This window comes from Eupeodes corollae, chromosome 3 (assembly GCF_945859685.1).
Source record: "Eupeodes corollae chromosome 3, idEupCoro1.1, whole genome shotgun sequence".
Classification (NCBI taxonomy): Eukaryota; Metazoa; Arthropoda; class Insecta; order Diptera; family Syrphidae; genus Eupeodes; species Eupeodes corollae.
In genome coordinates this window covers 60825395-60897483 of record NC_079149.1, presented here as the reverse complement: position 1 = coordinate 60897483, position 72089 = coordinate 60825395, and the positions used below count along the sequence as shown (strand labels likewise).

The following is a 72089-nucleotide window of genomic DNA, read 5'->3' as shown; positions in this document are numbered from 1 at the left end:
AATATTTGAGAAGAAATTTTCCATAGCTGTTTTAGAGAGGGTTTCCAATTTAACAACGTGTAATGTATTGAAATTAGATTGATAGTTTCCTTTTTTTCTTTAGTTTTTTTTTTAAACTTCTGATAAAATTTTGACATCTGATAAAATTTTGAAAAAAATCGAATTGACAGTTTTTTTTATAAAAAATGAAAACCTAAAAAAAACATTACTCAAAGTTAGTAAAAATTGAATATCGACTCAAATATCTTTTCAAAAAATTAAAATTTAGGCTTTAAACTTCTTTTAACTTCTAAGAAGTATTGTTTTAAAAATTTTGAAAAATCTTGAGAAAAATCGAATTGACAGTTTTTTTACAAAAAATAGAAACCTAAAAAAAAAATGTATAAAAGTTGGTAAAAATTGATTTTCGACTCAAATATCTTTTCAAAAATTGTAGATATTGGCTTTAAACTATTTTTATCTTTCAAAAAATATTGTTGTTAACATTCACTAAAATTTTGAAAAAAAAATCGAATCGTCAGTTTTTGTAAAAAAAAATTAACAAAAGTTGTAAAAAATTGATTTTCGATTAAAATATCTTTACAAAAATTAGAAATATTGGCTTCAAACTAATTTTATCTTATAAGAAATAATGTTTTTAACACCTGGTTCAATTTTGAGAAAAAATGGAACTGACAGTTTTTTTTACAAAAAATTAAACTCTAAAAAAACAATACTAAAACTTGGTAAAAATTTACTTTTGACTCAAATATCTTTTCAAAAATTTAAAGTATTGGCTTCAAAATTATTTTATTTCACAGAAAATATTGTTTTCGATATTCAGTAATTTTTATATAAAAATCTAACAGTCCGTTTTTTCATAAAAATAAAATCTACAAAAAATAGTACGCAAATTTGGTAAAAATTGATAAGAGTACATATAGACAAGCTTTTAAGCCAGACAAATCGACAGAGGGGATGGGAAGTTATCAGTGTGGGTCGTATCCCAGCCTCTTTTTTAATTTTTAAATGACTTGCTTAAGTAATAATTTTTCTATATTTTTTTCTGGAAGTTTAATTACAAAAATTAGGTTTTTCCTTTCGACAATTGTCTTTACAAGTGACAAGTTATCAAAAAAATGTGTTGAAAAATTACTGTCTATGTTTATTATGTTCAATATTATAATTTCTTGAAAATCTGAAAATAAAGAATGTTGCTGATTTTTATTCTCGTTTGTAATTCAAAATTCTGTTTTTCTTATTTCTGTTTCTCTGTAATTCAATTTAAGTGTTCTAAAAGACGGCATTACTTATGGTCTTGTTGCCCTGATGCCTTAGTCCTTAGGAATGTCATGCCTGAGGTCTTGGGTTCAATCTCTGTCTATGTCGCCTAAAGATGTTTCATGGGTTCTGCCTCTGGCTAGGAATTGACAAATCTAATACTTGTCATGAAAAGTACTTTTTCAAATTCTCAAAAGTGATACAAATATTTTAATCAAAAAAGCATGCCATCAAAAAAATCATTTGAATAGTTGTTTTAAACATGTTTAGAAATTTGAATTTGTATGTAAATTTCTTTCATTTTCAAAACCAAAAACTCTTGATTTGCCTTCTCACACAGATTCAAAACATATGCTTTTCATTTGTTGCTTGAACTGCAGAGATATGATATGACAGCAGTTGTAGAGGTCAATGTTGCTTCTTTTGTCATACCAAAATTAAAAGGAGGCTAGGATACGACATATCCCTTCTGTCGATTTGTGTCAAGTTTAACGAAATGTTTATAACAATGTTTTGTGTGAGATACAAAATTTAAAGCCAATATCTTTCTTTGTTCTCGTAATACTTGAGTCGGAGACAGCAATAACATTTTGCATATTAAAAAACAAGTTTGGGTTCAATATATATTTTTGTTAGCTAGATTTTTTTGGAAAGGATTTTTATGAATTTTTGTAGAATTTTTTAAAAGTTCTTATTCCTTTTATAATAAAATACAGATAATATTTTTCGAAGACCATAATCTTAAGTTAACGACAAAATTAAGCACATAATGAAATCATTTTAAAGTCAATACCTTTACGTTTTCATATCGAGCATCAACCAACAATTTTTTTAGAATCTAATTTTTATGAAAAAACTTAAAGTTATATTTTTATAAAAAAAAATTACTGAATTTTTAATTTTCGACCAGATATTCGAGTCGAAAATCAATTTGTTTTAACTTTTAATTCCTTTATTTTATGTCTTTATTTTGTTTTGTAAACAAAATCGGTTAATTTGATGTATTTAAAAATTGTACAATATGTCAAAAAGATAAGTCAATTTTATTCGTAAAATATTGGAAGTGTAGGTACAATTTTTTGGATTTATAAAAAAACTGTTATTGGTTTTTTCCCTTCAAAATTTTACTAGTTTGATATCAGGTCACATTAAACAACGCTAAATTTAATTGAGGTTGATAGCATTATTAGTTTTAGAAATATTTAGGGTTGAGATGTATACACCCACTTTATTTTTTTGAAAGTCCTTTCTGCGTCTTTCAACATTATTATCTAAAAGATCTTTTTTGAAATCGGTATCTCTACTGGTTCTTGAGATATGGTTGACAAAAAATAGAATGCCAAACGTATGGACGTACGAACATGCGTACTAGGGATGTTGAATATTCGCATCCGCATCCGCAATTGCGGATTATTCGCAATAATTCCAACATCCGCATCCGCATCTGCATCCGCATAAACTGATGCGGAATTTGTTGCGGATGCGGATGTTATATCATGATTATATCATGATTAAAAAAATAAAAATGATCCTGACAAGTCTGAATCCAAAATACATAGGTCGTTAAACATACTCACGAAAAGGAAGCACGACTTCTTCGATGAAAAACCACTTGAAGTCAAAGCACCCGGGCCAACAATGAAATTCTTTTTAAAAAAAGAAAGAAGATGCGGTATATCTCGCCGTCTTATACAAGAACTGGCACCTAAATATAATTTAAGAGGACGAAATTTTTTTACCGATTTTATTTGCAATGAACTGTACGGAAAAGTTGCAGCTAAAGTCAAAGAATTGCTCGAAAAATATGACTACATGTCTTTTACTTCTGATATTTGGACAAATCCCAGCTCAAGTGTTTCCTTCCTAAGCTTAACTTGCCACGGAGTATCAGAAAACTTTGAACGAACATCAATCGTATTAAAATGCGAGACGTTTGAGGATCGCCAGACAGGTGACATCATTGCAGTCAAATTCAACAACTATTTAGTGGAGCTGGATTAATAAACGATCCACTAAGAAACAGATTACAGTCCGAGAAAGCTGCAATCTTGCTTTTTATTAAATATAACTCATCCATTTTTAAATTTAATTATAAAACGCAAAGATAATCAATAAAATGTTCCTTTATTTACGGATTTTAAATTGTTTTTATTTAATAAAATCTAAAATCCGCATCCGCATCCACATCCGCGGATGTGAGTCTCAAAAATATCCGCATCCGCTTCCGCAGATGCCAAAATTTGTACATCCGCAACAACCCTAATGCGTACACACGATTTAGATTCTAGGTTCTTTTGGAAACGTCTAGAAATATCAAACATTTAAATTCGAAAAATCGGACCGGTTACAAATGACTTCATATCTCGAAAGTTAAAAATTTAGAAGAATATGTCAACTTAGCTTTTTATTTGGATTGTACAGGGAGTTAAACATTTGTTTTACAATTGTTGAATTTATTGATTTTTAGAACAAAAACTTCGGTCACATAAAATAATTCAACGTCATTGCAACATCAACTTGTAACTAGACGAGAATTCCTTTTTATATTTCCGGCCAGTTATTAAAAAATCCTCCCAAGAATATTTCTTGTCATAAAAAGTGCTTTCAATTAGCCGTTCGGATTTGTCAAAAAACTGACTTTGATATGATTCCTCCTATTCTTTTGTTAAACTGTTCGTATTTACTTTGTAGTGTTTAACGCTTATTATAATATAATATATATATATATAGAATATACTATGGTGGCCTTCCTGGATATTGAAGGCGCTTTCAACAACTTTGACACATTCTCTATCACTTCTGCTATGACGACCTTAAACGTCGAATACTCAATCTGTGAGTTGATTAATCTAATGCTAAAAAGCAGGATCATCAACTCTTGTTTGGGAGATTTTTGCACAAAAAGGTCTGTCAGTAGAGGCACTCCGCAAGGTGGTGTTCTGTCCCCTCTCCTGTGGAACATAGTGGTTAACGGACTACTAATATCCCTTGAGAGGGAAGGCTACAGAGTGGTTGCATATGCCAATGATGTAGGTATCGCCCTCACAGGGAAACATCCTAATACACTGAGATACCTCCTCCAAAATGCAATCAATATGCTCACTAGATGGGCTGATCACTGCAGACTTAGTATTAATCCTCATAAAACAGACCTCCTCCTTTTCACGCGGAAATACAAGATCCCAGTAATTGTACCTCCTTCAATAAAAGGTGTACCACAAAATTTTTAACAATGAAGCCAAATGCCTTGGTCTGATATTGGACAAAAATTTAAGTTATAAAACTAATATACAGGAAAGAGTTAAAAAAGCTACAGCAGCTCTTTTCCTTCGGAAGAAAGCCATAGGAAGCAAATGGGGTTTTTAACCTCGCATAACCTATTGGCTATACACATCGGTCATTCGACCAATACTTATGTACGGGGTTGCAGTATGGTGGACTGCACTGGGAAAAGTCACATACTTCGACAAACTCAGTAGAGTCCAACGCACTGCATGTCTCTGCATAAGCGGGGCATTGAGAACCACACCCTCAGCAGCGTTAGACAATCTCCTCTATCTGACACCTCTCGACATCTTCAGTAAACAAGTGGCAGCGAGTACAGCGATAAGACTCGACGCCTCATCTCATTGGATCAATTTGAGGCACTCCATCATTTTGAACCTCTTTGGTTCTATACCAAAGTACATAGACTACACTATTCCTAAACCCCTTTTTGGAAAAAACTTCCACTTGGAAGACAAAAAAACTCCTGGATGACAAATGCATCCATTTTTATACATATGGATCCAAGACAAATGAGGGAGTTGGCATCTCATTCCGCCTGCCTAATCATTGAAGCGTCTTCCAAGCAGAAATTTAAGCGATCAAAGAGGTTCTCTCCTGGCTAGGAGAAAACGTGATATCAACTCCTGATATCCGCATCTTCTCTGACAGTCAGGCTGCTATCAAATCCCTTGACGTGTCTTAACCAAATCTCTAACGGCCCTCGATTTTCGATCGTCTCTTATGGAGATGGCGAAGCAATTTAACATTTACCTCTGTTGGGTGCCGGGCCACATACCTATTACACTTGAAAGGGAGAAGATAGGTATACCAATAGCATGTAAACTTCTGCTAAAAGAAACAGCTTTTGCGATAGCAAACTCTAGGTGGCACAATTTACCAACATGCGCAGCCACAAAACTCAGATGGCCTTCACTGGACCTAAAGCGTTCTAAAGACTTGTTATCTCAAAGCAGACTTCATATTAGCTTCCTAATAGGTGTCCTTACGGGACACTGTCTTATAGGCAGCATGCAGTGAACTAGCTAAAAAGGATATCAAATATATATTCTTCGTTTTATAAAAAGCTCAAAATGGTTTGACTAGTAAGAAGTAATTCCTTAGATGCATGTAGTATCACAATTGGCCTTTCTTTTGGCCTAAGAGAGTAGATTTTAATCCGCAGCCACGTTAACCTTACCTAACCCTTATTTTTAATAAATCTTTACAAACTTATATTTTTCTTGATGAATGAAAAATATCTTATATAGATCCCATTTATAAAAGTGGTCTTAAGCACTTAGTGAAGATCTATAGACCAATATTAATACTTTCAGTTATTCAAAAACTTTTTGAAAAAATGGTCACCCAAGGACTTTATTTTGCAGTCAAGAATTTCTTGTCTCAAAAACAACATGGTTTTGTATAGAGTAGATCAACGTGTACTAATTTCAGTCTTTTTGCAAATTATTGTTATAATAATGTTGAAAAGGGTAGAAAAATTGATGTCCTGTATTCTAATTTTTTTAAAGCATTTCACTGTGTGCATAATGGTCTTCTCCTACAAAAGCCTAAGATGTTAGGATTGAATGCTTCATTTTTACAGTGGTTAGATTCATACCAACAAGTTGCTTAAATAGATACTTGTGTTTCAAATGTTATAGACGTTTTGTCGGGTCTTCCACAAAGCAGTCATTTGGGTCCGCTTCTTTTTAAAATCTTTGTAAACGATTTACCTTCTGTTTTTAAATGTTATAACTGCATGATGTACGCCGATGATGTGAAAGTATTCACAACAACATCTTCACTTGAAGATTGCTTATAAATGCAGTTGGATGGAAACAAATTTTCTTAAAGGGTGCGACTACAACCATCTTCAGCTGAATTACTCGAAATGTTAAATTTTTAGTGTATCTAAATCTTCATCTCTATTCGAAGTAAAAGATCTTGTGGTGATTTTTTATTCAAAGATTGACTTTAGATCTCATGTTGATAACATTGTGTCTTGTCTCTTTTTTATTAAAATAATAATTTCAGAATCGAAAAAGTTCAGAAAAGAATCACTCTTTAGGCACTTCGAAAACTTAACTGGGTTGGGTCTTTACCAGATTATAAATCAAGGTTCTCATTGCCTTTAAAACGCTTGAATGTCGGAGACAATTCCAAAGTGTTTTGTTTATTAAAAATATTATTGATAATAGAATAACCTCTTTTGATTTGCTTTCATTAATTCAATTTCATGTTCCATCACGAGTTTTTCGCAACATAAATGAATTATGTTATCCTTCTCTTCATATAAATAATTATTGGCGAAATGAACCATTAACGCGTTCTCTGTATCTATTTTATAATGAAATTAACCTTTGTACGAACAGAGATTGTTTTAAGAAAACAATTCTTTAAATATGTAATTGATTAATTATTTAATTAATTGTATATAACTTTTTATCTTTATTATTTTGTAGTAATTTTTGTAATCAGCAGAATCTTCGATCAATTAATGAAATAAATAAATAAATAATTTCCAAAGATTGTACATTGCTTGGCCTGACTATAAATCTCTTTTCATTAAATTTTTAACAAATTATACAATTATGAAATACTAACCTTAATATTTTACATGTGTAATTTGTTCTTAAAATTGTATTTAGGAAAGATAACGAGACAGAAAAATACAAGTAGGCTGGTCACCATACAACTTATACCATTCATCTAAAAAGTTTACCTTGAACCAAACCAAAACAAAAACGTCAAACAAATCAGTTTCATGTAAGAACCTAGAAGATAGACAAACAAATAAACGCACTAATGATATGTACATTTTCATCTAATCCATCAATGTGCTGGGGTATGTACAATACGCTTATGATTGGATCCCTACAAATCAAAAACTTCTCCCATATATTTCCAATTCCGCACTTAAATACTTATGTAGATGAAGTGAAATATCACATTTCAAACTGACTGCTACAAAACCTCTCTATATTCAGACGAAAAACTCTACAAACAGTGATAAACCTCAAAATAAATTATTATTGTTCAACATCACTTTCATCATCACCGTTAGAGAAGATATTGCCAAAGTTATACATAGAGATACACATGGGGTAGATGTTTGCATTTGTATGTTGTCACATATTGACTTTCATTGAAAATCCTTTTGTTTCCGTTTCCGTTTTCATTTTCAATTAAATTTGTGGGTGATATTTCATAAACTTTAAGGTCTAGTTTAATTAATGTTCAATCATTCTTTTGTTCAAATAAATACAAAAATTACTAAAACTTTGTAAGAAGCTTTTGTTTTTTGAAATATTTTTCATATCTGGTTTGGCAGTTTCTTATGATTTTTCATTTTTTCACTTGGGCGTTATTTCATATTGAAAAGTAAGATTCCTTAAAAACTCTCTCAAAACTATCTAGTCATGCCATTAACGTGCTCAGTAAGCAGAAAATTTAATCTACGAGGGAAAATTCTGTAGTCACAGATTAAACGAACTTTGGCCATAAAACTGATGAAATATTTATATATTTGCTTTTAAACAGAATTTAAAATAAAATTTATTTTAAACCCGCGATATGTGATTTTCTTCTTCGCCACTATGTCAAGGATAAGACTCTACATGAGAAAGCAAACAAAGAGTAAAGAGATTTTTTTGTTTGTAGAGTCAAATGGAAAGCATATTGATTTCTTTTATACGCTTATGTAGATACATATGTGAATAAAGGGTGAGCCAAATAAAAGTATCTTTTTAAAAATGAAATAAAATTGACAAGATTAAAGTTTTTTGAGCGTATTATGACCTTATTCAACATAAATTATTTATTAACTCGCTTTCATCAATATGAGATTTAAAAATCTACAATTAGACTACTAGATAAATAGTTACATGTGTACAAATTATTAAATAAACTTAAGTTTAACACACTTACTATACTTTAGTTGGCGCTACAGAACATTGTAATAACTTTTGCTATCTTACTCGATCTCAAGCTTTCTGCCTCCAGTTTCGAATACCAAGTTGACGTGCGTCGGCCTCAACTTGATCACTCCACCGGAGATGAGGCCTGCCTCTGCTTCTGGGATGATTAAAGTTTTGCACAGTGTCTCTTTGGTACTTAGCGATAGGGCCTTATTCGTCAACTGCCTTAGGCCAAAGAAACAGCGATTAGCAAGGGTAATTCTACGTTTTTCTCCGCTCTGATGTCATTTGCAAAATTACCAACAGTGCCCAGATAAACAAACTCGTTTACCACCTCGAAGTTATATTTACCTGTCAATTGTCACGTTTTGACCAAGTCTACGGTCTAAATTGATACTATTTCACTACAGTAAATACTTCATTCTGTTCTCGTTAATGTCAAGACTTATTTTCTTCGCCTCAGGCTCGATATTAGAGAAGGCACCCGCCACTGCTCGTTTGGTTCTTCCCATAATGGCGTTGTCATCTGCGTATCCAAGATACTGTGTTGATTTTTAAAAGATGGTGCCACTTGTATTGGCGTTGGTGTTGCGCCCTACTCTTTCAAGGACAATATTGAAGCAGGTACATGACAGCGTATCCCATCGCCTTGTCGAAGTCCTCTGGTGGTTTCGAAGGTTTCGGTCGAGTCTCTTCCAATTTTGACGCAGCAACGAACATTTTCCAACGTTATCCTGATAAGTCGTATCAGTTTGGTAAGGATACCAAAACACAACATGTCACGGTATAGTTCTTCAATGTCTATTGAAGCCACACTGGTAAGGGCCAATTAGTTCGCCAGTTAATGGCTTCAAAATACGCTTGACAGGATCTTATACGCGATTTTTAAAAGGATAAGCCTCTGTAGTTGGCACAGGAAAGGCGTTCACCTTTCTTATGGATTGGGCAGATGGTGTTTGAGTTGCACTCTTCGGACATGCTTTCTTCCGACCAAATTTGAGTAACTAGCTGGTGCATGCTACTTACCAGATCTGCTCCAACGTACTTAAAAAGCTCCGCCTGCAGACCTTCATCATCGGTTGCTTTGTTCGACTTCAGCCTGGTGAAGACTTGTTTGATCTCACTCTCGTCGGGTGGGTGGAACTCTAGATCGTCAACCAAATAGATTTGACGTGGTTGCTCGCTGGCGGAATCGTTGACTTCATCACCATTAAGCAGATGGTTGAAATAATTTCTCCATTGCATTGACTGCGTCTCGATTACAGGATTTCCCTCCTTATCTTTGTAGGCTCCAGGGCTGCTAGTGAATCCCTTTGTTTTCTTTTTGACTCTTCTATAAAAACTCCTTAACTATTTCCTATTAAAACATCCCTGGATCTGCCCGACTTCATACGGTTCTCATCCTTTCTCTGGTAAAGCTGGCGGGAAGATCTCGTTCTCCTTTACTGCCACAATCTGTATTCCTCCGTTTTGGCTTTGTTCGCCTGAGCATATTCGGAGTCAAACCAGGAGTTCCTTGGTGGCGGCTGAAAGAAACCTAGCACCTCTTCTGAACCATTCCTGATGGATTGTTTGCAAATCTGCAAGTGGGTCTCTGGACACATCTTGTCCGCTGAAATGTTTCTCGAAAGATCTAGGGATACTCGTTCGCAAAAGCATTGGCGGTATCCTCCTGCTGTAGTCTTCCAACGTTGAATCTTCTCCTCATAGTTGTTGTTCGCCTAAGAGCTTCAATGGATATTCGTACGCGCAGTTTAGCACCGACTAGCACCAACTGTACGTACAAACGCCAAGTATGCTAGAGGAGTGTCTCCCGTAAATAGCAACATGATCGATTTGGGTGCATGTTCGATCATCAGGATACCTTTGTGGATATCTAAGCGAGTGAATGTGGTGCTACTGAACACCATGCTTTTCTCGGCTAGGAAGTCGGTAAGCCTGAATACGTTTCCGAATTTGATGTCTTATAGGCTACGTCATTCGATTGACCTACCAAAGATGCCTTTTTTACCAATTTTCTATGTACATACACGTACATTGTTGTCCGTTTTTCGTTTGCGGGGGGGGGGGGGGGGGGGGTTGTCAACATTATCAGTCTGCTCATCCGAGGGTATTACTTGTGTTTTCATCATGTTTTAAATCTTCCTTTCATGTCCGGCTTGTGAAGCCTGCGCATGACCTAGATCCTTCTAGCTGGTTCTTTAGAGCTATATCTGGTCTTGTGCTCCTACTTCCTGAGATGATAACTCAGTTGTCACATCTGTGGATCCGATGGAGTTTAATAGAAATAATAAATATATAAAAATCAATTCAAATGAAAATACAATAATAATTTATTTTTCAAAGAAGATCTACTTGACACAGCGGGTTATTGGTTAATTTTTCACGTAATTAACTCTCTGGACATATTTTCCAAATAAACAACGTATTCGAAGTTGTCGCCATGGATCATACACATTTATTAAAAACAACCAAAAAAAAAAAATTAATACCCATCATCAACAATTCTAAGCTATTACAAATCAATTTTTTAATTAAAACTTGGAACAATCGGGAACAAGTTCATGGGATTTACACAGGCTTCGTAAAAGGCTTAATACATACATGCATTAAATATTCTCCTAGAGAAATTTCAATCGTATGGCCTCTATTGACTTATTTTCTTCATTTTAACTTGGTAGAAAACAATAATTATGTAATAATCAATAACTTTTTGTAAAAAGAGTTTAATATAACTTCTGACGTTCCAGAAGGTAGTCCTTTTGGTCCGTTAATATTCATATTTTTTATTAATGATATTCCAGATGTTCTTAAAAATTCTCTGAGTTTAATAAGAACACAATTGAAAATGTTCCTGCTAAATTTCTCAGATCCGCCCTTCGAAGTATATTTGAAAATGCTTGTCATCATCTTTATATTTCGAAATGCACATTACTGGAAAAACAGACTCTTGAGCTGAGAAGAAAGTGTCATGTTTATTCGTGATATTTTGACGTTAACCTGTCAATGTGTGATTTTGCTTAGATGCTTGCATTTGTATGCTCTATCAATATTTTTAAGAGCTAGAACACTCTTAGCAAGTGAATTGCATCTTACGCTACATGAACAGCGTGAACCGATGATTAATGTAAGTTAAAATTTATTAAATATGATTTACTCTTTTAAGCTTAAAACCCCAATAATTTGTTTGCTACATCAGACAATTTTTCTTGATTGGAATACGATCCTAACTTTCTGTCGGGATTTCAAGCGGTATATAGCTCTCAGTGTTCAAATAACCGATGACTTAAAAAGAAACTACTAGATGGCCCACCCTGTATGTTTATCATAATAATGTACTGCCATCTTTGACCTAAATTTACTACTGCGTATTTTGCGAAATTAACATTCTATGAGTTTTTAAAATATATAAAAAAAAAACAAACACAAGAAATCGTATTGAATCCTTGAATATTCGTATCACCATAAATCATTAACCATTTCTTAAAAATGGGAAAGAAAAACATCCTTTATCTGTTCTTAAATATATGCTAGAAAGTACGAATAATAACCATCATATGTTACTGAAAATGAAAGCTAATTAAATTATGCTTATGGATCCAACCCACACCGGTCTCGGTTTGGCTTATACAAAATATTCATCTTGTTGATCAAAATCTTCAACGTACTTGTAGGTACATCATCTCATCAATAATAATCTCTCCTTTAAGCCAAGTACGCACATCAAAAGTGGGAGTGGGGTTGATTCAGTTAAGTGGCTAATTAATTATTTCGGTTATAGTTGGGATCTTTTGTTTTGGGTACGTGACCTTGATAAAGTGCATTTATGCAGCAACAGCACATTTGTGTGTGGATACATTGGTATTTTTGTTATTAAGTCGTGAAATGCACCATGAATGGTTTGATGTTTGTAATTTGTAGTTGTAACTTTTGTAACTTTGAACTTTTGCCTATTATTCATTTTCAATTAAGCTTTTGACCTTAAATTATAGGGTACATCCCTGAGCAACTATAAATCAACTCTATATTGTAAAATACAAATAGGTATGCAGATATTATCTCTGGAATAATTGATTTTATTTAAAAAGTTTGTGATTCGTGGGATTTTATGTTCAAATTACCACTTGGCGTCCTCCCCTCGACTTTTTATATTCTTACCCTTTACATGTGAAGGTAGAGAAATTGGTTTTCATCGTGTTTCTATTGCTGCCAGATAAATTAATAGATAAGTTGTGGCATTAAATTAAATGAACGCGCATTAAAGGAAATTTTTGTAGCCTTTTAATGCCAAAGCCACAGTGTTAGAATTTTAAGATTAAGCACGGTTTAGGTAATAAGAGGTGGCGATGTACATATATTGGCTTTTAATTTTTGACTCACATGAAAAGATGTTTTTTGAATTTTGTAACTTATTTTTTAGAATAAAATATATATTAATTGTTTTTCTCTTTTCCAACTTCCCATAGGAAGTTATTGTAATGAGTCCGATTTGTCGAATTGAAAATATTGACATTTCTAGACGTTTCAAGGTCCCATCAGTAGAAATACATTTTTTTTTAGAGAGATGACTATGCGTCATCTTTTTCGTCCAAAGCTCAAGAACCAGAAGAGATATCGACTTCAAATAAATGTTGTTATACAGATGATAGTGCAGAAAGATGTAGAAAAGGCTCTCAAGAAAATGGCGTTTATGGTTTTTTTAGCATAGTAGTTTAAAAAAAGGTGAACATTTTGGTTAACCCTAAATATTTATTATTGTAAATTGTAATTATAAATCAAAAAAAAAAAAACTTTAAAAAAATAAGTCACCTAGAAAATTTTACGAATGAACAATGATTTCACCTCCAAAATACTTTTGTGCTACGAAAAATAACGTTTTTAACATCTGGTAAAATTTTGAGAAAAATCAAATTGACAGTTTTCTTATAAAAAATAAAAACCTAAACAAAAACATTACGCGAAGATGGTAAAAATAGAATTTCGACTCAAATATCTTTTCAAACACTTGAGATAATGGCTTATTTAGTATTGTATTCAACATTCCGTAACATTTTGCGAGAAATCGAATTGACAGTTTTTTTTAGAATAAAACTAAAAACCTACACAAAACTTAAAAAAAGTTGGTAAAAATTGAATTTCGACAGAAATATCTTTTCCAAAATTTGAGATTATGGCTTCCTAATTTTAACACATATTTTAACATTCGAAATTTTTTTTTAGAAAAATTGCATCGGCAGTTTTTAAAAAATATAAACTTAAAAAAATTAATAAAAGCTGGATTTTGGACTTGAATGTCTTTTCAAAACATTAAGATATTGGCTTAAAGCCACTTTATCTTTTAAAAAATATTTTTGTCGACATTCAGTATAATGTTGAGAAAAATCTAATTAACATTTTTTTTACAAAAAAAGAAACAGTATTGAAACTTGGTAAAAATTTACTTTTGACACAAATAGCTTTTCAAAAATTAAAAATATTGTCTTCAAACTTTTTTTATTTCACAGAAAATATTGTTTTCGATATTAAGTAATTTTTTTTTTTAAATCTAACAGTCCGTTTTTCATACAAAAATAAAATCTACAAGAAATAGTAAGAAAATTTGGTAAAAATTGATGTTCGGTTCTTGATATCTCTCAAATTAATTTCATTCATCCAATTAATAAAAATTGAAGAAATGCTACTAAAATTTTTAAAAATTTGTTTTCGACTAAAAATCTATTTAACAAAACTAAATTTTTAAACTAAACTATTTTTCAATATGAAAAATATTTTTGGTAATTTTAAATTTTTAAGAATAATTCAACTGACAACTTTCTTAACCCCACACGAAAACCTTCAAACTTTTAACAAGACAAATCGACAGACGGAATGGGAAGTCACATATATACGTCTCAAGCTGTCCTAACAACTTTTATGAAATTTTAATTAATTGCAGACACAAAATAAACGATCAAATTGAGCCACAAGGCGAGTTACGAGTCTTAGGACATTTATTATTAACATGTCCTCTACCAACGAATTCTTGACAATGGACGGTCTTTCCTCATGTAGACTAATCCAATTTAATGGGATTGCCAACAACTTCAACAAAATATTGGACCTTATATTCTTCTCGGACGCATCCAATGCTGATATTGCTATAAATTCAGCCAACACCCTACTTGTCAAAAAAGACCAAAATCACCCATTATTAGACCTATCTTTTAATTTAAATGTATGCAATGTTCCTAATTGCTCCAAAGAAAATCTTGTATTTAACTTTAAAAAATGGAGACTTAATGAAAATATCTACATGTTATGTTAACTGAAATCTTTTGTTTGAGAACTGTGACATTAATGCTATGTGCTATAAATTCTACTGTGTTCTCTTTTTTTATGAGACGACAATATTGCGAAAACCGCGCATTATTTCTAAATCTCCTCCATAGTTTGACTCTTGCCTAAAAAACTTAAGAAATACATGAAACAAGGCCTGGATTAAAAAAAATAAAACAAAAGCTGATAATGACTTGGTAATATACAATGAGCTAAGATATGTATATGTTTATTGACTATTCAGATATTCTTTAAATATCTTTATTTTAAATACTGAAACCGACATAAAAAACATCCCAAACAACTTTTGGAGCTATGTTAATAGCAAGAGAAATACTGACTGGTATCCAAACTGCATGTCTTTCAACAACAAACTTAACTCTCTGAAAAAATTTCAAATATGTTTGGAATTTTTTTCAAAGATGCTTTCGAAGTAGCGAACTCCTGTCAAACGCCTCAGTCATTGACCCTCTCACAAAATTTTCCTCATTTGAATTCAATTAGTGTTTGGATCTCTGAAGATGAAATCGTTAGCAAAGCTTCCAACTTGACGTTTGTTATAGCCCTGGTGCAGATGGTGCATCTTATTTGTCCTATCCGCTTCATATTCTATTTAATGAATCCCTCAAGTCTTCAATTTTTCCTGAAATTTGGAAGAGTTCGTAAATACATAAAAAGGGTACTAAAAATGAAATAAAAAATTATCGTTCCATTGAAAAACTGTCCGTCATCCCTAAGTTATTTGAGTCCATTATTTGTAAAGTCATATTGTTAATTGTAAGTCTATAAATTTGTGACAGTTAATTTGGTTTTATTCAAAATAAGACAACAATTCTAACCTCTTTCATTTCGGTTCTTTTTGTTTAGATTCGTTTTGAAAATATGAAACAAGTTGACTGTGGTTTCACAGACTTTAGTAAGGCCTTTGATAAATTGTGCCATAAAACATTAATTTCCAAACTTAAATAACAAGGCTTTAACGATAAATTTGTTAGTTGGGTTTCGTCGTTCTTATATAATAGATCATACAGCGTGGTTTTTAGGAATGATGAACGGTCATCATATTTTTATACCAACTCTGGCGTGCCACAAGGTAGCCACTTAGGACCTTTACTGTTTATTTTTTACGTTAACGACTTACCTTCTATTATAAAACACTTATCTGTTTTAATTTCACCTGATGACATTAAAATTTTCAAACGTATTGACTCATTTGCCGACTGTTCATTCCTACAAGATGATCTTAATAGTTTTCGCGAATGGTGTTTTATAAGTAAGCTTTTACTAAACATAGACAAACGTAAATATATGTGTTTTTTTCAAGCAAACAAAATGCTTTGACTTTCAATTATAAATTAGACCTAGGTATTATTCTTGACTCAAAATTGACTTTTAAAAATCATGACTATATTATTAAAAAAACAAATAAGACACTCGGATTTATAAAATGGTTTTTATATGATTTTCGACCCTTATATTCTTAAACTTCTTTATGTAAACTTTGTAAGACTAATATTGGAATATGGCTGCATAATATGGGCTCCTTTTTATTCAGTCCATATAAACAGAATAGAAGGAGTACAAAGAAGATTCATGCGATTCTGCCTCCGTTTCTTTCATGATCCAATACGCTCGAACTTCCACCATACAATCATAGGCTCACTCTCAAAAATCTTCCATCGCTTTCACACAGAGCTGTGCTGAATTATAAAATTAGTCAATGGGTTACTCATATCACCATCAATTTTGGAACAAATAAACTTTATTTATAGCCGTTCAAGTATTAGAAGACAAGTTCCTTTTCGTTCTTCAAGCAGATCAAACTATGGTAAAAAACAGTCCCCTTAACCAATTGATTTCAGTTTACAACAAGTATTAGTTTTTGGTATATTCCGTAAGCGATGATTTAAAAAGTAAAACATTTAAAGTACATTTCTTCAATACTTCAGATTAGCTTTTCTTTTTTTTGCAAATTCTGAAAGCATTGTAAATCTATCAATCTAAGAATAAATGTAATATAAGTCTTAAGTTCTAACGTAAGTTTGTTTAACCAATTTAATAAATCAAATCATAGAGGTCTTGGGTTTGATCCCTGCCTGTGCCATCCCAAGATGTATTGACGGCTTGCCGAAATTGACTAATTCTCCAAGATAATTATTTTCATGAAAAGTGCTTTCTCAAATTCGGCTTAAAACCGTAGGTCCCCTCCATTCCTGACAACATTACTCATACGCAGGAATGGTTGAGAGTTGTAAGTCACTAATCCCTGGTTTTTAACGGACTGTTGCGCCACCTTATTTATTTATCTTAAAATTATAACCTCTTATAGGAAATCCCTGTATTATAGTTCAGTTTATTTTGTTAACTGCAATACACGATGAAGTTTAGGTATAAATATGTACCTAATCTTTGTGTCAAGTATATAAATACCAAAACATTAAACTGAGACAGATTATAAACTTAAAAGCTAATCAACAACAAACTTTTTTGAACCACATGACATTTAAAAACTTCTTTAGATTGTAGAAGAAAATTTTTAATTATTTTTGACCAACTAATTTAAAGGTTATTTTCATTGTTTTCTCTAAGAAAAGCAAAACCTAATATAAAGTAAACAGTCAAAGATTTTAGATTTAGATAAAGTCTGAAGATAACTAGTTTAATTCAAAAAGTTTTTAAATTGATTTATTAACTTAATGAAAATAAAACCTCAAATAAACAATGTGATAAGTTGATTTGATTTTGTTGTATTTGCCTTAATAAATAAATATATGAATTCGTTTCACAAAAAAAATATAAATAAATCCTTCTACTCGTACCTCCTTAGCAATATAGAATGTTCTGAATTCGAGGTATGAAAAGTCCTTGATTCTTCGAATTACTTTCGGTTAGTTTAAGGTTTCTTTTTCACTAAGTTTGATTTTTTATGAAAGGTGTATAGAATAATACCCAAAAACCACCTATACGAGTATTTATACGTGTAGGACGTAGCTAGGTTGATATAGAAATCGAAAGTCACGAAAAATATATACCATACATATGCATATATATATTTACTTACCAACGTTAGTTATATTTATATCTTTTTGTCATGGTTGAAAGGATTTGCTTTTACTCAATCCAACAGCCCTTTATAAGGAAGGCTTTCAATCCATTAAAGTATAATGTCGAAAAGTAGGTTTGTATATTACTTTTAAAAGCCTACCTAAAGGATATATGAGTAGGACAACTTTTTTTAGGTTATCCATACTAAACAGAAGAAGTTTGTGGTTTCTCAATTGAGGAGGTAAGCTAAATCCTAAATGGATGATTGAAAAGGAGATTTTGATGCAAAAAAAAGGAATTTTTCTTACATAAATAAAAGTCAAAACAAATAAAATAAATTGGGAGAAGTGATTTAATTTTAAGAACAAACGTTAGTATCTATTATTTTATATAGGTTGAATATTTTATGATGGATTCTGTTTATGCCAAAAATTGTTTCAGTTTAATTGTTTTAACATTTGTTTGTGATTTGAAATACTTGTATACATAAGTATACATATTAATGTTAAATGCATGTAGCTATGTGTGTTGTTTCTTCCTCAAATAAGTTTCAAACTAATTCCGAAAAGACGACTAATAGCTAGTCAAAATTGATAATGCCTTATCTAAGGAAATTATAAATTTTTCTGGTGTTCCTCAAGGTAGTCGCCTTGGACCACTTCTTTTTATCATTTTTATTAACGACTTACCATTACATCTTACTTTTTCTAAATGTCCTCTATTTTTAATATTCAGCTCCATAAATTTACCTAACGATGCAAATCACAGTCCTTTTTATTATAATTATAAACTTGAAAACGACATTTTCACAAAGAATTGATAGCCATAAAGATCTCGCCGTAATCTTCGATTCTAAAATGAATTTTTTAAATCACAAAGACCATGCGATCGCAAAAGCAAACTCTATGCTAGGGTTTGTTTTTCGAAATTCAAAAGATTTCGAAGACCCTCATACATTAAAAGCTCTTTTTTCTAGTCACGTCCACATTTAGAATCTTGTGCTGTTATATGGAGCCCCTTTACCGCGTCTAGCATTTGTCGTTTAAAAAAAGTTTAATAAATGTTCATAAACTTTGCCTTACGAAAAATATTTGGTTACTCAAATGTTCCATCTTATGAGACGAGGTGTATTATAATTGATTTAAAACCTCTTTCTCAGAAAAGAAAATTAAACTCAATACTTTGTTCTTTCGATGTCTTGAATTTTAATATTGACTTTCCAGTTTTATTATATAAGTTTTTTATATATCCTTACTTACTTACTTAAGGTGGCTTCTTCTCCATCTAGCTCGATCTTTAGCTAGATGTCTCCAGTTTCGCGCTTCAAGTAGGGTGAGGTCACTTCCCACTTGTGCGCGCCAACTGATCCGCGGTCTTCCTCTACTGCGCCGGCCGTCCTGTGTGTGTGGATTCCAAGACTTTCCGCGCCGGATCATTTCTTTCCATGCGCTCTACGTGACCCAGCCAACTTAGTCGTTGGACTTTCACCCTTTTGGCTAAGTCTACGTGGCTATACAGCCCGCATAGCTCGTCGTTCCATCATTCCCTCCACTCCCCTTCGATGCATACGGTACCGTAGATCACACGAAGAACTTTTCTCTCGAAGCGACCCAAGGTGCTTTCATCCGCTTTTGTCATAGTCCATGCTTCTGCACCGTATAGCGGGACGAGGATGATAAGGGTCCTATATAGAAACACTTTGGTCCCTCGAGAGAGGACTTTACCACTCAATTGCTTTCTTAGCTCAAAGAAACAGCGCAGCGGTTAGCAAGAGTTGTTCCGCGTTTGATCTCAGCGCTGGTGTTGTTTTCTGCGTTTACAGCGCAGCCTAAGTAGACGAAGTTCTGACTACTTCAAAGTTACGTCTGTCGATGGTGACGTTTTGACCAATACGTCGGTTTTGCATGTCCTTTTTTGACGACAGTATGGACTTTGTTTTGCCCTCATTAACCGTTAAACCAATTTTTGCCGCCTCTGCCTCAATACTCACAAAAGCCCTATTAACATCACGCTGAGTTCTTTCGATTATGTCAATGTCATCAGCATATGCTAGTAATTGGACAGACTTTTGAAAGATAGTGCCCCTAATTTTTACGTGTAAGCTCTGCGCCTTGTCTAATACCTTTTTTGACATCGAAAGGTTCTGTACAGTTGTTTCCAACCTTTATAGAGCAGCGCGAATTCTCCATTGTCATCCTGCACAACATATGCGGCCATGAAATCGATGAAAAGATGGTGGGTGTCGATTTGGTGTTCTTGGGTTTTTTCCAAGATCTGCCGTAATGTTAATATTTGACCGACTGTGGACTTTCCTGGTCTAAAACCACACTGATAAGGACCTATCAGGTTGTTGACGATCGGGCATGCTTTCTGCAGACCATATCTTACAGATAAGTTGGTGCATGCTCCTAACCAACTTATCACCAGCTGCTTTAAAGAGCTCTGCATTCAAGCCATCCGCTCCACCGGCTTTATTAGACTATAGCTTAGATATGGCAATCTAAGTCTGGAGGACGGGATTGTTGGCTTTCGTCGTCTTTGGTGCGTACTAAGGTCTGTAACGCCGTTTCCACCGATTTGCCTTACAATAGGCATGTTGAGATGTATGTTCACAGAAATCTTGTACACTTACCCTTAAATGTGTTGTAAATTTTTCCACTGCTCGACCGACCCGACCGACGGACTGAATATATTTACAAATATCTTTAAACAATATTGGATTTTCGAATGTCAGTCGGTGTGTCAAACAGGTGAAAGAATTCACCAAAGGTAGCAATGAGGTATTGCCAGCTTGGTTACTCAGCCTAAGGGGGGGGTTTTGATTAGGTGATTATTTAATTGATCGATTATTATCTATTTTTGCTTGAAAAACCTTGGCCGATGCCGGGATTATAAACTAGGATCTTTTATGACAATAAAATTAAAAGATGGGATTTTGAGATTGACCGAAGGTCATACAAATGCATAAAAAATATAAGGAATGGAAGTTACTAAACAATCTTTATTAAAACACAAACGATACAAAAATCACTCCAAGAAATTTTTTGGAAAAAAAATCAAAAAAAATTAAGTACTTTCCTGTACCGGGAAAACAGATTTTTGACGCGAAGGTTTAAAGTACAAATTCTAAAACAAATAAAAAGGAGGGAAATAAAAATATAACAACAATACTCTAAAAAAAACTATACTTAGCTTTTCAACTTGAAACTCCCACAGCAGCTATCGTAGTTCTTCCTACATTTTTTTATGCTCACAGCCAAATTATCAACAAAAACAAAGATGAAAAAAAAATCATCAACAAAATTTGGTTGACTTATTCTTCAAAAATGTTTCTCTAGACGATTTTCCAACTGTCTTGTTGGTTCGGAAGCAATCCAAAAAAAGAAAGTGCCATTATCCTGGCGTGCTTGACCCTTTCGGCTAGTTGCCCTCAGGCAATCCTCTTTGCGTCGTGACCGCTCTGTATCTAACTTTCTCCGTCCATAAGACTGGGGTGTGCGACCAAGAGGCCAAGTATCGTTCATCGCATGCGATCTCGTTAACGAGGTGATGCGCTCACTCAGGGAATGATTTCAGTTTTTATACGTCGAACCCATTCCAGCAAAGACCCCCTGGAAAATCGTGTTGAATTCCTCGCATTACCGAATATCTACACGCGCTCGATTGAGGTTGAGGAAAAACTACTTCCTGCCGTGTTGAAGACAGTCGATAGCCAAGTGTATAATTAAAATGAAAGTTATTAAAATATTCTTCGAGTGATTTTATATCGTTAATACTTTATGATGGGCCCTCGGCCATACTAAGTTAAAGTTGGCGTGACTTTACTACACAAATTGTTGGGCATGGTTATCATCTTCATGCCTTTTCCGATTTGTTACGCCGCCGCTCGGGCCGCCCCAATATGTAGACCAACCCTCGCACAGCTCGTTTGTGTGAAACCCTTTCGCAGACTTTGGCAAGACCTGTTTAATTTGCTTTCCCAAAATGCTAGAAGAGCAGGTCAATGGCTGATGGTCCAGAATTTTGGGGTCGCAGTAAGAATTGTTAAGGAAAGGTTAGCAAAATGGAAGGTGAAAAAGTTTACCGTAACAAATGTATAGCAATGAATCTTACTAATGTCTATAGAAGGAATGTTGATACATTTATAGGTCGTAGACCTTTAGACATTAATATAAGAATTACCAACATTTTTCTTTAAATATACGAGTACATATCTATCAATTTGATATAAACATGCAATAATTATAAGTTATTGTAATTGTAATTGTAATATGACATGTTAAATTTGAAATGTTTACAATTTTTTTAATAGAAATTAAATATAAAAATTTGGTTGACGATACACTTTGTCGTCATACACAATAAAGATGAATTTCAGAAAATGTACGTTTTTTTATGAATAAAAATGCATATTTGTCCAATGGGAATACAACATTGTGCTTCTAATCTTAGCCTGTTTTTAAATGACCCAGACCCAGTTAAGTTGTGAAATTAGAAAATCGATCTCTAGGTTCCTTATAATTAAATCAATAATACCTCTTTGAAAGAATTTCCTTCAAGAGTGATAAACGTCGCCGCAAACAGACATATAGAATAAAATCCTTGAATATATTTTACAAATGAGTTTCAACTTAAATATTTGTATCTCTAATATAGAATTGAAAAATACGCAAAACTTTTTGTTGAATCCACATTCGGAAATTAGATTTTCATATCACAACACGTCTTCTATTGATGACTGATGAGCTAAACTTAAATTGAGTGTGCATTTTTAACTTATTCCATTTCACTTAAATGATGTGGTGTAATACAAAACGTATCCTTAGTGATACACACGCATCACGTCGATAAACATACTTATACACGAGTAAAACTCCTCCACAATTCTATGAATGAAATTGTCTTTTGCCACATCCTTTTATTTGTACTTAAAAAAAAATAAGTGAAAACGCTTTCTTCACATTTCAAATTCCCTTAGAGTAGGTATTTATTACGAACAACAAAAACAAAAATCTTTGAAATCCTATTCAACTTAAAATTGAAAAAGTCCTTTAGCAGGATAGAGTGGGTAACTACTATTTGCAAAAGGGGGAATGTTGCTTAGCGTCCTTGATTTCTTTTTACACTTCTTATACAAGTTTTCATTAACTGGGTCATTTTGCTATAGAAACTGGAGTAGACAAAGTTATTTGTGAAAATGTTCATCGTGTTGTATAATGTATGTTATAACTGTAGGGCTATTGTGTAGCCCCCATGTACAAGTATAACAAACTGACGGTTAACAACAAAACAGTGAGGCTAATTTGAATGAAATGTAATTAGTTTTAGAAGAATGAGCTCTCTGTTTGAAATTTAACTAAATTTTCACATAGATACAAGTTTATGAATTTTGAAACGTCCTAAAGAATTTTCTGTGAACGAAAAGTTTTCTCATATTCGTATGTAAGTCTAAGGTAGTAAATTTTAAATATAAGCGTTAAGGAGTATAAACATCAAATCACTCAACGTTTCGGTAGGTGTAAGCCGTTATAGGAATAGTTTCAATTAGTTTTGTTTTGCAAAGTGCAATAAGTTTTATTACCTATGGATATACTTTCGAGAAAAAGAACTTTTGAGGATATACATATGTTATCCTCAAGAAATTAATTTTCGCTTTCTTTTGAAAAACTCACAATATTTCAAAAGTCTTTTTTAACTAATCGAATGTAAATATTTTAAATGAGAACCAATTTGTTTCAATTTCAATTCGATTGCTCGATCCACTGCTTACGTATACCTGGATCGAAATTTCAATGCAATTTCGATACGATTCCTCGATCTCCTGTTGTAACCAGGGTATATAATTTATGATTGTATTTTCAATGCACACATAGCCCCACCTTGTTGTGAATTCAAACAATATATATGTTTTTTTCTACAGTAAGTAACTGACAAAAAACGATCCGCATCAATCCGATTTTTATATTTGAACTTTGATAAAATCAAACATTTGTCATAATAATTTAAAAGGAAATAATAAAAATTTTGTGAAATTCAGACCAAGTGAAACTTAATCAAATGAAAAATTTCAAAAAGGATAAGATATTTTTTTATTTTTTTTTCATGTTTTCCATTTTGTAAATTGAAGCTGAATGAAGTAAGAACTTAAGAAAAGCGGTTTTGTTCATAGATTATGGTCCAACTATATGTAGATCTTCGTGTGCAATAGGTGGCGCTATCTTATTGACACTAACTTTTTGCAAAATAACAAACAAATATTTAAGCTTATGTCTAGTTTACGTAGAATGATTAAAAAAATTAATAAGATTTTAATTTCCTCTCTTTATGGTTTTTTAAAGTCATTTCCAACACTTTTTAAGTTTTATTCTGAAAGGTAAGCGTACTACAGGTGGAACGGAGTCGTATTACTATAAAAAAAAATTGGAAAAGATTATATAAAAGTCGTCAGCTCATTGGAAAAAAAATAAAATTAGAATTCATTAGTTGAAATAAATTGAAGGATCAGAGTTAATCTTTTATTTCAAATGACGTTATATTGTTTTGATCGTTTGACACTACTCTACTCTTTCATCGATAAAAGTCAAGTTTCTATCTGCAGCAGAATATAAAGGCTATTTTTCCCACACCAAAATGTGAAACTATCAATGTTTGCTTGTAAAATAATACGATCATGGGTGGACTTTATTATTTTTTTCTTTACTGTTTTTTTCACAAAAATTTTTACTTAAAAAGCTTCACTTTCACAAACAACTTGTTGAAACACTTTAGGAATGCAAGAAAGCTTTGCAATGAGCCTGTAGTTGCTTATAACCGACTTGTTACCTTTCTTGAAAATTGGTGTTAGACATTTTTTTTTTTGAGAAAATTTGAATAAGAACATAAGGGGTTCAACTAAAACATTAGTACACTTTTTTAGTACTATCGGGGAAATACCATCAGGACCGGCTGAGCAGTCATCATTCAACGCAGATAAAAGATCAAGGACCGTACTCTGTAGCACAGGTATGTGACTACAGCTATTTTGCGAAAAAGTGTGAAGATTATGAAAATATACTTCATCAACTTCTTTAGGGCTATTAACAAATGACTCAAGGAAATTTGTTGCGAAAGCGTTACAGATATCAAAAGTTTTATCTAACGAAAGGTTCTTGTAAGTGAAGTTAACTGGAAAACCATCTGATTTTTTCTTCGAGTTTACAAAATTCCAACATTTTTTAGGATTTAGATTAGATTAACAAATGTTTTATTTTTCTTTAAGTCTTATGCAGATTATATATATATATAATAATAAACTAACATTTTTAGAGCATGGCCTAAGCCGTCTGCCAGTTGACAATATAAACTTTAAAGTAGATTTTAAGTAATTTTTTTTGTATTTAAAAAAGTTCATCTGTAATTTTTTTTCTGTATGAAAGAGCAAGCTTGACAACTTGAAACAGGACTTTCCAATCAGCTCCATTGAGAATGGTTATCATTTCATCTTCACTCAGTAAACTCTTCCCAAAAACACTCCCCCGAGATTCCATTAAGATCAGGCATCTGCAAAGGAAGTGGTAGATGTTTTCCCTTTCTCCTTGGTTGCACAAATTGCAGATTTCCGAGCGTTCTTCTCTATGCGGCATAAAGTTGAGTGGCAGCAACTCTCCTCTTGTTTTTAAAACCAGTGACATGAGGTCGGATGAGTACTCTTCCTTGAAATAACTTCTGGTTGCAAGATTGTAATCGAGCATTGCGTAAATACGTCTGCTTGTCGACTCTCTAGCTTTTGTAATGAATTCCTCTCTTTTCTTCACAGCAACTGCACTAATGAGATCATAAAGTTCAGCTTTCCATTGATCTGGCCTATTTTCGTTTAGAGTTAGCTGGCGGTCACAAAGAGTAGCTAAGCTACTCCAGCTCTCGAACCAAGATGACTTCCTTCTTAAAATGACCATAGTTATTTTTTTGGGCAGCCTGTTCTCGTTCATGGTTAACGTCTTTATTATGTAGTCTACTTGCATTTTAAGTGTCGAAATGAATAGAGGAGGAAGACCCGTCTCGAGCATGAGAATGTGATTTGGAGTACTGTTTGGAAGCCTCAAAGTTCTCTTTAGAAAATATCTCAAAAGATATTCCACCTCACTGAATTCTTTGTGACCCCATACTTGTGCGGCGTAGCACATAACTGCCTTCGCCGTTGTTTCAAAAATTCGGAACTTTGAATTGAAATGAACGTCTTTGTTGTGCATAATGGACTTCCACGTTGCATTTAGTGCATTTTTTGATTTGGCTAGTTTCCCTACAATGTGGTTTCTCAGATTCAGATTTCTTGATATCTTTACTCCTAGGTAGTTGTAGTCACTTACTACTTCGATTTCCTTGCTATCAAATCTCCACTTTTCGTTGCGACAGTTTGGGCCTCCACCGTTACGAAAGATCATAACCTTGGATTTGCTAAGGTTTACCTGAAGCCTCCATTTGTAGCAGTATGCAGCTATTCTGTTTATCATCAACTGGTGACTTTCAGGCGTTTCAGCAAATATTACAATGTCATCGGCGAATTTTAAGGATTTCACTAGAAGATTTGCTGTAACTTTTGCTCCACCCTGTAGATCGTCCTCCATGTCGTCTATGAAGAGTGCAAACAAAAGAGGGCTTAAGTTGCAACCTTGTCTTACTCCTACTTCCACTTCGTATGATTCCGCTATATCGTTGTTGAAAGAGATTGCAGATGTTGTAGATTCATAAAATTTTTCCAAAATGCGTCCAAACTTTGTTGAAACACCTTTGTTGTAAAGTTTAAGCATTAGAGCTTTTCTGTCGATGGTGTCGAAGGGAGCTTTAAAATCTATAAAGAAGGCATACAGCTTCTTTTTATCTTTAATGAAGATGTCCGCAATGGATGTGAGTGAGTAGATTTGGTCTATCGTTGAGTAGAAGCCTTGTTAGAATTTTCATTGAAGTGTTCAGCAAGGATATTCCTCTATAGTTTGCAGGATCAGTGCGGTCACCTTTCTTGAATATGGGAGTGACGATAGAATCCTTAAAACAAGTAGGTATGCATCCGTCTTCGTAAGCCTGGTTAAGCGTTAGAGTAAAGTGTTCTATGAATGAGGGTGTGCTGAATTTGTAAAATTCCGGCGGTATACCGTTGGAGCTTTGTTACATTTCAGTTCATCCAAAACTGCCTTTACCTCTAAGATACAGAAGGGGGCGTCCAAGGCGTCATCCGCCTGAAAAGAAATAGCAAATTGGAAGCTCGTAGTAAACTTGTCCTTTGTGAGGTTTTTGAAATGTTCGCATAAATCCTTCAGCTCGATCGGTAGGCAAGGTCGCGGTAATTGACTGTCGTTGTTTATAAGGCGTACTTTGCTCCAAAACTGTGACGCGTTCCTGCAACTTGAAAGATCGTGTGCAATGTTCTCAAAGTATGCTTGACGCTTAGACTTAAGCAAGGCTTTTAAAGTTTTGTTAGCGTAAAAATATTCACGCTTTAGAAAGGGGTTTTGAGGGTAGTTCCTTACAAGCTTTAACCAAGCAAATGATTTTTTCCTTGCTTGTGAGAGGTCTCTGTCAAACCATTTGTCACGAGGAGTAGAAACCCTGTTATTGTTCATCCTACAAGATGTTGGTATCGATATTGCTATGGTATCATCAATTTCGGAAAGATTGAGGTTTGTATTGAATGGAGGTGCAAGCTTTAAGGCGATGTTGGTGTCTAACGCTTCAGCATACGTATTCGCCATCGATTGTTTCCATTTGTATTTTGTAGCTTTTGTTGTGCAAACCTCTACACGTTGTAGACTCATTGGTAGCTGAACTGAGACTTGGATAGGAAGATGTTCCGAGTGAATCTGTGATACAACTTCGAAGTCATTCATTAGGTTACACCAATCACCATTCACCATAGCATAATCAATAACTGAGTTGCCCTGAGGACCGATAAAAGTGTAGGCACCATCAGCGTCTCCCTGTGTACTTCCATTGCAGATACCAAGACCAAACGAATTACAAAGATCAATAATTTTCTTTCCTTCTCGGTTTACAACAACATCTTTCGAATGACGGTGGTTCAAGTTCAAAGAGTTCGCTTTCCAATGATCCTGTTCTAGCGTTGAAGTCCCCAATGAGCATGACGTTTTTAAGAGCTGCAATGTACAAATTGTCTTCAAGTAAGTTAAATTGCCTATCCCAGCTAGTGCAGTTTAGATATACAGGAACCAAGGATAAAGTATGGTGGTTGGATTTGATTTCAATATACAGAAAGTCTTCGAGGTTCTTAAAAATGAATTCAACACCTGTTGTATTTAATTTGCAGCCCATCAGTATGCCTCCGCTAGCCCTTCCTTTTCTATTAATTTTAATTGCTGGTTGCCACTTAGTTGTATGGTTCGGGAAATATGGTTCAAATTTAATGTTATGTTCTTCAGTTACATGAGTTTCAATTAATATAAAAATTTCAAATTCATCAATAAAGTTTAAAAAATCTAAAGTTTGAATCTTATTATTTAAACCTGCTATATTATAACTTAATATTCTAACGTTAACTATATTTAAATTCTGGCAGACGGCATCTACCTAGTTCATTATATTATTTTTTAAGTTGGAATGTGCTGAAGTGTTAACCCCTGAGTCCCAACTGCTGATTTGCATTGTGTTTCCAGCCGAAGATGTGCTTTGCCCAACTGACGTTTCTTGATGAAATGACGTTTAGTCTGACATCTCTTCGTGAATTTTGTTGAATTTGTAAACAGATTTGATGAAAAAAGTTTTTTTCCAGGTTGTTATCTTCAATTAATTTTTTAAAACCATCTACTTGATTAGTAACAAAGCCTTGATTATCAATCCATTCTACAATTATATTATTAATGCTGAGTCTATCATCGCGCAGTGAAACTTTCATCCGAGGTTGAGTGGTCTGAATATGTTTTCTCAATTGTAAGAGCTTGCTACGCTTCTGTCTGATGGCTGGTGGGTAATCCCGACTTACGGATGCTCCGGTTCCTTTCAGCCTTTTTGCATTCCTCAGAGCCTTAAATGCATTGTTTTTGTTTTTAAATTCTGCCAAAGTTGTAACTGTGCCATTCGCTGAGCTTATCTCCCGTATATCTTGGATAGTAATTATATCCTGCGACTCCGATAAAGTTTTGCAGATGTTTTCGGTTTCTATGAGTGGATCGTTTGAGCTTTTTTTCAGTCGAAAAACTAAGTTGGCCGCATTTGCTGAGGTTTTAATCTGGTTAATTTCGTTTTGCAGGGAAATGCACTTTGTGTTTAAAGAAATCAGTGACTCCTTCAGTTTCTCATTTTCAGTTTTAACCGCAATGATTTCACTGCGAAGTCCAACAATGTCATCCTTCGTAGCAACGTCTTTGAGTTTTAAGTCGAACATTTGGCGTAATTCCTGGATGGACATGGATCCGACTAATTGAGACATGTTTTTTTCTTTTTTTGAGTCAAACGTTGCTAATTCAGGGGAGGTCTCACCAACTTTGCGCTTATTGCTCATCAATAAATTTTAATGTATAGTATATATATTAAGTTTACTTAAAATGGCTACTATTATTCTTGTTAATGACTGTGTGAACTTTAAAATTGATTCAAATAGTGATACTAGTTTAAAATTGGAAAATCTGTGAATCACACTTGCCTTTCGGTTTCCGGTTTGGTCACTTTAAGTTGAAAAATAATTTTATAACTTTTTATTAGTTAAAGAAAATAAAAAATTTGTACAGAGCACTTTTGTATGTCCACTATATAACAATTGCCAGAGTTGCCAACATTTTTTAGGATTCTCTTTCAAAGAGGTGCCCATATCAGTAACAGAACAAGCGCATTAGAAAGCACTTGAATTCATTAAAGAATTCAAAATAAACAGAGAAGTTGATTGGAGACAGAGTTTTGAGATAAGTTTTCCATGCCTTATTTCTTTTGTTACGCAGTAAACGCAATTCTTTCGTGTACCAAGGGTGGTTAAAGTTAGTATTTCTTGATTTCTTAAAAGGAAGATTTTTTTCTAAACAATTGTTAAAGATCTTATAAAAAATTGAAACTGCTTCGTCAATATTAGAAAATGCTAAAGTATCAGCAATTCCAGAAAATAACTGAAAATTAGATCTTCTGAAATCAAAATTATATAAGCAATCAAAGGAATTACTGTGTTCAGTAAGGTGATTACTTAAGTCAAGAAAAATGTCCAAGGGGGGGGGGGGGGTTGATATTTATGAATATTAGCAATTCCTGATCTAGATTCTATAACAAGAGTACTAATAGCGTCAGAAAAAAATACTAAATCGAGAATTCGATTTTTTGAGTTTTTAATACAGCTTGTTTGCTGTAAGTCAGTAAGAAGGATTTTATCGAGAAAAGATAGTTCTAATTGTGAAGAAGAGAGAGAGGCTTCAAGTCAAGATTCGTCTTCCGGTGGAATCCAGTCAATATGTGGTTAATTAAAATCACCTAGAATTAAAATATTGGTGTCAGCGCAGGACAAACTGATAACAAAGTCTAATGCCAAGGAGAGATTGTTATAAACAGACTCCAAGCTTTTTGGGGGAATGTAAACCTTTAAAATGAAAAAAGTCTTAGTCTGTATCATTATCTTCAAACATACTAGTTCAATTGATAATACAAATGGAAAATATACAGGAGAAGAGAAATATGTATTTTTTACCGCTTTGAGAAAACCTCCACCTAAATCCTTTGCATTACCAACATGACGATCTATTCAGTTAACTTCGAACTCTTGACTGAAAAGTTCTGTGTCGTAAAAGCTTGAATTAAGCCACGTTTCTGTCAAAACAAATACGTCGCGTTTAAATAATTGGGACTTAAACAAAATGTCAGCAGTCTTGCTAAGAAGTCCTCTACGTTTTGGTAGAAGAGCGCAAGCCTGTAAAGTTTTTTGAGTTGGTTTTCAAAGAAACGCCTTGCTTTTGACTTTTGTGTAAATTCTTTGACTAAAGTCTCTCCGGGCCATATATTTGTGTTGCAAATAGAATCGAAGAACGTGGTATTCGTTATTAATTTAAGAGAAGAAACAAAGCTTTTGGTTTCCTGATCCTAGTGAACCTAATGGATTAGCTGCATGGTATGCTCTTGGTAAATACTAAGTGGGAAGTTATATCTTCTGGCATTGTAACTGGGTCCAGACGAGATATAAAAATTATTTTTGGTTTCGAGACAGCTTTGATAGGGATAGAGTTGTTTATTACAGTTTTTGTAACGGAGTAGCTATTGAAAGCTAAATTTGAGTCAATAATTTGTGGTATATTTGGGGGTTTCGGTGGGATCTGTAGGTATTGGGGTGATTTTGGCATTTTTACTTTTTGATGGGGGTTAGGATTTCTAGCAAGTTCAAAGTTTTCTCTACTTCTTTTCTTAGACTTTTTTTTTTGTTTTCCAAACACCGCAACCTGATTGCACGAGAATAGATATCTCTGGGCAGTGTTTTAATTGCTTAGCAACAAATTGTGCATCTCAGATTTATTTAGAAGTTTTTACTTGTCAAATTACAAAAGACAACGCCATTAATAAAGAAATATGGATATTCACTTGTTGTTTTTATAAAATTCTGATTTTGAATTATTCTTGCTTTCCAAATTTTCGTCACACGAATGAAAATCAAACAACAATTTTCTTAAATCCTTTCCACTTCCTTCCCATTACCACTCCTCTTTAAATAAATGGACCATTTTGTCCAATCTAACAGTCGAAGTCAAATTATAGATGACAAAGCAATATAATGAAAACAATAGTGTGTCCTAAGCACTTTTTCTATAATATGTTACATTTCGAATGCCTCCCCTTTTGCTTTTACAATTTGTGCTTTATCGAAATAGTAAGTTACAATTCTTCCCTTAAACAATTGGATAACATAAAACAGTATCATATCCAGTATCATAAAACATTATCCTGATTCAAAGTCATGAGAAACAGAGTTGCCTATTTGCTGTCCTTATTTTTCATCATTAAACATTTTTATTTTAGGGTAAAATTCGTATTGAAATGAAGCTAAAAATAGATGTAGAGTTTTTACTAAAAAGAAAATGTCTAACTCAAAAACTTGGTTTTGAGTCCCATTTATTTTTTAAATAATGAAAATATTATCAAAAAACTTTTGATTTTTAATTTTATAACCCCGGTTAAAATTGTTTACCGCCCGCATTCCATATCTTTTTATTTCACTTGTCAGTTTTGCTTTAAATGATGAACTCTTAACATCAAATGCTATTTTTCAATCAAGAAAATCTTTTTTAATGACCTCCGTACCCAACCTTTCAAAAAATTATAATGATTGGTTTCAATAATAGGTATTAGGAACACCTAATTGATATAGAAGACAAATTTTTTTAAATGAATTCATGCTTTCGAAAAAAAGTTGTGTTTATTTTTTTTTTTTTTTTAATTAAACAAGATTTTGGGAACCCTGCTTAAAGTTTATGTTTGAGAGCACAAAGTTAAGACTCAAATAAAATATAGTCTTACAAGTCAATTCGTTTTTATACGTATTTCTAAATTATTACCCGTAAAAGGTGTTTTATTTTTTTCTTGCTATTTCCTTAGAAATGTTTCCACGTTTTATAAATAAATAATTGATTTCGATTAAATCAAAAATAAAAATGATAAAAGTCTTACTCGGAATTTATTTTCGTCCTCACAGTAGCGTACATTATTACTTTAGGCAGTTTCGTGTTAAATGAATCTAAAGGTTTATTTTGTTCGTTTTTTTCCAACTGATATTGTGAAATAAAGAATTTTAGGAAAAGATTTTTTACTGTGAAACAAATCAAAGGTGTTAATTGCGCTGACAAGACTTACCACACGATTTGACAAGTGTTGAAGGTGAGACATGTGTATGTTTAAGAGTTTTCTTGTAAATAAAGGATACACATTTTTCTTTATTAATGTTTCTGAGAATCCATATGTCTTCATCTTTTAAGATATGAAAGGATTTATGAAGAAAATGCTTTTAAGCTTTCAGGTTACATATTTTCATTTCTTTGAAATATAAAAACAAATTATTTTACTTGTGTACATACGCGTCTATCTCATTCCATAGAGAAATGCACTTTTTATCTTAAGATCAAAGAATATTTTGCTTCTATTATAATAGTATAAAATCTCAATTCCGTGACCTGAAGTGCATCTGTAATATTCAATTAATTTTGAAAGCATCATACAACTTTGGAAGTTTATTTTCAATATAAATATTTTATTGCATCTAAAAGTATTAGGTAGACAAAAAAGTTCATGTTTCTTCCCTTACGAGGTATTTAAAAAAGGATTTATTTTATCTATCAATTTATTTTGTGTAGTGAAAAACCACATTTCGTCGTCAAAAAGGACCTTTTTCAAAAGAAAAAACCAAGACTGCCAACGACGACGACAACGAGACTCACACGCAACCAAATAATAATGACTGTCATTAAATATCATTACAAAACGTATATCTTATCGTTGGTTGATGCAATGAAATAAATTACAGTCTGAATGATTTTGAAGCTTTTGGTTTTGACGATGATGAAGGTGAATTGACGTAACTGAGATTGCTTGACTCTTTTCTTTCTTTGCCATATCTTTGCAAAATCGCTGAATTAAATTGGAAGAAAGTAATTTCGGGCAGCAATAAAAAAAGCTTAAGTGGGGATTAAGGATCTACATAGTTGGGAATAACATCAGCATTTGAACTGGAATGGGGGATGCGCTGTTGTTATTCAGCCGTTGCACCTTAAATTTGCTAAGATTTATTTAAGAAAATGAGTTTTTGATGCAAGCAGATTAGTTTCGTAGTTATTTTAACTCCTCTTGCAAATTTCAACTTTTACTATTCTCGTTACCAATCTAACTTTTCAAATGCTTAACTGGGAGATATTTTAGGATTCGATTGCATAATAAATTTTTAATAATATTCGAATGAAATGTAAGGTACAAACAATTTTTAAGCACATACAAAATCAGGTGCATATTACCTGTCGAGAAAGAAAAACCATCGATGACAAATTAGTCTAATCCTTACTTTTTTTTGAAACCGTAATACCCTCACCCTTGATATTTGGAATATTAAATAATGCAAACATTTAAATAATTTTAGTTTGAAAAAAAAAACAATCCTTTCGAGTCTAGTCCTGAGACTATTTATTTATTTAAATATTTGCCACATACAAAAGTTGCAAGTACAAAAATATTGAAGAATTTAAGAAAAGATTTGGGTGCATATTTAACTAAGGTTAATGAATACAAAAGTGAGAGGCAAAAATGGTGTAGGGTAAAGCATTTCACATTCTTGATGTGAAGGTTAAAAAAAGGATCACGAGATTCTGAAGTGAAGCTCAAGAATTGTTTCCAAGGAAATATGCAACGAAAAACATAAAACAATTACTCGATGCAAATTGTTCTTTAAAGTAAATTAAATTGTTGTTTTATTCGTAAAATTTTCAAAATTTTATTTTTGGATTATGTCCGAAAATATATAGTAAAATTGGTAAAAATTGATGTCCATCTCGTGAAAAAATAAAGGTATTGACTTTAAATTATTTATCTAACACAAAATAATGTTATGAACATTGTGTTTAAGTTTTAAGCATGACAAATCGACAGACGTAATGGGAAGTTATCTGTGTGGGTCGCATCCCAGCCTTTTTTTTTATTCCATAAAATTTTAACAAAATATCCTCAAACATCTTGAATGCACTGCTAAGTCTCCAAATGAAATTTTTGTAAATAGTTTTTCAATAAGGACGGGTAGATGTTGAAATGTAATAAAACAAACTGTGTGAGAGGTATAAAAAAATGTATGCCATTGAGTTTGGAATATATCATCATTCACTTCTTATGATAGTCAAATTCTCGAGTGGTCTAATTTTCAAAAACTCCTCCGCAAAGATCCGACTGAATTTTAGCGATTGATTTTGGTTTATTTGCATAAACCTGCGACTTCAAGAAACCCCACATTAAAAGTCTATTGGGATCAAATGGCATGACCTTGGTAGCCAATACACATCACCACTGCGAGAGGTAACCTTGGGGGTGTCATTTATGCGTCGCGCCGTCTTGCTGGAACCACATGTCATCTAAGTCCATATGGTTCAATTTGGGCTATAAGATATTGGTTATCATCGTTGTATAGTGCTCGCTGTTGACGGTGACCGCCTCACTAACTTCTTTTTCAAAAAAGTACGGACAAATTACGCCTCCTGGTCGTAGCATTGGTTTCCATGAACTCTACGTCATCTTAGTCGTTGCACTTTTACCTTTCTGGCTGACTCTACGTCGATGTACAGCCCGTTTTTATAAAGCGAAACTTTGGACTTTCAAGAGAGGATTTTACCACTCAAGAGCAAGAGTTATTCTGCGTTTGTTCTCAGCGCTTTTTTTGTTTTCTGCGTTTACAGCGGAGTCTAGTTAGACGAAGTCCTCGACTACCTCAAAGTTACGTCTGTCGATGGTGACGTTTTGACCAAGACAACGGTATTGTAGTTCTTTTTTGACGACGGCATGTATTTTGTTTTGCCCTCATTAACCGTTAAACAAATTTTTGCCGCCTCTACCTCAATACTCACAAAAGCCCCATTGACATCAAATTGAGTTCTTCCGATTATGTCAATATCATCAGCATATGCTAGTAATTGGTCAGAATTTTGAAAGATAGTGCCTCTAGTGTTGACGTGTAAGCTCTGTACTATTCTTTCAAGAACGATGCTAAAAAAATCGCATGACAGCGCATCACGTCGTCTTAAATCTTTTTGGACATCGGAAGGTTCTGTAAAGTTGTTTCCAACTTTTATGGAGCAGCGAGAATTCTCCATGGTCATCCATTCATCCAAAAATGCGCCTCGTCACTAAAGATGATTTTTCGGCCAAAGTTGGGGTCCTCTTCCAAACGATTTGAACCCCAGTCAGCGAAGAAGCGGCGTTGTATATGGTCATGAATTTTGAGCTCATGGGTCAGTTGGATCCCGACGCAAAATTCGTCAAGATGAAGTCTGCGAAAAGTAGAGTTCTTTTGCACTGCGAGCGAGCGAAGAATAGATTGCCTCAGGTTCAGCTGTCCACTTTCAAGGACCGTGATGAAGTCCTCGGATGATATTGCCAATACCAATACCAATACTTACTAAAACGGTTAAGATAGTTTAAAAAAGAGTTTTGATAGCTTGCGGCACAAGAAATTAATGCACTGCTGTTTTTGTGAGAAGCTGTAAGTTTGAGTGTTGTAATAAATGCGTGACTAACGGGCAGTGTTAGCCTACTTTATAAGTTCAAGGCGCCGATTATTATAATTGAAGTACCTTTGGATGGAAAAAGCAATTTTATAGTTTTGTAGAAAAGAATACTGAAGAGTTATATTGTTTTTTTTGAAAAATGCATAAGTTTTGCTATTTTTATAGATTTTCAAAGATGTACACATGGTGACATTTTTCAAGCGATGCCAATTTTGTGACTAAACCCAATTTGTAAATTTTCTTCCGGGGTTTGATTGTTAAGAAAACATTTAGAATATTTGTAAGCTTCACATTTGTCATAATATAACACAAAGGAACAGTTATGGTTTAAAAGTCATATCTATGTTGTGGTTGCAAGAGCAGCAATCAGATTATCAGATTCTTATCGTACACACATAGAATTTCAATTCACCGTTTGCAACCTTAGAAAATTGAACTTCTCTCATTTAGAATTACCGAAAACTAAATTGGAATTTATTACTTACGTTTGTATCACAGGATGAATACATTATGATAAAACTTTTTTGTCTCAAGGGATTGATCATGGTCATAGAACCAGGTCGGCACAACTGTATCGGTGAAATTTCCGTCGGTGAATAGTTTCTAACTTCATCCATTCATTATAATAAAGAAAAAAATGAATAGCTTTAGACCGTTATCCTAACAGATATCTTTTGCATTTATAATTTTATCATAGCTATTAATCTTAAAAAAAATGCCTTGCACTTCTGCTTCACTGTTGCATGAAATTCTCTGTGCATTCTGTCCTTAGAACTATTTAATTCAATAAGCTAATGGAATTCAATCGATAAATGCCATAAAAGATAAAAACAAAAATTAAAAAAATAACACAAAAAAAGAAGATTTTACAAAGATAAAAGTATCTACGTATAAAATAATAATGGCAATTATGATAATTTGAAATGATGCAGTTCAATTAATTGCCATCACAAAAAGTTATCCGTAATTTAAACAAATTCATTTAAGCTTTAACCTGATTGATGAAGATAATACCGATGGTAATTTTACTTTAGTGTCGTTGTTTTAATTTAAAAATAATGTGAAAAGATCAAAAGATTTATGTCAGGTTTGTTTTGTAAAATTAATTGCGATACACTTTAATTTAAAGAGTTTTAAACTACGAAGCAAAAAAATTTATACATTTTATGGGAACTTTTAATTTGTATGTTATTAACTCATTTCGCGTGTTGAAAGAAATTTCGATGAAAGATTAATTATATGGACGACATAAACCTACAACTTTAGTCCAATTGGTCATAAACTTACAGGGTAGTTTTTTTTCTGTTATTTACTTGAAAAGTTCTGGAAGTTCTTTTTTTGAAACTTAGGAACCTAAATCCACGTACATAAACATAAAATGCGTCGTTTTTTTCTTTTTGTTTATAAAGAAAGTTCAACCTTAAATTAGAAACACGTGGAATTCGGGAAAGAGTAATACGAATAAAACACAGCTCCAGGGTGAGCTAGGACGACTTGCGACAGTTGTGCTGAGCTGATGGTGACCAGAGATAACAAATTAGACTGGTGGACGTTCGTGACACATTTCATTCTTTCTTATATGACCAGTTGTCATTTTCAATTAAAACTGCTTAAATGTTGTGTTGCCGAAAGTTGACCCATATTTTAAGGAACAAACTGTCAACTAACATGCAAACGCAGCAAACATTTCACAGCTGCCAAAAGTATATTTTTTTCTATATCTTAATTTAGCTAAAGTAAAATATGTATTTTCATTTGACATATCAATCATTTTTTCTCCACGTATGTAGACTTGTATACCACTAGAGGCTAAAGTTTCTGTGTAAATAATTTTATCAAAACCGTTGCGTTGTTTATGTTTGGAAGTTTGATTAAAAAGTATAAAATTGATTACGAAAAGGAAGTGGGTTCCTTAGAGTTATTTATTGTATTGATCCAGTGTTAAGTCTTTTGAAAGAAAACTCATCAAATTAAAATTCATAGTCCATAGAAAGGGTTTGGTATGTCGATAATGAAAAGGGAAAAATACTTTTGATAAGAACGGTAACATTTGTAATAAGGTATACTTAAATTTATAGGTGGAAAAATTCATTTGTTTAACTAAATTATAGATGATTTTAGCGACTTTAGGTTCTGGTGGAACAAAAATGTATTTTCCACACATGTAGGTAAAATCTTTGGATTTCGATTTAAAAGTTTTATAAAAGAAAATTTGAGGCAGACTTAAAATTTTCATGGGTATTTTTGTATTCACAAAAAAAAGAAAAATTGTTTATTATTAACTTCCCATGGGAAGCTATTGTAATCGGTCTAATTTGTCGAATTGAAATTTTTGAAATTTCGTCGTTTCAAAGTGCCAGAATATAAATTTAAGAATAAATCGATTTCAACAAAATTTTGTCAGGCATGAAATTACACAGAAAGGTGCAGAAAAATAAACTATTTTGTAGATGTTTTGGTTGACCCTGAATATCCCCAAATCTACCGAACCAATAACCCTAGCGATTTTAATTAAATTTTATATAATGTAATGTGGTGTGATACCAAATAAACGGTGGCGTCTACAGTTCCAGTAAGGTTGAAGTACTTAGTGAACACCTTATAGGGCTTCTACGGTTTTTTAACCGGCTCCCCATCCTTAAAGTTATATTAAGGATCTGGCCCTTCAGGCTGGGAGTTGTACCGTCGGGTGACCTCTTGGCCACGTAAAAACATCATAGTTGTGAAGCACCAACAAGCCTCGGATACAGCCGGATTTACTCTTGACAACCTACGCAAACGAATTTAGGACAACGAACTTCGGCTATGCACGTGGAATGTTAGGTTAGATTGTTATAAAGTAGACATCACCGCTATCCAGGAAATACGATGGGATGGGCGGGGCAAAAAAGGGATGAAAAACTGCGAAATTTACTATGGTAACTGCTACTGCGAAAACCAATAGCGCTTACTTGGATGCGGCTTTGTCATTGGAGCCAGACATAGGCAAGAAGTCTTGAACTATAGGTGCATCAATGAGTCAATCATGACCATTTGCATTAAGGCTAAATTTGGCCACATTAGACTGAAATGAGCGCACGCTCCCACACCATAGAAGGATGACAACATCAAAGATTTGTTCTTAGAAAAAACATATGATGTATCCAGATATTCACAAAGGAACTTGGAGTTATCCAGATCAGTTTACCGTCAACCAGATTGACGCCAGACACGCTTCCAGCATCATGGATATACGAACTTTCCGATTAGCTATAACATCGACTCGGACCACTACCTCGTTGTAGCCAAGGTAGCACTTCGGATTTCCAGACCCAAGGCAAAACAGGAAGGTGCTGGGAGAAGGTACAACGTTGAACGGCTACAATCGCCAGAGATTGCCAATCCTTTTCCGACCGAGTTACAAGTAACCTCTCTCGAAGTTCTCTGCCGCCAACACAATGTATCGAAAACCAGTGGCAACAGTGCCAAGATGCAATCAGAGAAGCCGCTTTCGATGTGCTGGGTTTCAAACAGCCACCAACAAGGAACCCCTGGTTTGACGAGGAATGTCGGCAGGCAAATGCAGCCAAACAACAGGCAAGCAAAGCGGAAAAGAGCTGCTCATGAACTCTATGAGCAGAAGAGGCGATAGGAACACCGACTTCTCAGAGGGAAATGAGAGGGCTCGAGAAGCGTGCGGTCGAAGATGTTGAGAGGTTTAAAAGCAGGAATGAAGTTCGAAAGTTTTATGAACAGGTGAAACGAAATTCACAGGTACATCAACTTAGGACCGAAGGCTGCAAAGACGAAAGTGAAAACATCATAGTTGAACCGTAGTCAATGCTAAGGATATGGAAGGACCACTTCTGCAGACTGTATAACGGCGAGGACGAACCGAATTCCGCTGTAAGGCAGCATGATCCATTTAACATAGACGACGAAAGCCAACAATTCCATCCTCCCGACTAAGACGAAGTAAAGATTGCCATATCTAAGCTATAGTCTAAAAATACCGCTGGAGCAGATGGCTTGAATGCCGAGCTCTTTAAAGCTGCTGGTGATAATTTGGCTACTAGCATGCACCAACTTATCTGTAAGATATGGTCGGAAGAAAGCATGCCCGATGAGTGGAACCTCAGTGTTGTTTGCCCGATCCTGAAAAAAAAACTGCACCAACTATAGAGGAATCAGTCTACTTAACATCGCCTACAAAATCTTCGCTTCCGTCTAAAGCAAATCGTCAACAATCTGAAAGGTCCTTATAAGTGTGGCTTTAGACCCCGTAAGTCCACAGTCGATCAAATATTCACATACCTATAAAAATCCCAAGAACACCAAATCGACACCCACCATCTTTTCATAGGACAGCATCTACAGGAACGAGCTGTATAGAACTATGTCTAGTTTTGGCATCCCTGCCAAACTCGTTCGTTTGTGCAGGATGGACATAGAGAATTTACGTTGCTTCATAAAGGTTGGAAACAACCTAACAGAATCTTTCGATGTCAAAAAATGTCTTAGACAAGTTGATGCGCTGTCATGTGATTTTTTTAGCATCGTGCTTGAAAGAATAGTGCAGAGCTCACACGTCAACACTAGTGGCACTATCTTTCAAAATTCTGTCCAATTACTAGTATATGCTAATGACATTGACATAATCGGAAGAACTCAGCGTGATGTCAATGGGACTTTTGTGAGGTACGGGCTGTACAGCGACGTAGACTTAGCCTGAAGGGGAAAAGTCCAACTACTAAGATGGCTGGATCACGTAGAGTCGTAGAGCACATGGAAACCAATGCTCCGTCCCGGAAAGTCTTCGAATCAACACCCTCAAGACAGCGCAGTAAAGTAAGTCCCCGGATCAGGTGGCTCGCACAATTGGAAAGCGACCTCACCCAACTTTGAGCGCGAAATTGGAGACAAACATCTAGCTAGGGACCGAGCTTGATGTAGAAGTTTGTTGGGTGAGGCCCTAGTTCACACAGGACTGAAGAGCCACCTTAAGTAAGTAAGTAATTCAACAAATAGAAACGAATACAATAACTTCATATGGGAAGTTAATAAAATTGGCGTTAAAAAACATTTCGAATAACAATTTTAACAATTTTTTGAAAGTAGGTATGATAAGTAAGTACCATTTTTCAAAACAAAATAATAGTAACTTTTGAAATATAGAAGAATGGTCTAATTTCCTACAATTATAGAGAACATTTTTTTGTAAGGATCAATACTTTTGAGTAATCGTTATCGCTAGAATTATTTAAGTACTTGATTTTTTGTACCTGTGTTGAAATGTTTTAAAAATTTGATTAATTACTCCGGTCCGAGTGATTATTTTCATTAAATTTTTGTTTAAAACGTGCACAATTCTTATATTGGCTTGTCCTTGAATCTCCTGATTTGCGTCCACTTCAATGCTGAAGTGTCTGTGCCCAATACAAAAATTCATCCAAGTCGGTTGAAATAGTTTCAAATTTTCAAGAAAAAGTTTTTCTTTATTGTTCAAATAAATTGACAAAATTTGTCTTACTTTTTCATAGGAAAACTTAAAAAAAAGAGGCTGTAGTGCGACCCACACCGATAACTTCCCATCCCGTTTTTCAATTTTTTTTGCTTAAAAGATTGTGGGCCTTCGTGTTGGGTTAAAAAAGGTGTCAGTTGAACAATTCTTAAAAAAAAATTAAAATTACCAACAATATTTTCATAAAAAGAAATAGTTTTGTTAGATAGATTTTTATTCGAATATAAATGTTTACCAATTTTAGTAGCATTGCTTAAATTTGTATAAATCGAATGAATGAAATTAATTTAACAGATATCAAGAAGCAAACACCAATATTTACCAAATTGGCGTACTATTTTTTGTAGATAGTAGGATATAAAAAAAATTACTGAATATGGACTACAATATTTTCTGTGAACTAAAAGAAAAGTTTGAAGCAATATTTTTAATTTTTGAAAAGCTATTTGAGTAGAAAGTAAATTTGTACCGAGTTTTGGTATTGTTTTTCTATTTTTAGGTTTTTATTCTTTTTTGTAAAAAATGCTCAAAAATTAGATTTTTCTCAAAATTGTACTGAATGTTGACACCAATATTTTTTAAAAGACAAAAGTAATTTAAAACCAATACCTCAAAATTTTGAGAAGATGTTTGAGTCGAAAATCAATTTTTACCAACTTTTATCAATTATTTTGTAGGTTTTTATTTTTTTAAAAGGAAACTGTCAATTAGAGTTTTCACAAAATCTTACCAGTTGTTAAAAACATTATTTTTCGTTTCACAAATTTGGTTTGGAGATGGAATCCAAACTTTTTTTGAAAACTTATTCTTTTACCGTTTTTATTATCATGTATTTCCTTTCCTTTTGTGGAATATATTGAAGTTGCACAAATTACACATTTAATTATAATAGAGATAACTTTTTCATTTGAATAAAATATTTTTAATAAGAAACAAAGGTTCGAATTTTCCACTTCTAAATGTATAGAGTAGCTGCAATTTGCGTCGCTTGAACATACTGTACAATGGCGTTGTAATTTTTCGCAATTTCAAAACAACCAGCATACGTTAATATGATTCCAAGTTATCGTGCACAAATATCACCACATGGTAAATTTAATTAATTTTCTCTGTGGCATGTTAAAAATATGATGCTGGTCGGATGTACTTACATTAATTAAAATTTAATAAGCTTCTATTATAAGTCAAAACTCCTAGAAACTGATATAAAATGAGCACATGTAAAGTTTACAAACATAAGGGTATAATTTTTCCAAATAATTCATATTTTGAAGCCTTACATCGTGTCCTCTCTATCCGGAAGTTTGATTTTTTGTTTAAACACACTGAAGGAATATTGATTTTTATAGCGAATTCTTATTAGACGTAAAACACTAGAGACACAACTAATGTATGAATGTATATACTTTTAATTTTGTTTATCCCATTTTTAAATGATAATTTTTAAATTTAGATGATTTGCAATGATTTTTATCATCTTTATTTTAGTATTTATTACAATATTACATTTCTTTCATTATTATGAAGCTGATAGCATGTGTTTGTGCATTTGACTGGTCATAATAGATTAGCGCCATTTTGAAAACATAAATGCGCTCCTTTCAAAAAGGAACCCACTAAACCTTATTTCTTTACGAGATTTTCTTCAAAAATGTTATTGCATAAAAATATAAAAATATAAATTGGCAATAAAATATTTTACAACATCTAAGAGAAGGGCGAGCTACGAATCAATATCTTGAATTATCATACATTATTTTTCATTTTTGCAATGTTTATTTTTTCCTGTTAAACTGGAATGGGGATGATATTAAAGGAAATATATTTATATTGTTCATTGGATTTCGAGGGGAAAAAAGTGTCCTTTAAAGAACAAACAACATATTTTAACTTCTGAATGTTATTATTACAAAATAAAGTTGATATACGTATAATAAAATACTAAGAGGATGAAAAAAAAGCTCATTAAGGAATCCTTGCAGCTGGATTTTATACATTTAAGTTCATGTGAACATCAGGATATCGATTACTCGAGAAATCCAGATGAATCGTTTATTGTGCAATTGGGTTTTTTTATTAATGAAAAATGTGTTGTTAATGTAAACCATTGTGTCATAACAAACAAGATTCTTTATTTTATTTCATTAATTCAATGCCTTAAATTTCAGAATAATGTTTTCAGTTTATTACTTTCTTACGAGTATATTTACTCTGTTTAAAAAATGTTGTTGTTTTAAAAGCAAATACTGAAAATGAAATAAGGTGTTATCCATTTGGTGGTTTCAAAAGTACAGGATTCGACATCTGTCAAAATAAGTTATTAAACCAATTTTTTTATTCAGTTGAAAGTCTGAAATTTACGAAAATGAATCGCTTACCCATGGCACAACGCATAAAAATTGTTAAAACCTAATACAAAAATTATGATTCTGACGCAGCTTTAAAAGGAGATAATGGTTTACATAATATACTTACCAAAGAATTGGAAAAATAGTGAAGAAATTGGTAGGGACTGGGTTGGTTGCAGTCATTGTAAGGCCTGTGCTTCATCGTTTTGCTCGTACCGCGCCTGTAAGTGAAAGTGTTGCCGAATACCCGAATGCGTCGATTCCTTGTCGTTCTCATGAATAAGGCTTACGGCACATTATGGCGTATTTTGCATTTGGATCTACACATACATCCATATAAAGTCCAGTTCGCACAACAACTGTTGACCCTTCACAACGTGCGTCGTTGATACGTCGAATGGTTGATTTATCGAACAAAATTTTCTTCAGCGACGAAGCAAAATTCTTACTCGGTGACTATGTTACTAAACAATATCTTAGTATTTAGGGTAACGAAAATGCGCAAGTAATATAAGAGAGGCAATTACATCCACAAAAAGTCACTGTTTTGTCCGCTCTTTGGTCCGGAGGTGTGATTGGACCTTGCTTCTTCGAAAACGACGATGTCAATTCGGAGCGTTATGATCATATGATAACCTTTGCTTTCTATTGAAGAACACGACTTGGCTATTATGTGGGTTCAACAAGACGGAGCCACGCGCCACACAACACGAGCAAATATACCCTTATTGCAAGACACATTTTTTGGCCGCGAAATTTCTAGTCGTCGCAATAACAACTGGTTATCGAGATCATGCGATTTTACAGCGTTAAGTAATAGATCGTGTTTATGGAGATAAATCTTTAACTCTTGACCACTAAAAAAACAACATTCATCAAATTGTGGCTAAGATACCGCCCAATATGTGTCAAGAAGTGGTCGAAAATTGCCTCAAAAGAATCGATGCTTGATACAATTCGCGTTTTGGTCTTTTAAGTTGTTCAGTATTTCAGTTTGAACATTGGGCCGTGTGAAGCATTCCACATTCGTTCAGTGTGAAGAAAAAAGAAATCGTTAAACTTAATTTATTTATTGCAATTTATGAATTCGCAAACGATTCCAAAATATATTTTGTTAATCTTTTCTTGAGGCCCTTATTTTATTAAAAAGTTACCTATTTAATACAACAACCCTTAACCCGTTTTCAAAATAATAAAAATAAAAGTTTGGTATAAAGTTTGGAAAGTGATTAAAAAAAAACAATTAGCAACTTTTCGAATAATCAATGTTACTGTCTTAATTTGACACGAATATATTCCACGAACCAACTTTTTTCATGACCATAAATTAATTCAAAAATACTACAATGTCCCAAATGTGGTCTGATAAAAAACGTACTAAACACCGCGTTATCTTTGGCTTCAACGCTCGTCCATAATGACACTCCCTATGTAATCTCGATTGATAAAGCCAATTTGCTGGCCGCACAGTTTTCTGTTAATTCGATGCTACCGAAGAGTGTCATAAGTACTTCAGTTATTGAGAGCGTAAACTATTTTATGGGACGAATCTTCTTTCGAACTCGTGGAGTTGCCCGATACTATCTGGCCAGGATAGTATTGCCCCCATTGTTCTGGAGAGGTGTTCTTCAACGCTTGCAAAACCACTTGGGAAACTTTTCCAACTTTATGACTCTACAAGTCTCTTTCCGATTGGATAAAAAACAGCATTTGTCCAGCCTGTCAACTAAAAAGACGAATCCTCCCCCCTTTAAATATCGTCCAATAGCACTAACGTTCCTGCTTTCCAAGATCATGGAAACGCTGATTAATTATCAGCTTAAGAAATAACGAAATCTTCTTAATGACCGATAGTTTATCGCACCGAACAGTGGAATAAATCTTTACATCGGTTTGGAGAAAGTAAGATTATTGCACTTGATATTTCAAAGATATTTGATAGATCTTGGCAACAAGCTCTCTTATCGAAAATGCGTGCTTTTGGTATTGACGAATTTCTTCTTTTCGAAAATACAAGTTGTATTGGATGGTTTCAAATCTAAAAAAAGGATGCTGGGATTCGACCCACACTAATGACTTTCCATCCCGTCTGTCGATTTGCCTTGCCTTTTTTTTTTTAATTTAAAAGTAACCAATAATATTTTGGATATGATGAAATAGTTTGATATCAAAATCTTTTTTTGTGAACCAGATTTTTAATCGTTTGGATGAATGAGAAATTTTTTGAAGTAAACATTTTCTATTATTCCCGAGATATCGAGAACCGAACAACAATTTTTAATAATTTTGCGTACTATTTTTAGTAGATTTCATTTTTTTATGAAAAAACTAACTATTAAATTTTTATAAGAAAACTACTGAATGTTGAAAAGAATAGTTTCTGTGAAATAAAAAAGATTGAAGACAATATTTTTTATTTTTTGGGTTTTTTAGGTTTTTATTTTTTGTAAAAAAAAATGTCAATTCGATTTTTCTGAAAATTTTATGAGTGTTGACAACAATATTTTTTCAAAATAAAAGTAGTTGGAAGCCATAATCTCAACGCTATGAAAAGATATTTGAGTCGAAAAGCAATTTTACCAACTTTGAGCAAGTTTTTCTTAGGTTTTCATTTTTTTATAAAAAAAACTGTCAATTAAATCATTGTTTATTTGTAAAATTTTCGAGGTGCCAAATATTTGTGTTCAGTTTTTTTGATTTATAAAAAAACCGTTAATTTAATTTTTTCTCCAAAAATATATATTTATTTCGTATCACGTTACGGTACATAATATAAAATTTAATTGAAGTCTCTAGCGTTATTGGTTCTTGAGATATTCAGGGTTAACCAAAATGTTTACCCTTTTTTAAACTGCCATAGTAAAAGAACCAGCCACGAAATTAATTTCTGCATTTTTCTGCATTATTATCTGTGTAACAAAATTTATTTGAAGTCGATATCTGTTCTGCTTCTTTAGTAATACTTACCACTTACTTAGGTCCTATGACCTGTTAAGTCCGTTTGGAACTCCTTAAAGGGCATAGGCCCTACGCGCCATCGTGTACGGTTTCCGGAGATGTGTTTCAGCTCCCTCCAACTCTTACCTAGTGACGCTGATTCCGCCTCGACTGTCCTGCGCCATGTGCTTCTCGGTCGTCCAATCCATTTCTATTTACGTCTTGGTATTATAGATTCTATAGGTTCCTGACCTGCCCTTGAAGGACCTCATTTAAAATAGGTTTTGGCCAGAAAATTCTTAGGATGTTACTATTACATCTATTCACGAATGTTTGCAGCTTTTTTTTTTTTTGGCTGAAGTAACCTTCCAAGCGCTGCACCCATAAAGAAGCAAAGAAGAAGTTGATAGAGTTATTTCTCCAAATGTTTGTCGATGTGGCAGATGACGTCTTGTTCGGCTCCACCTTCGATGGAAACGATGCTTCCAAAGTATTGAAAGCTATCCACTTTTTCCACCGGTTTTTGAGAAAATATTTATTTGAGAGGATGGTCGAATTAATTTTCAAATCCACAACTTCTGCTTCTCTCCCCACACTTGTTGTCATTTGATAGAGATCCATGATCCTATGAGAGAGTAAGCAAACATCGTCCGCATAATCCAATTGCTTTAAATAGGATCTTAAAGTCCAATGGATCCTGCCGATATCTGACATAGCTGAGCTAAGTACATCGCTTATCACCAACAAAAACATAATTGGCGACAGAATACAGCCATTTCTGACTCCGCTTCGGATTTCAAAATCATCTGACAACGTACCATCGTTAAGAACGTGACACTTGGATCCATCATATGCTGCTTTAATAATAGCAATTAGTTATTCTAAAGCTAACCAGATATAATCCCTGTTAACGCTTTCAAAGGCCTTCTCGAAGTCGATGAACAGCAGGTGTAGTGGTGATCGATATTCAACGCACTGTTCAATAATGATCCGCAGGGTGTAAATATAATCAATAAAGGAGGATTCATAGCGGAATCCTGCTTGTTCGGCTTCGAGTGAAGCAAGGTGTGCTCCGATGCGTTCCAGTACAACTTTTGCTTCTATTTTGGCAACGGCAGTTAGAATGAAAATTCCTCACCAGTTTTCGCACTTTGTAAGATCTCCTACTTTTGGGAGCTTGGCGATAATTCCCTTCATCCACTCATGGAGGAAGCTTTCAGTCGTCCACTCTTTTTTTATGAGTGGATGAAGCAGTTCGCTGGTTGACGTTCCCGCTGCTTGTAAAAGCTCTGCGGGAATTGCATACCGCTTTGTTGTTCTTAAGTGCTTTAATTGAGGCAACGATCTCATCTTTACTTGGAGGTGCGGTGCGGATTCGGAGATTAGCTTCTTTAGTAATGGACGACGAAATAAACCTCTGGAACGTACAGACGTACGAACCTACGTACACACGCACGCACAGGCATCTTTCTAAAATGCCAAAATGTTCAATTCGACAAATTGGACCCATTACAAAAACTTCCTATGGGAAGTCAATTAAAGTCGTTGTAAATGAACCATGAGTTATATTCGAACTAAAACAAAATTTACACAAAACTCTTTCGATTCAACCGATAGAATGATTTTTGTTAAAATGCAATTTATTTCTGTGTAATTTTGATTGAATAAAAAGTGTCTCTTTATCCTTATTTATAAAAACATATCTCAACACCATCAAACTAAAATTTACCTTATCCCATCTCATATACCTACAGGGATCTTTTTTATAACCGCACATTAAGGGAATTATTTTTTCCAACAAATAATAAGATCCCAACAAGTTGAAGGTGTCTTTTTGCACTAAACCAATTCCAAAGAAAACTTCTTAGAAATGTTTTTTTTTTTTGTAAACCTTTTATAATTTTTTTGTTTAGGTTTTTTTGTTTTGTCTTTACTTATTGTTCAAGGTAATCGCTGTCGATTGAATCCTCTTTTCCTTTTGAAAACAGGCCGAGAGTGAAAAAGTTATTTTTACAAGGAAGACAATAAGAAATGTCGAAAACAAAATTGCTTTTTTTTTAGAATTTGCTTCTCCCACTGCATCCTGAGATTTTTATCTATAATAAAAGGTTGGTTTTATGTTACACTTTCTTTTTTTCTTTAAACTTTGAGATTTGCTATTGTGCAACTTGTAGAATACAATATAGCTAATTAACATGATAATTTTATTTTTCTTCTTTAAATTAGATAAAGTTTTAGCATAAGAAAATTTAATTATAAAAAGGGTATCATAAATTCAGGAAATGAATAATTAAGTAAGAAAATTAATTCATAAAAAATATCCAAAATAAAAAATATAAAAAAGAATTTAAGATAAAAAGTTGATAATCTTGACTAATTTATTTGAAGGCAAATAGAAAAACCTGCGATCCAAGGGATTGATTATCCCCTTTCTTTAAAAAATGCTCCATAAATTCGCTCTTTTATGACTAAATGATGGCATTTTTCAAATTTCTTTTCTTTTTTTTTTAGTGTGGGTGTTATTTTGCATAGAACAGGTGATACAAATTTAAAAAATAATGTTCTTAGGGTCACACGTATTTGTTTTTAAAGTTGAACCGTGTGTGCCTTAAGTTATGAGATAATATTAATACATAAAATTGGATATTGCTTTTTTTTGCATTTATGGTTTAAATATATTAAATCAGTGTGTTGTACGGAATTTTCCAATAAAAGGAATATTGTTTTGAAAAAAATCAATGCATATTTTTGTTATTGTTTAGATGATGATATGCCATTTACAATAGAAAACGCTATGATTGCAAAACTTTTTCCCATTTATTCCCAATGCTCACAATTACATCTAAATGTCCTCGATAATTTTAAGAATTACATCTTTAAAGCCTTAAATGTTAATTGTTTTGAACTGGTCTTATCTTTCACTTTCATTCAGGGAAATTGTCACCATTTTTGTAGTGGATTTAAACAATTTCAATGCGTATTTGAAGCAAGTATGTATTTAATTTAAATAATTTTTGAGTTCCTACCTGTATAATGGTAAAAGACAACAGCTTTAAAAGTGTTTAAAAAGCGGGCTATTCAATAATGACATTTCTAACTTTTATATTTTTCTCCAGGTTGGGGGTTGTGCCGTCGGGATGACTTCCTGGTCACGTAAAAACATCATAGATGCGAAGCACCAACAAGCGGATGGATTATTGTTGACAACTTATGCGAAAGAATTAAGACAACGAAATTTGGATATGCAAGTGGAAAAGTAACGTCCAAAAAACAGAATGATAAACTGCTACCAAGAAAGCCAACAGCTCTTATTTGGATGCGGCTTTGTTATTGGAGCCAGACTTGGGCAAGAAGTCTTGAGCTATAGGTGCATCAACGAGCCCCCCTTGACCATCCGCATCAAAGCTAAATACGGCAACATTAGCCTGATATGCGCGCACGCCCCCACAGAGGAGTAGGATGGCAACACCAAAGATATGTTCTTCGAGCTCTTAGACAAAACGTGTGAGCAGTGTCCTAGTTACGAAATACAAATTGTCCTGGGCGATTTCAATACCAGGCTAGCGAGGGAAGACATCTTTGGTGGAATAATCGGGAAAGACAGCCTGCACGACAACACTTCCGACAACGGATTCCGGCTCATAAATTTTGCTGCGGGCCGCAACATCATGGTAGCCAGTATGCGTTTCCAAACCTCAACATCCACAAAGGAACTTGGAGTTATCCAGATCAATCTACCGTCGACCAGATTGACCATATTGCTTCCAGCATCATGGATGTTCAAACTTTCCGAGGAGCTAACATCGACTCGGACCACTACCTCGTCGTAGCCAAGGGAGCACTTCGAGTTTCCAGACCCAAGGCAAAACAGGAAGATGTTTGGAGAAGATACCAAATCAAACGGCTGCCATCGCAAGAGATCGCCAAATCCTTTTCAGCCCGAGTTACAAGTACCAACACAATGTTTCGAAAAACAGTGGCAACAATGCCAAGATGCAATCAGAGAAGCCGCCTCTGATGTGCTGGGTTTCAAGAAACCACCAACAAGGAAACCCTGGTTTGATGAGGAATGTCGGCATTGAAATGGAGCCAAACAATAGGCCCGCAAAGAGGAGCTCCATAAAAGGACGAGAGCTGCTTATGAGCTCAATGAGCAGAAGAGCTCTTTAAAGCAGCTGGAGATAAGAGGGTTAGGAACATGCACCAACTTATCTGTAAGATATGGTCGGAGAAAAACATGCCCGATGAATGGAACCTCAGTATTGTTTGCCCAATCCTGAAGAGAGGAGACCCTCTAAACTGCACAAATTATAGAGGAATCAGTTTACTTAACATCGCCTACAAAATCTTCTCTGCCGTAGTATGTGAACTTTTAAAGCCCATCGTCAACAACCTGATATGTCCTTATCTGTGTGGTTTAAGAACAGGAAAGACCACAGTCGATCAAATATTCACATTACGGCTGATCCTGGAAAGAGCCCAAGAACACCAAATCGACACCCACCATTTTTTCATCGATTTCAAGGCCGCATATGACAGCATCTACAGGGACGAGCTGTATAGAACCATGTCTAGTTTTGGCATCCCTGCCAAACTCGTCCGTTTGTGCAGGATGACCATGGAGAATTCACGCTGCTCCATAAAGGTTGGAAACAACTTAACAGAACCTTTTGATGTCAAAAAAGGCTTTAGACAAGGTGATGCGCTGTCATGCGATTTTTTTAACATCGTGCTTGAAAGAATAGTGCAGAGATCACACGTCAACACTATCTTTCAAAAGTCTGTCCAATTACTGGCATATGCTGATGACATTGACATAATCGGAAGAACTCAGCGTGATGTCAATAAGGGGGCTTTTGTGAGTATTTAGGCAGAGGCGGTAAAAATGGGTTTAACGGTTAATGAGGGCAAAATAAAATACATGCAGTCGTCAAGAAAGGATCTACAACACCGACGCGATGTCGTGGTAAAACGTCACCATCGACGGACGTAAATTTGATATAGTTAAGGACTTCGTCTACCTTGGCTCCGCTATAAACGCAGAAAACAACACCAGCGCTGAGATGAAACGCGGAATAACTCTTGCTAACCGCTGCGCTGTTTCTTTGGGCTAAGAAAGCAATTGAGTTGAAAAGTCCCCTCTCGAAGGACCAAAGTGTTGCTATATAAGACCCTTATCATCCCCGTCCTTCTATACGGTGCAGAAGGATGGACTATGACAAAAGCAGATGAAAGCACTTTAGGTCGTTTCGAGAGAAAAGTTCTTCGTGTGATCTACGGTCCCGTATGCATCGAAGGCGAGTGGAGGATAAGATGGAACGACGAGGCTGTACAGCGACGTAGACTTAGCCAGAAGGGTAAAAGTCCAACGACTAAGATGGCTGGGTCACGTAGAGCACTTGGAAACCAATGCTCCGGCCCGGAAAGTCTTCGAATCCACATCTACAGGATAGCACAGTAGAGGAATACCGCGAATCAGGTGGCGCGCACAAGTGGAAAGTGACCTTACCCAACTTTGAGCGCGAAACTGGAGACATCTAGCTAGGGACCGAGCTAATTGGAGAAGTTTGTTCGGTGAGGCCCTAGTTCACACAGGACTGTAGCGCTATTTTAAGTTAGTTAATAATTAACTTTTATATTTGTTCAATAAGAGTTTTGACTGCTTATGAATATTAAAACTGAAAATCCACTAAGTTCAAATTAAATGTTTGGTATAAGGCTGATAAATACATACAAATATATATTTTTAAAGGACACAATAAGTCAAAGTTCTTAATAGTATATACATAATATACACAAGTATTAAATCAAAAAAGAACTTGTTAATCTTTCTGGTTTCGGTTTCCGTCGACTTGAACGAATTTCATTGCCACGCGATGTCTAATGCCATAAATATTTTCCTCCTTATTCTACTTTCTAACGTAAAGAATTGGTTTATAGTAGATGATGTAATGCTCGCAACACAAAAACAAAAAGAAAGCATTTCGTTCGAGTGGGGTGTTTCTTGACGCCTTTTCATATCACTTCATTAATTAACTTCTTATACTTATGTTTTCTTGAATTCACAATCTGAATGATTTTAATTTTAGTCACGTTATTGTTTTGACATCATGTTTTCTTGAAAAAGTATACAAATATGTTTCAAGATGTCAAGACGTTAAATATACTTGTAGATAATAACTTTAATCATAATTCTTTCCCTCAAGAAAAACGCAAATTTAATTTTGTAAAATTTCAGAAGCATTTAAATGTTTTCACGTTCAATTTACAAGACTTGAACTTGTCAATAAGATTGTATCTATGATTAGTCATAATTGTATAAACTCAAAAAGGAAGTGATAATCCAAGAACTTTTAGAACTCAACTTCTCACTTGGAACTTTAAAGTAAGAAAAAGTTCAATATATGTTTTATGCACCTTAAAGCTCCCTAAGAGACTTGAAAAATCATATTCCTGTCTTGTCATCAGTTGTTGACATGACAAAATGAAAATCCAAGGGATATCACTTTCTTTCCTTTTAAAAATGTACAAAATCACTTATTCTATTTTTGTAGTTTGATGTTTTCTGAAGTCTCATGATATAAACATAGCCTTAAGCACAGCAGTACAAAATTCTTCATTACTTATCTGGTTTAAAAATCTAAAATATCATTTCGGTCGTTTCATAAAATTAATTAAGAATGAAAATTTTTTTTTTCAAGCCCCATGGCAGGATAATATTTAGATTTTCAAAATGAAAACAGAAATAAAAAATAATTGTATGTTTTAGTATTTGCGTTCATTTCTAAAAACATTTTTCGGGAGATTTGTAAATAAAGCTTTATTTTAATGCGATATCTACCTTTAAAATAACTTTTATTTCTAGTGAACTATTGTCCATGCATGTTGAAATTAAATTTGAGGTTTTGTTTAGACTCGAGTAACTATTTCAATAAAATAAAATTATAAATTAAAGGAATAAATTAAAAAATTTACGCATAACAAAAATTATAATGATACGACGTGATTTTACTTTATTGTATCCCCTAATCTGTTAAGACTTGTCATACCAGCACGCATGGCTTTATCAACAAGCAGGAGGTTACTACCAATATCGGAGCAGGAATTTTGAGTTTGTTTTTTAACAATATAATTATCATAAACTTCCAAGTCCACAGGTTTTATTGGTTACAAAGTCCAGACCTACGGCATCAGGATTCAGACGATCTTCTTTGGTTAACTTGATTATATCATCATAAGTTCATTTACTTTGCTTGAACATCGTCGTAATAAGGTCTTTTGTCTGACCCTATTTTAACGGCGTATGCTCTAGTGAAATGCCAGTTGCATTCCTCCACTTAAACAGTTCAACCGTAATACTCGCACTTCTAGGAATGCTCATCAGTATACCCTCGAACCCAACTTCGGCCGTACTGTCAAATATAGAGATTCGTTCTTTAGCCGTACTACGCGAATGTGGAATGCCTTTCCTAGTCATTGCAATATTCAGGTATTCAAAACCAATGTACCGACATCTCCTTTTAAACCCTCTCTCTTTTTCCTAGTACTCACACTGTGCATAATAATGGTAGTAATATCCCCTTGAGCGTGTTTATTATAAAAAAAAAACGTGTTCGTAAACAACACCAGCATAACACAAATTGGACTACTCCATTTCATCTAAGGAATTAAGAGCTACACCACTGCACGCTGGGGCTAAACGTTCCATGTTCCGCCTCTTGGCACGTCGCATGCCAATTATTCCTTCTTTAGCCAAAGCGTCCATGGGGTCGATTCTCTTTTGGTTGATTACAACAAATGTCTTGTTGGAGCCGTCGTTGCAAAGCTTCTTCTTTGATGATCTTCTTCACACTCTGATAATTGAATTCACGTTCTGCAACACAAACTTCTCACGCTCTTTTGCGGTCTTGTAGAAGTATCTAGACGTTCTCCAAACGTTTTGCCAAGTCAGGATGTCTAGTGCCGTGATCTTTAAAAACTCCACGAATCAGACTAGTGTCAGTGGAAGAGTCTTATGTCGCATTTCCATTAATTCAACCATATACAAGTCTATTGGCTTCTCTTCTTGACGAATGGCTAATAATGCATCCCCACAAACTTCAGTGAGCAAATCAGCCAAACTTTATTGAACTTTGGTTTACAAACTTGTCCTTGCTACATGAACTAGATTTTTCTTGTTCACCCCAATGGGTATCTTCACGGACTCAAGGACTTCCAGAGGCTTGATTTTAGCCTTCTCTACAACGATATCAGCCTGCTTCAGGAGCTCACCGATAAGGAGAACAGTGCAAGTTGGTCCAGCACCAGTGGATTCATCTTAAGCTGTATTTACAAAATCAATCATCGAAGTGGTTGGATGTTGAATTTGCATCTCGTGGAGAAGCACATTTCCATCCTTGGCAATTTTAATATCGCCAGCGCCAGAAACCATAATTTCATGGTTCCCTTTGTTCCTAAATTAGTTCTCATGACATCCTGAAGTCCATTTGCGGCCGGTATATCTATAGCCAATGCTTGAGCTGCACGGGCAAATTCGGCTTTTGGATTTAAAAAACTGATTGATGCCATTTTTTTTTTATTAAATTGATCTTTTATAAACGCAGCAACCAACGTCGAAGGAAAGTTTAATTACAACCAGACGAAAAATGGGGCCAACAAAAAGAAAAAGTTAAGCCGACGAAAACGCCAAAAATGACGACTGTGTTAAACTCATTGAGAAAATTGTTCCTATAATTACTTTACGTTAGTCTAATGAATTGGATTGAATAAAACAATATGATCAGTTACTACCAGGCTGGCTTCCATTCAAACCTTTCAAAATCTTGGGGGAAGTACTGCGGCCAAGCGATTTATTGATATAAAGAAATGTATATATGTTTTGTTGACCTGAAAACTGCACCAGGCTTTCATTGATCTACAAGCTTTCAGTAATAGAGTCTATCAACCAAGATTGCTCAAAAAAAATCTGGATACTAATTCAAATGTCATGGAGGCGTTCTTCAAGGCTGTGTTTTAAGTCATTTGTTATTTTTCTAAAATATTAATTATGTTGAAAATACTCTATAGCTTCAAATCAATAAGCTAAAAAGGAGTCTTGTTGTTGGAATCTCAAAATAGATACCTCGAAGCCTTAAATTATGGTTATTGTATCATGCCACAGATCTATTGGTTATCGTTGCAACTGGACTCTTGGCGATGATTTAATTGAAGTTGTAGATGAATTAAAATATCTTGGTTTTTTGATAACATTAACTTAAATGTTTCTGCTTATGCCGAAGAAAAACTCAACGTCACTAAAGTTGCTTTAAACAGCATGTTCCTTAGTAAACAAAAGTTCAAAGATATTTTTTCAGACGAGCCTAATAACACCCTTAAATATGCCATGTAATCGGAGTGTGTCTTACCTTCCATTTAAAAAAAAACTTCAAAGCTAATTCAAATTACATTATCGATTAGACCTAAACCTTCGGAAACGAATTCTTAAGATAAGTTTTGATAGTAAAAAGATAAAACTGGTATGACCTACTTGTTTTAATTGAGTTTCAGATCACATTACGAACCGATGCTATCGAAGAATTAAAAATGACTTTATATCACTGCATATTTCGCATGGACCAGAGGTTATAAATATAAGAATTGAAGAGAAAGAGTTTCTCTTTCAGTGTCAAAGAGTGTTTATCGACAGTAAAGTCTTACCCTAGGTTAGCTTCAAAAAACAGCTTGATTTTAATAGTCAGAATTGAAATACTAGAATTGAATTATAGACCTTGATTTGATTTAAATCCGTCGTTGAAAATCGTTTCAAGGTCAATAGAGTTGAAATAAAAGATTTTTGGAAAGATGTCTGTTCGTGCGTCTGTACATACGTTCGTACGTTCGTGACGTTTTTTTTGTCGTAAATAGCTCAAGAACCAGAATAGATATCGACTTCAAATAAATTTTGAAGATGCAGAAAGGGCTCTTAAGAAAATTGCGTATGTGTTTTATTTTACCATAGTAGTTTTAAAAAAAGGTGAACATTTTGGTTAAAACTAAATACCTTACGAACCAAAAACCCAAGAGATTAAAAACTTTTAAAATAAAAAAATGAGGAAAACAAATTTGTCACCTCTAAAATTTTACGAATACAAAATGATTTTAATACTTAAACAATTTTGTGCAAAAATAAATAACGTTTTCAACATCTGGTAAAATTTTGAGAAAAATCGAATTAACAGTTTTGTTTACAAAAAAATAAAAACCTATACAAAAAAATTTATAATAATAATTTATGGTACAATATAATTTTCGACTCAAAGATCTTGTCAAAGATTTAAGATATTGGCTGCAAACTCCTTTTTTCGTTTAAAAAATATTGTGTCAGCATTCAGTAAAATTTTGAGAAAAATCCAAAACACAGTTTTTTTTAACAAAAAATAAAAACTTAAAAGAAAATTTAACAAAAGTTGATTTTCAACTCAAATATCTTTTCAAAACTTTGAAATATAGGCCTTAAACCACTTTATCTTTTAAAAAATATTGTTATCAACATTTAGTAAAATTTTAATAAAAATATAAACAACAGTTTTCTTACAAAAAAAAAACAAAAAAAAATTAATAAAAGTTGGTGAAAATTGATTTTCGACTCAAATATCTTTCCAAAACTTTGAGATATTAGCTTTTAACTACTTTTATATTTTAAAAAATATTGTTGTCAGCATTCAGTCAAATTTTCAGAAAAATCTAATGTGCTGTTTTTTGTACAAAACATACAAATTTTACAAAAAAAATGTTCAAAAATTAGAAATATTGTCTTCAAACTTTTTATTTCGCAGAAAATATTGTTTTTGATGTTCAGTAGTTTTTGTATATAAATATAACATTTCGTTTTTTTTATAAAAAATAAAATCTGCAAAAAAAAGTATGCACATTTTTGAAAAATTGCTGTTCGATTCTTGATAACTCTCAATTTAATTTCATTCATGCAATTTGTACAAATTTAAGAAATGCTACTAAAATTTTTAAACATTTGTTTTCGACTAAAAATCTATGTAACAAAACCAGATTTTCAAAGTTAATTATTTCTTTATATAAAAAATATTGTTGGTAATTTTAAAATGTTTCTTTGTATAAAAACTTCCAAACACTGATTTATTTTCTGTTTTGACTAAACTTACAGTCACAGTTGTTTATTTTAGATTTTCTTGTTAGATAATTTATAAAAGAAAATATTTTATTTAATTAGAGCTAGTTTGTTAAATCTCTCTTTTTCGTTGTATTTTTATTTTAAATTGTATTTCCTTTTCGGCAGACGGCATGTTGTTCCTCAAAATGTGTTATTGTAAAATACGAATTAAAAAATTAACAAAAAATTGAATTGAATAAATAACTTTTAAGCTTCCCTAAAATTTAACTTTAATTTAAAGTAAATAAATGAATCATGTATATAATTTCAGTCAACAAGTTTCTTATGCCAGCTTTTTAATAAAGGCTGTGGCAAAAGCAATTATTAAATTTGCACAATTAGTTAGGTTATCTGAGTTACTGTTTTCCAAAAACCGTTTAAGTTGTTATGAAAAACTGAAACAATTTACTATTCAAATAATATTTGAAAACTCCACACAATCTACACATCATATGTTAACATTTTGATATTTTCATGAAATAATAATCAAATTAAAAATGGCGGTCGCATATCCCTGATCTTTTATACGTGTATATACCTTAATCAAATCATAAATTTTCATTCTATATTTTTATTTTTCCCAACTGCCTTTCAATTTGGCTTGTGGTCACTCATCATGGTTTTTATAGTGTTGTTGGTTATTTATTATTCGCAATCCAAATAGCTTAATTTATTATTTATATTGTATTTGTTTCAGTTTACTGACCATGACCGAAATTTATGAACCTACCAACATTCTACCTATCACACAAAAAACAGTTAAGGAACGGCGCTCACAAAACATCAGAGTAGAGTATAACGGTACATAACTACCATAAATAGCCGTAAGACAACTGCACAAATCCTGGAAGGATTTTTTGTGAGACTCTGTGGCGTATACGCAACCTTTGTATTGTGTTTTACTATTTTGATATAACCGCTCCATGATATGAAATGGATTTTATTATACTATTAATTTATGTTTTTTGGAGAAATTGTGGCATGTCCATCAACAACCCAATCTAATTATCTTATAATAGCGTTATTGGGTTTTTTCTTTTTTCACTGTCTTTATATTGTTGGGTGAAATAAAAATGGCTTTTCGGTTTTACTATTTGTATGAATTTTTGTTGCTTTGGTTGAAAAAGCATTAAATATAGTTCTAGGAAAGTTAATATTAAATGATTAAATATTGACAGTAAATGAGGTATGTTATTAGATTCCTTAAATTGTATGGGATAGGGAATTATTTATAAGCATTAATAAAAGCAAACGCAAACAAAATAGGAGAACTTATCTAAATGAAAAATAAAATTCTTTTGGAGCTATACAAAGCAACTGTTGTTGAAAATCACATAAATTTGAATTTATTGCTTCAGTAAAGCACATTAAAACAATAAGTTTCCCCTAAAAATAAAAAAATGTCAGGTTGCAACTAACTTTATATCTTTTTTTCTCATGAAAATACAGCTTTTTCTTTGTGGAAAAATGGTACCAAATGAATCATTTGGGATATTCTCTGACAGCTGTTATGATAAAAATGTTCATATTTTGGACAATATACGAAACAAAAAATGTTCATGGGTGTTATGAGTGAAATTGTTCTTTGGAAATTGCATCAAGTGAATTAGTAAAGACTAATAAAAAAATATTTATATGCCAAAATTGAACCCGTCTTTTGATAAGACAGTGGGCGCTAAGTTGCACACTAAATAATTTTAAGCTACATACAAATACTTTTTAAATGCACATAATTTTAAAAACACCAAACATTCCTTGCTCTTCTTGAAGTTCAGCTCAAAAATCAATGTTAAATTGTTTGCTCGTGTAATCCAAGCAGCATTGTGGTTGCAATTCTTTTTGATGTCCGCACAAGCCTTTCGAAAATTATCTCATTAGGTCACCAAGTCAATAGAATGATGCCTCAACCACATTTCATAAGTGGCTCTTTGCGTGTGTCATTTACTCCCCCATTAACTTTATCACTGGATGGAAAAATTGCGCACGCACAACTAAACAAAGCTCCTTGCTCGTTTTTATTCATCTGCCACATGATTAGATCCATGTTGTCATTTCATTTATCAAATACCAGTGCCTAGAATTGGAGAGATCAACGTCGTCGTTGGTTTTTACCCCCACATCCAATGCTTTATCCCTATGCGGTATGCGTCGGCAAGGACAACTCCAATGTTACTCCTTCGTCGTCCTTCCTATGATAATCCTTATTTTGTGTTTGAGTGGCGTGTTTATAAACATAGAAAAGCTATTTTCGTATTAACTGTGAGAAATGTGTAGAATTTTTGTTGAGCCTATGGCTAAAGTGTTATAGTGTGTGAATGGATTTTGTTTCTTTTGTTAGATATATGCATAGGGTGTCAGTATTTATTCTAAGTAGATTATCTGTTAAAAATAAATAATCAAATTAAAGGATTAAAAATCGTTTCAAATGTTGATAACTACCTCGAAATCTATGTGAGAATTAACATAAATAAAGTTGAACGCAACAATTCTCATAAAACTAATATTTAAGGATTTCAACACAAATAGGGTAAACAGTTAAGTTTAAAAAATTTAATAAAGACGCCAATATTAAATTTTAAATTACAAAATTATTTTGTGGAGGAGAATTATGTAAACAAATTTTTTTAAACATCCCTACTTGTCAAAATGTTAAATTAATTAATTCTTCTAGAACGAAATATAGAATCACCCTCTAAAAGAATATACATTTTGTAGGTCAATGTGCAATTTTACCCATTTTTGTTTGTTTTCTCTATGATGCCATAAAGCTATAAAAGTACCTCTGAGCATGAACTTGTCTTTGTAAAGTTAAGAAGAGATTCTCGTATTTAGCCCACATGTACTGCCCTACTCTTTTTTCTGATTTTGTTACTAATATAATAATATGTTATGTTATTTAATAGCTGCCTACTTATAATAGTTAACTTTTAGCATATTGCTGCTTAAACTCTTTTGAAGCCTTAAAATTTGATCATAATGAAAAAAGTTTTGAGTGTGGTAGTTTAAATCTATTACTCATATATTTTGAGTAATTTTAAGAGACCAATATGAGCTTTACTTTTCTTGGCACTATGCATAATATTTCGTTGTTATAGTTTCTCCTGTGAAAAGTTTAAAGTGTCCTTATGTCCAACTATATTTTAAGGAATTATTTTATATTTTGGTATAAGGTTGGACATTTTACTTTATTTTTTTTTGAATATGAAAAATAGGTACGAGTATAAAACAAATTGATTTCAATTTTGCATTCGTACCTTACATCACGGTGACCATGAATGTGAAAAAGTGGGTGCCAGATTTTATATATCTCTCTGAAGGTACATCGACTCTAACGTATTTTGTGATATGAATGAACAAATTAAAAGAAATGTATTATTACATTTTTTAAAAGCAGTATGAACTTATGTACTCTTGTTATATTTAATAGGTAATAATAGATAATACAAGCTTTCATTTTTATATGATAACGTTGAGTTTTTAAGAAATTAATATAATCTCATTTCACTTTTTTTTTTTATAAACTCAAAGGGATATATTACCCTTATTATGTAGAAACAGTGTGAGCACTAGGAAAGGGAGAGAGGGGTTGAAAGGAGATGTCGGTGCACATTGGTTTTGAATTCCTGAATATTGCAATAGCTGGGAAAGACAGAGTGTGGTAAGGCATTCCACATTCGCATAGTACGGCTAAAGAACGAATCTCTGTACTCGACAGTACGACCGAAGATGGGCTCGAGGGTATATTGATGAGCATTACTAGAATCCCGAGTATTACGGTTGTACTGTTTAAGGGGAGGCAAGCAGCTGGCTATTTATCTAGAGCATTAACCATTAAAATAACGGTAAAACAGGGTGAGACCAGAAACATTTCGACGATGTTCAAGTGACGTAAATGATCTTATGATGGTAATATCACCAATCAATCTAAATGCTCTACGTTCAATACTATCCAAGAGGCTTAAGTAAGTTGCAAGAGCACCAGCCCAGATATGGGAGTTATACTCAAGCTTTGGACGTATATAAGTCTTGTAAATAACAGCCAAATCAGAGGGGGAGAAAAACTTCTTGCCTCGCCTTAGAAAACCCAAACATCTTGCGACATTTTTGGCGACATCGCGTATGTGATCGTTCCACAAAAGGTGGTTGGTGATACACACACAAAGAATATCGAGATGTTCAGTTTCCTCGATGCAAGTGCCATTTATGGATAATGGCAGTGGGGGTATATTTCGCTTTAACGATACAAGACAGCATTGGCTTTTCGAAGCATTAAATTCAACGCAGTTTCTTATTCCACATTATACAAATTTATATTATACAAATTATACAAAAGCTAAGAGTACTTTCGTCAGCGAAACAATGTATTGCATTAGATGTTGCAGACAGGAGATCATTAAAAAAAATGAGAAAGAGTGTTATAGATAGAACAGAGCCGTGGGGCACACCAGCATTTATTTTGTGTTGTCATCATTAACTCGATCAAGTACAGGCGGGGTCATAACATTCACTGGCAGCGTTGAATTGGCAGCGAACTGCCCAGCAAAGAGTTTTGGTTTCCCTAATGAGCTAACAAATGGAGTGTCATTCACAACGAGCGTAGGAACCGAGGAAGAGGAAGAATTCCTCATATTTTTTACAAATAACCAAAAATTTGTTTATTTGTAAATATGGGGGCCATGGTCAACAAAAAAAGAGGCTGGATTGCGACCCCACTGATAATTTCACATCATGTCTGCGGATTTGTCTTGTTTTAAAGTTTGTAGGTTTTCGTGTTGTGTTAAAAAAATTGTCAGTAAAAGTATTCTTAAAAACTTCAAAATGACCAACAATATCTAATGAAATAGTTTTATTTTAAAAATCTATTTTCGTTTAACAGATTTTTAGTGGAAAACAAATTTTTACTAATTTTAGAAGCATTTCTTAAATTTTTACAAATTACATGAATGAAATTAATTTGAGAGATATCGTGAACCGAACATTTATTTTTTCCAAATTTTCGTACTACTTCTTGTAGATTTTATTTTTGTATGAAAAAACGGACCTTAGAATTTTTATAAAAAAAGTACTGAATATCGAAAACAATATTTTTGGAGATAAAAAAAGTTTCAAGCCAATATTTTTAATTTTTTAAAAGCTATTTTAGTACTAATTTTTAGTATTGTTTTTTGTTAGGTGTTTATGTTCTGTAAACAAACTGTCAATTCGATTTTTCTCAAAATTTTTCATAGATAAAACAAAAAAAAATTTCCAAAACCATAGTTCCTATATGTCGCAAGTAAAAATCTCATAATTTTGTAACTGCCCCAATGATTTAATTACTTCATTTTTTATAGACACGTGATCGTAAGTGTTTGGTAAATTCTTTTCCAGGAGTTGGAATTTTACTTATAGTTCTGGTAATTGAAATTTAGTAAACTATTGCAACACGATTTTAAATGACACAACTAACACTTTATTGGTCTATGCCTGTTTCAAAATTTCGAACTCAATCGCTAGACTTTTTATTTATGGTCTTTATTTTATTCATTTTACTTGAAAAATACGATCTTTATAGGAACTTTTAAGTAAGTATTTTTATTTATTTAAAATTTGATCTTGCGTTCAGTTAGAGTTTAGCTAACCACGACCTTATTTCGCTAAAAAAAGGATTATTGTCAATATCAGCTCAGATATATTTTTTTAACATCAAGTTGTTCTTAAACTTACCTTGAAACTAATATGTAGGTATTTTGTATTTAATTTTGAAGGATCTAAATTATTTTTTTTATAACAGATTCTATTTAGTTTTACGATAAATAAAAAAAACTGACCTGACGAAATTGTGTTAAGAATCTAATTTAAATATTTCTACTATAACACCAAAACGGTACGAGCAACTCCAAACAAAGTTTAATACCTTAAAGCAAACTGTCCAATAAAATTGCCACCTTTCTAAATTTGGGACTTTACGAAGAAGGTAATTTTAAAATTGCTTTCACGAAATTACGCAGTTTCAGAGGTTCCGAAGTGGACATATTATTATATACCTTAGTCCTTAGAGACTAGGCCACTGTTCATAAATAATTTATTATATTCCATTTTATGTACTTAACACTGATTTCCAATTTTTGTTTGAAAAACAACAAAAAAGTAAAACCCAGAAAGTGTCACAGATTCTTAAAACTTTTCTTGGATGTATTTTCTATATCTAGGTATATACTAAGTAGCATCAATGAAAAAAGAAGAAAAGCAAGTTGGCCATCATTTCTAATTAAGTTCGTTAGCAGAGGATACGCTCAGGAAATGTTATCAGTACTGTCAACAACAACGTTCCTTCAACAAATGTCTCTCTTTTTATAATCCTTGACAACAACAGCACAACAGACAAATATCCTATTTCATCAAGTCACATTCACTTTTAAACTCACTTAGCTGAAGTGACATTTTTATTTCGCATTATTCCACTTTGTTATAAAGGAGATGAAAAAAAAAGTAGGTGATTGGCGTTAATAGTCCTTAAAATAAGTTAACATTTTTCATATATGTAGCTCACTACAGACATATATTCATACATTATATGTGCAAACATCCGTTAGAAAGTCATATATGTATGAAGTCTTCAACGAAAACGTGCGTTGCGTACACTACGCTACCATTATTTGCTATAGTAAGGATTTGCAATTTCGTATTTATATTCCGTCACTTTAGGCAGATGAGTTTCCTGTGAGTCAAAATAGTCGCACGCATGTGAATGACAAAAGGAGGGGTTTGTAATAACAGACAATGGAAAATATGCATGCGTGATGACGATGAGTAATTTATTCCCATTTATGTGTAAAGCTTAAGGAAGCAAAAAGGTTTATTATGGGATTTGCAGTAAAGCTGAAAATATTTTGCCATTTTCGCAGGGGAGGAGCGAGAAGAATGCGCTGTTTTGATAAATTATATTTGAATTTGATTCATGAGGATGGTTCGTAAAATATGAATGGCATGAAGAATTTGGTTAAGATAAACGTTTTGAGGCCTTTAAGAGGCTAGACCGAGATGGTATAAATAGGCAGTATTTTATGGACACGCGAAATATATTTTGCATTGAATTTAAGCGAATTATGTTCAATCTATGTTGTTAAAAAAAAGGATTGGGTGACATTGTAATTCAAATTTAAATATCTCAGAAAATATTTAAGATCACCAGCAATTTTGTGACTCAATAAATACTTCGAACAGAGAAAAAAACTTAAAAATGCCTTTTTTAGGAGATCTAAGGAATTTTGTCAATGAAATTATTTTAGCAATTCTTTAAGAACTAAAAAGGTCGGCCTTTTTAAAGTTTATGTTCTTACATCTTTCGATAGATTCTTAATTTTTATTCTAAAGCGTTTTGTTCAGTTCTATATGTAAGGAGTAAAAAGGTCACTTTTGATTTTTTTTTTCAATACTTACTTCAAAAGTGCTATAACCTAAGGAATCCAAAATAAAGTATATTTCATATTTTTCGGCATAAAAACGTCTCATTTTTGGATCCAGCACATGCGACCATAGAATTCTTATGAATCAATAATAGCGTTTACTTATACAAAACGTATCATGGAACTTTTAGTTCAATATAATGTTATGAGTGGTTTGTTAACATTTAAGTATTTGAAAACCCTTATTAAAAATAAAAACCACTATAAACAAACTTCAAACATGAAAAAGGTATTCAAAGTTGACTTATATTGTTATTGTTACTTTTAGGTGTGTGATGCAAAACAGTATATTTATTTTAGATATTTGTATATGGTATTTTTTACAAGGAGTGTTCTTTTAAGAAGCAGATGCTGACAACAAATAATATAATAATAACGTTATTGACAAAATATTTTTGACTTTTTTTAATTCAATAACTTTTTTTTTTAATGAATTGTTAGCGTGATGTAAAAATATGTGCCTTATGTTCGGAAGGAAGATAACATCTCTGCATATGAAGGTAGAAACATTTTGAATAGTTTAACAATGGAAAGACGCACTTATATTAGTACAAATTTCTACAGAAGTGTTGATTTCTGTTATTTTACATTAAGTTGATTCGTTTGTTTTTCAAACAAAAGTTTAATACAGAATAAACTTAGCGTAAAAGATTCTATGTGACAAATCTTTTTTCGCACTCGTACAGTTGTTAGAGTAGTAAAAGATATTGACATACACAAATCTGCTGATCCGGATATTATCCCTGCTATTTTTCTAAAGAAAGTTTCATTGACGCTGGCAAAACTACTGCTTGGGATAGAAAACAGATGTCCAGCCTTTCCCTAAAAAAGAAGAACCTTCCTCGCTTTCATACTTTAGTTCAATCGCACTAACGTCTCATCTTCTCAAGGTCACTGAAACGCTGGTGCTGATGAATTAAAAAACATCTTGAAGAAGGAAAACTTCTTAATGACCGACGCATGGTATGGCTTTCGGAGTAATTCTTTATCTTACTAAACAGTGGAACAAATTTTTACATCGTTCGAAGATAATTGCACTTGATATTTTATAGGCATTTAATGGAGTTTGGCATCAAGCCCTTTTATCGAAAATGCGTGCTTTTGGTACGAATGAATCTCTTCTTTGTTTTATTTTGCTTTGGGTTGAAATCCGATATCAACAAAATGAACTCTGGTGCGCCTCTGGGCTCCGTTTTGTCTCCAACACATTTCCCCATTTTTATAAATTATATTTTGTCTCAAACTTGTAACCCAGCTTTTCATATTCGTTTTTAGATTCTCATCCTTGTTCTTTGGATGGCAGCCTATGATAGTCTTAATAAATTCTATTCTATACAGCATTGTTCTATGGGGAATCAAAAACTTTTTAATATTAAATGCTTCAAAAACTCAATGCTGTATACTGTCGCAAAAGCGTAACCCTCTCCCATCGCCACTATCCTTGGGTGGTACTTGCAGTTCTAGGTATGTGCATCACAAACCACTTGTTATTTAGTGATCATGTATTCGATATCCCCAAAAATGCTGGTAAGTGTTTAGGTTTTCTCCGGTGATGTCTTAATTAACAAGGCTTTTGTTCGTCCAAAACTCGAATTTTATTCTTATATTTTTGATGGTGCTCCAATTACATATTTGAGTTTTTAAAAAGAATTGAAAAAAGAGCTTTGCAATTTCAATTTATAGGCGATCATTCTATTACTGATACACTTGCATGTTGTTTAATCGATATTTTCACAAACAATGCTCTGATGAAATAGCCAATCTTCTAGAAATGCTCATTAGTTTTACCTTGAGCCCGATTTTGGACGTAATATTATGTACAGAGTTTATTTTTTTAGTTGCACTACAAGAATGTGGAACGCTTTTATCAGGCCCAATATTTTCCGCTCATTTCAATGTGCAGACATTCAAAACCAATGTGCATCGGTATCTCCTTTTATAACCTATCCTCCTTTCCTAATTGCTACCACTGTGTTCAATAATTAGAAGGGTATTCATAACCCCTTGAGTGCGCACCTATTATATTCAGAAAGAGAATATAATTATGTAAACTAGGGTAATTGAATTTGATTTCTAGTCTCTTCGAAGTGGTAAAGGCAGCTTAAGTTTAATTGCATTATTATCTTACTAACAACTAACACATGCACTTATGATAAGCCTCCGATCGTAGTTTAAAGCTTGCTATAAGATAACTAGTTTCTAAAATTCTGAAGTGTAAAAGTTAAAGTTGATAAAGGTAAGTTATGGCTGATGATGCACTTCCGGATAATTATTTGCAGGGTGCTATAGTTGATTCGTGTGGAATTGTTTTAGACTAGTGAATGCATTTATATACTTAAATTTTAACGCAAAATGCATTACATATAATTTAGGGATGTCAAGATTTGACACTGTAAGAATTGTTTCTATAGGATTACGGAAAAGACTGTTCAGCAAATAATCCCCAAACTCTAGAAAAATTAAAAGCCAACATTCTTCGAAATATGGAAGGGCACAAATTGTTTACAAATTCCTCAAACCAAATGCATATTCCAATTCATTCTCAGGCAGCCATTTGAATGACATATTGTCTTATTTTTACACTTAATGAAGAACAAAAAACTTTATATCAAATACAATTGTCATACAAAATTTAGCTATGTATAAGTCCAAGGTTGGAATCGGCTAAGGTGATAGTTGACTATCATTTTTTTGATAATCAAATTGACTATCATTTTCATTGCGTTTGTGTAAGATTTTTTAACTCAATTCAATTCGATTGAACAATTTCAGATTAAAATTGTCCAAATTCATTGTTGCATTGGTGAAATTTTAAACTGATTCTTATAAAAAAATCTTACTTTTCTTGCTACTATCACCTTACGTAGATCAAATTCGATCGTTTTGATTGTCATTTATCAATAATTACCTTAGCCCATTCCACCCCAGGTTAGAGTCAAAATTCTAGATGAGTTACTACACAATAATCAGTAGAATAAGTCAAAATTCTATATGATCAAAATAAGAATTCATGGCGTATTTCACAATTTTGTAAAAGCGATGATAAACAAAGACCGTTTTGATAATTTAAAAAAGTACTGACTGCTTTTAAAACACTGAATTTTTAAGTCCTTATGAAATTGATATTGTGTGTGTTTGTGAAACGTGGTTCTCTCATGATAGTTTTTGTAACATGAATGGTTGTCGTAGAGGCGGGGGTGTTGCACTCTTTACCCGCAGAGGTATAAACTGAAAAATAATACGCAAGTCTTCACCAGGTAGTGAAGTTGAATACTTATTCATTGAGATTATGTGTAATAATAATAAAGTATTGCTGGGATCGGTATATCGTCCAAATCGAAATATTGAACTTACACCGATGTTTTCAATATTAGACGAGTTAACCTTTGCGTCTCCGTTCATAATTGTTGCGAGAGATTTCAACCATGATGTGCTAAGGAGCTCGGAACTTGTGGATAGAATGGGCTCATTGAATGTATTTCCTGTAAATATGGCTCTTCCAACACATTTCACCAGACACGGTAGTACTTTACTTGATATGTGTTTTGTAAGCCACACTGAGAAGGTTCGTCTTTACGACCAACTGTCTGCATCATGCTTCTCTTATCACGATTTAATTTACCTTACATTTGAATGTTCACCTATGGTTTCTTCTTCAACTTACTGCTATAGAGATTTTAAAAATGTTAACAGGCGGCAACGAGAAACTGATTTGAATCATATTGAGTGCTACCAAATATATAGTATGGCTTCTGTTGATGACCAAGTGCTATTTTTTCAAAATAATATTGATTATCTCTTCAACCACCATGTTCCAATTGTTACTAAGCAAGCTAGTAAGAAAGACCAGCCATGGTTTAGCAACTATATTATAGAGAACGAAATTTTGCATACCTAGGTAGATAGAGTAATATGTCTTATTCGGGAAGCAAAGCAACAGTTTTATGCTCCAAAACTTAATGCTTCTTTAGCAAAAGAAAAACTGTGAAAGAATTTGAAGGAAGTACGAGTAGGTGTAGGCAAGCAAATAAGAAACAAGAATATTTCTATCGATTATAATAAGCTTAATAATAAATTTGTTGCCTTGAACTCGTCAGGTGTTGAAACCCAAACTTATGAGTTGACAGATATGACAAATGATGGTTCATCTTTGACGATGTTCTGAATAGTGTTCTAGGTGCTAAATCTAACTCTATTGGAACTGATGGCATCCATCCGGTTTTTCTTTAAGCCATTCTTTCGTGTATAGTCAAATACCTAATCTACATTTTTAATAATATATTTATGACTAGTACTTTCCCTTCTATTTGGAAGCAGGCGAAGATAATACCAATTCCCAAAAATCGTGATGGAGATGATAATCAACCTATAGCTATATTACCTTTTCTTTCAAAGGTTTTGGAGAAACTGATAAATAACCAAATACGAGTTTTTCTCACAGGTAATAAATTGATGTGCATCAATCGATCAGACTTTCGCATAGCTGTACTACAGCTTTAATAGACGTCGTTAAAAATATCATAAATAAATTAGATAATGATAAAGTGACTATATTAACGCTTCTTGACTTTTCAAAGGCATTTGATACCGTCAACCATTTTATACTTTGTGAAAAACTTTAAGGTCAATTACCTTTCTCTTTTGCATCTGTTAAGCTTATTCTCTCCTACTTAACCGGTAGATCTCAGGCAGTTTTGCTAACAATGTTATGTCTACTTTTCTTTCTCTGCAGAGAGGTGACCCTCAGGGCTCTATATTGGGCTCTTTACTTTTCTCGATGTATATCAATGATCTTCCGTCATGTCCACTGAACTCTTCTGTGCACATGTATACAGACGAGCGACGTTCAGTTATACAACAGTTTTCAACAAGGCATGCTTGAGAATGGTGCGCATGAAGTCAACGAGGATTTGAATACAATTGTCATGTGGTCTCGCAAAAACGATCTTTGTTTAAATCCGAAAAAAAACTAAATGCCTAGTCATCTCTAGAACTATAACGGATACCTCATATTTTCCAGAGATATATTTAAACAACTGTGCTATCGAGTTCGTCGATTCTGCCAAAAATGTTGGGCTTACATTTAATAAAACTCTAAGTTGGAACACTCATATTAATCTAACCCTAGGTAAGGTATATGGAGGTCTTCGACTTCTCTGGGCGTCTCATCACATAACGCTTTTGAAAATATAATATTGGCCAAAACGTTACTAGTATACCCCTTATGCTTTTCAGTTGTGAGGTGTTTAGTAATTGTGACTTTGAACACAAGCGAAAACTTAAAGTTGCATTTAACAGTATCACGAGTTATATTTATGGTCTTAGGAGATATCACCACATCTCAAGTTTTTCTAAGTCAATCTCTGGCATTTCACTCGATAATCTCTTTAAAGTAATAAGTTTAACCATGCTTCACAATATCATACAATCACATCGACCTGAATACTTATATAATAAAATACACTTTACGCGTTCTGAAAGATCATGCGGACTTATTCCAGTACGTTACTCATTCCTTGTATCTAAGCGCCAGTTTTATTTGCATTCTATTCGTTTGCGGAACTCTCTTCCTCGCTCTATTAAAATTATAAGCAGTCCGACCATTTTTGGAAAAATGCTAAGAGAATTCTTCTATAGTAGCTTTGTGCTTATTCGATGATACAGGTGATGTTGATGTTGGAGATGATGATGATGGTGATCGTTGTGATTATGAATTGTAAATTTAAATTTTTAGATAATTTTGAATGTACATAAAATGTATGTACATATATTACTTTCTTTTTTTTTATAGCTTATATACTGAGATTTGCTCTAGCTTATAAGATATTGTATCTTACAGAGTAGGTATAATTACACAAAAAATAAATGAAATGAAATGTTTTTTTATGTAATTGATCATAAGAATTGTATTCTTCCATACTTCCGCACAAATATTGATAAAATGCTGTTCCTAATATAGGTAAAGAACGATAGTGGAAAATTTCTGTAAGAGTGAGTACTGAAAAAAGTGGGTTTCTTCAGCAAGTCCTTTTTTTTTTATTTTCTAAAACTTTGAAATTTTCCAAATACCGTTCTACAAGAATCAGAAGTGTTCTATATTTATTCTTACACAAAATAAGAAATGGGTAGATACCACGCCCCCAATTGATATGATCTCTGATTTTTACTTTTCTTTTTCTACTAAATTTCATTATTCTACAATACTTTTATTTTATCATTTCAATTTATACCACGCCTGCCATCTTAATTGAAAACATTTTTTTTTCTTCTGTCAACTCCTTTGTTCCATAATAATATTTCGTCATAATATTGATGAGCATAATTTGCTTGCTAATAACAAAAAGTTTAAAAAAATCTAAATCAATCAGTCATAAAGTGAAAAAAAGTTTAAAAAATCGTCCTAGTTGTTAATGTGCTGCCTAAGGACTTAGATGGGCAGTACTCATATATTTAAAACTGCTTGTTTGTACCTACGTGTATCTTCTTATTATTGACTTTGGGTTTCCTCCTCTTAGGCATTTTATCTCATTTTATACGATTCAAAAAAATTTGAAACTGCTAGTTCAAATATTTTAGACTTGGTCTATGAATATATTATGGGACATCAGGATATTTATTCAAGAACTTTGGCGATAAGACTTAATGGCCACTTCTATCAAATATACCTACATATAGATATCATTTTTTG

The 72089-nt window shown here is 33.2% G+C and overlaps 1 pseudogene; it reads right to left on the bottom strand.

The window, feature by feature from the left end:
- Positions 1 to 54383: 54383 nt before the first annotated feature.
- On the bottom strand, positions 54384 to 55357 carry LOC129950500 (T-complex protein 1 subunit zeta-like; annotated as a pseudogene).
- Between the last annotated feature and the right edge of the window lie 16732 nt (positions 55358 to 72089).